A 72,089-nucleotide genomic window follows, 5' to 3' on the forward strand; every position below is an offset into this window, starting at 1 on the left:
AGTAAAATATCCCAAACATCTTGTCAGGCATATTTAGACAAAGAATCATTAGATGCCATCAAAAGACTATTTAAGGATCACAGTGCGGCTCCCAAAAAAATAATTAATTGTAATTTTCAATCCTTCAAACCACTAGGTTTTACTAGGTTTTTAATAATTTAAAATATAATAAAATTCATTATGATCACCTTTTCCTTTACATTTTTCAATATTAACAGACAACACAAATATGTTGTTTCCTTTTTAAATATATCTGTTATGCTGAAAGATTCAAAAGATTCTGATTTTTTTTTCACCAATATTTTGACATTTTATTTTCACAAAAGTCATTTGAAACATCTAAGTACACATTTTACTTGCATCCAGTATGCTTTTATTGTACATGCTGTAAATCACTTTTATAAATTAATTAGATGTGCACACTCAAATGGGACGTCTATTCTAATATTGATGCAGCAACACAATCGATGTAAAATAAATCATAAAAAGAATGTTTAAAGCAACTATACGTTAAAATATCAGTTTCAAAATCATTTTGATGGTACTTTGACTTCTAATGAGGCTTCTGTTTCATGTTCCCATCCAAAAGTGTGTCAGAAAGTATGTGAGTTTAGTGAACGCCTGAACGGGTATTCAATTCCACGGAAATGGCGGTTTGCTTTATATGCACATGTACAGCTATCCACTGTTATTACGACTTTCCACTCACTTAACTGTAGGGGGGTCCAATTCGCAAAAATACACAACTACATATATCTATTTCCTTCTAAAATAAGCTTTTCAAAAATGGTGCAACATATTTTGTTTACTTAATTATTTTACGCATTTTATAACCTCTAGTCTAATGTTTTATATTAGTATGCTTTTAATAAACAGTGAATACAGTGCAGTGAACAGCTTGCTAATGTAAGCATAAATCACAAATGAGTTTTCATCCACTTTGCACATCTTTGGCAAGGAATTCCCCCCTATGTTTTTTTTTTTTTCTTTTTTTTTTGAGGTTGTTGAGAACACCATGCCTCTCGCAGCTTATTGCTTCAACAAACTCATATATAATGCAGTCCATCCTTCACTCGCTTGCTTTAATCATAAACACTTTTATTTTCTTTACCTGTTCTGTCAAATTTCGGACAATAGCAATGCAGTGAGTTTCTATAAATATTTCATTGTGCTCAGCAAGGCAGGAAGATTAAACTCTCCCTTTGACAGTTCTTTGTAATGACATCTGAATGCATTGGCAAAAAATATACAGACAGATGTTCGGCATGAAATATTGATTCTATAAATCGTAACCTGGTTTTCTTGTGCACTACACCAACCTGTCCATTATTAATGATGAACGCATTTTTGTGTGTTACTTTTGATTTGTTATACAGTATAGCTGCTCCTACTTTTTCCGTGAGCGTATGTGATGAATGCTAGGCATATGAAACAGCAAACTCTGGGCTCTTCTGAAGGATGAATAGGTGAAATCTTTCTGTATCTGGCCCTTCAAAGGGAAATGGAAATGCAGGCATGGAGATGTCTGCGGCGATGCTGCCAACGCTGTCTCAGCTTTGAGACCGCCAGGTTCCTCCCACCGCTCTGACACAAATAAAAGGGAATAATATGCCCTCTGTGCATGAGCAGCATGTTAATTCAGACAAAAGTGCCCTTTATCTCACACTGTTTCAAGCAGGACGAGAGAGAAAGAGAAGGAGAGAGAGAGAGAGGGAGAGAGAGAGGGAAGGAGAGAGGGAGAGAGAGAGAGAGAGAGAGAGAGAGAGGGAGGGAGGGACAGATTCCAAGCTACAAACTCTTTAAGGAATCTCAAAAATGGCATCTAGGCCTCCATTTACTATTTGTTCATGTTTTCTAAACAATTTTATTGTATCCAGCTGAGTCAGATATTAACTTTTTAATTAAAGGCCAATACTTTCTCTTGCAATTGATTTTCAGGTGCAATTATTTATTTTATAGTTTTTTCCCCCAACCATATGAAAGCATTAACTTCACCTAAGTCCGTTTTTTTCTGTCTTTCTTTCTTTCTTTCTTTCTTTCTTTCTTTCTTTCTTTCTTTCTTTCTTTCTTTCTTTCTTACAGAAGTTCTAAGCGGCCATGCATTATAATTTTTTTTCCTTCTTGTTTTCTCGTTATGACGACTTAATTTTCTCGTTATCTCGACGTAACGCAAGTCGTTTTCTTGTTACAACGACTTAATTTTCTCGTTATCTCGACATAACGAAAGTCGTTTTCTTGTTACAACGACTTAATTTTCTCGTTATCTCAACATAATGAAAATTTGTTTTCTAGTTATAACGACATGACAGTTTTACTGTTGCTATAGTAACGAACTCAACTTTGACAGGCATCTGATGGACAACCATGCAGGTGCTCTTATTGTAGCCTGTATTTCAGCTAATTTTGCTTCGTCTAGGAAATAACATCTTCAATACTGTACACAAATAAAGGCTGATCAATCACTGGTGTTTTTTCCAGAGACAGTACACCAAACGTTTTGATTTTGTAATTAACATGTTTAAATGGCAACACCCCGAACACTTCAGAAGGATGCAGAACTATTCTAAGATCTTTTAGAGCTGCTTGGATTAAACTCACTTTTAATTTTTCCTTTATTTGAAATAAAATTATATATAATTTGTATTTTTTAGTAGTCATTATATGCTGTGATAGATTTATCATGTGCGTTACAAGCTTCTGTTTGAAAAGAGCATTCATGTGCAGTGTATGTGTGTGTGCAGAAAAAAAACCGATTACAAAATTATAGAACAACATTATTACAACATTATAGAACAAAACTGAAATAAATTAGTCTATGCATTTTACATATACATCACATTCTCATCAATATGTTTAACAATAAAGATTAATAATAAGGAAAAGAAGCACATAAAATAGCCTACATCGTTAAATCCTGTCCTACTGTAGATAAACAGAACATCTCCGCTTATTAACTACCTAATCATGTGCCTAAAAGAAGCACAAATAAAGATATAGGTGCTAACAGAATACAGTGACGTCAACCTTGGATTTGATAAGCAGTTATTTTATGACACGGAACGCGTTGGTGAAACTCATGCATCTAGCAAGAACTTAATACACAAAATATATGGAGTGTTACAAGCTGTTCGTGAATAGATAAGATCCCTAAAGTTGCAAAGACTAAAGTCACTAACACAAAGATATATTATTTATAAAAGTTAAGACTTGTCCACGCTCTCCTTAAACGCCTTGTTTAAACACTCCCCCACATCTCTGTCACAATGTGAGAAGATTTGCATAAAACCGCCCAAATGTTCATGCAAAGAAAGAGGGCATAACTTTTATCCTCGCTGTTGCCGTTGCTGCAATGTTTTGAAGTTGCTGTGTGTTTCATTGTAAAAAATGAAACTACTTAGTTTGGTCTTCCAAAAGAGGACACCACTAGAAATCAGTAGTTAAGTTGTATTTACAACACTGTTCCAGAAAAGTTTAAACCAAATATTCAGATGTGGGCAACACATTTTATGGAGCTGTTTCCTGAATCTGGGAACGTAGCCTACAATGCCGGCTGTGCACAAAAGTTGTTTCTATTAAGTAGGACAACTTTGCAAGGACAGTATGTCACTTCTGTCACACAGTCTGTAAGTACATTTTCATATTTAAAGAATTTGCCACTGATGACTCAAATGTGAATTTTGAGCAGTGTAGAGTAGCGCTTGTTATTTGTTGTTTCTCTGATCCAAATGTAGACATTATTTCTTGTTTACGCGGCGCAATATGCAACGCAATGCATAAAAAGACAGTATGGATCATTATAATCAGTAATTATATCCCCCCTGGATGCAACAAATGCCTAATTTATAATGGGTTTTATTGGTTATGTCTCGTTGTGCTGGGAGATGGCATCACATTATGGTAAGGGGTGTAACATTTCTGTCAAATGCTCAAGGTATTCGGCCAATCACAAAGCACTGGATAGCTGGCCAATCAGAGCACACCTCAATTTTCAGAATGATGAGCTTTGTAAAAATAGTCACGTTTCAGAAAGGCGGGGCATAGAGGAGAAACAATAATGTACAGTATGATGAAAATATTTTTTTCCTTTTTTTACCTTAAACCACATAAACACATTGCATTATACCAAATACACAACATAATGTTCTTTATAGCAATGCCATATGACCCCTTTAAAAAGCAATCACTAAACGCTCACTAACCGCTCAGGTATTGATAATATTTTCCCCTTTGCATAGTTCTGTGTGCTGCACTGTGCGCTGCTGCCGTTGATCTAATGATGGTGGGAAAAGTATTGAGGAAGGCAATGAGCTTAATTGGCATGCAGGGAAAGTAAATGTTCTCACTCTGTTGATCAGACGAGCAGCGGGGCATGACAGGCATACAGTATCTCATAGACTTCATTAGAGCCTCGGTCTGAGCCACGGGGGCGCAGAGGAAGACGGGGGGTTGCGGGTACTACAGAGTCAATGCTAAGCAGTCTGGCGCAAGTACTTGTGATTCCATATTTGAGAAATCACAAGAAAACCAGACAGGAAATGCAGGCACTGCCACAGCCAGACAGTTTACAGTCTTTATTGCAAGGATTATTATTGGGATCCAGGGGCGGACTGGCCATCTGGAGCACCGGGACTTTTCCCGGTGGGCCGCTGGCCAATGTGGGCCGGCCCACCCGGTACACAAATATATATATATATATATATATATATATATATATATATATATATATATATATATATATATATATATATATATATTCGTTTCATTTATATATATATATGTTCGTTTCATTTTCGGTACAGTAAGGGAAAGAAATGCAAACATTAAACTGCAGGTTGTTTATTACTATACTCTTTTTAAAGAATACTTTTTAATAAAATATATATAAAATAAAAATAGAATAAGAAATGAAATACTGCTGCAAAGTTCTCCACTAAATACTCTCAGTCTCAAACCAATATCATATAATAAAATATAATGAAAAATATAAATAAATAACTATGATTACAGTGCAGCATTACCAATCCCAGCTTGTAGGCCTGCTTCACCAGAACCGTGCCGTGCCTGCTGCTGTAGGTGACATAGAGGGAGACCGCCGATAGACCAGGCTCTTGTCTTCATGACAACAATATCTATACTTCATGTTGAGAATAAATATAAAGCCTACTGATAAAGGACACCGTCAACAGTATTGACGGCAAAATAGATTATGTTTGACAGGTGCAATATTTGAAAATCGATAATTATTAATTTATTTTTTGAATTACCTTTATATCTGAATTTATGTCAACCTATAGACTTTCAAACATCAAAGTGTCATGAATTAATATGTATTTGTGTACAAAATGACATATAAACATATTTTCCTATTCTATTTTGCCTGGAAACGCTTCCAACACGCTTGCGTGTCACGTGAAAAATAGGCGTCGGTTCTATTTCTAGCATGCACGCGTTTTCCGCGAGACGCACGTCTCATGCAGGCAGTCTGCAAGCTCTAACCTGTTAACATGGTAGCCGAATTAAAAACGGACACGCCACGCAGCTGAGACGCTTGCGCCACACATCCAGTGTGTCGCCGGCCTTAGAATCAGCTGCAGGGCGGGATTTGTGCTGAACGCGGAGACTTCCGCCACTTAATATGTTCGTTTGGAAACACGAAAATGTACTTATGTTCCGCGCACAAAATATTGCATTCCGTCATTCGGTACATACACATGCACCGTACCGAAAGCCCTGTACCGAAACGGTCCGGTACGAATACACGTACCGTTACACCCCTAATATATATATATAAATATATATACACTGTTAGACTTTTTATCATATTTTTGCGGTAAATTACTGGCAGCACTATTGCCAGTAAGTTACTGTAAGTTCCCCTTTACAGTAGCTTACCTGTAAATGTGTTTTACGGTAAGATGCCCTTACCGCAATTTAATTTTACAGTAAGATGCTCTTACTGCGATTTCATTTTACAGTAAGATGCCCTTACCGCAATTAAATTTTACAGTAAGATGCCCTTACCGCAATTAAATTTTACAGTAAGATGCCCTTACCGCGATTTCATTTTACAGTAAGATGCCCTTACCGTGATTTAATTTTACAGTATGATTCCCTTACAGCAATTTCATTTTACAGTATATTAGTCATTTTACTGTAATTTATTTTACAATATTTTAATATTTATATTTTACATTAATGCTATTGAATTTAACAAATTCCAAAAAAAGTGACTTGAGTCCATGTACATCAACATATTGTTTATTGTGCTTTTTTGTCAAACAAAATATTTTATTTTAAACAAATCATCTACTTAAAACAAAACTAAGTTACAAAACAAAACAAATAAAATAAAAATAAAAATTCACAATAAAAATACACTTCAAAACAGTTCCAAACTTCCACTCCTCCAATCACAGCAGATCAATGGTGTCAGGTGGCATCAATTCCTTTCTGCAGATGGGAAGTAGAGAGAGACACAGGGAGAAAGGGGAAAATAAAGAAAGAAAGAAAACAAAACAATTACATCCTTGGAGTAACACACTCACACAGCAAGTTCTACAGATTGTAGCACCAGCACCAGATTTGTTAGCACCGCACATGTGATATGAATTTTACATGTTTTGTCTCTAAGAAATGCAAAGGTCTCCATTGACTTCCATAGTATTTAATTTTTTCATACCATAGAATTCAAAGGACTATTTGGTTACCAACATTGTTCAAAATATAATCTTTTATGTTCAACAGAATAAATAAATTCATTCAGATTTGGAACAACATAAGTGAGTAAATTACAGAATTTTTATTTCTTTAAAGCTTTCTCTTCTTTTTGGCAAAGGAATTACACGATTCTCGTAAAAATTTGGAAAGATTGTCGAGTTTTTTAAATGCACATAATAGACAATAAGTAAGTGTACACTATGCAACTATCGCTTTACATTTTCCTATATTAAAAATAGCAGACCTGTGATCCTTTCACCTAATTATCATTCTCACCTTTATAAATCTGTCTCCACCTTTCACTTTAAAAGGTTATATTATTTGCTTTTCTATTGGTGTGTAGTTCACAGTTATGTTTTTACCTTGATTTAATTTCTTAACAGAGCTTTTTCTTTAAATATTACTTGTACTTCTACTTATGGAGATTTAGTAGTCCACTGCCACCTATTATCCCAAGAGTGCCAGTCGAATCATCAAGTCCACTTGTCCAGAGCACTTACTACTCAGCTTTGTAGAGTTTTGGGGGATAGTAAAGCTATCAGGTCAAGAGCAGTGAGTGATTCTCTTTGTCTTTTGTTGTTTGATTGCAATGGCATACAGCATCAGTATACTGTATATAGGCTACTGTTACTTTAAGACCGAATGCACAGATCAAAAATAATTACTGACATGCATCCAATTTTTCCCTATTATTTACGTTCACTTAAGACATGATTGTGGACTATTGAATTTCTGGGCTTACGTGAATACTAGTCAAGTCATGCATTTTGACACATACGTATGTGTATTTGATCGGTAAAAGCACAGAACTGAAATGGGTGCTCGAATGTTGACAGACCGTGTGCTCACTCTTCGAATGAGTGTGCACAAAGTGCTGCCTGTCAGTATGCGAGTGCTAAATTCAGATATCTTGCATGGTTTATTGCAATTTTAATAACTTACATTTTGGCATTTTGCCTTTTTCTCATTTACCCACATTTCTTTATTCGTCAAATGCATCAGTAACTTTAAGCAGTCATAACACGCAATGCATTGACATGGATTTAACATTTCAGAAAGCAACAAGTGCAAATAAAATGTTACTCTTCTCTGTGGTTGCATTTTAAGACCTTTGCAACCTGGATTTAAGACATTTTAACGCTGATTAAGGCCTTATCTTTTCATTAACAAATTTAAGACATTAAGACTTTTAAAGGATCCACGGACACCCTGAGTACAGTAGGGACAAATATTTAATGGAACTGCAAAGATTGTGTACTGGTGTTTGGTGTTTGACTGATTGTGGTGGCCTGTCTGGGCCAAATTTTTGTCCCAGTCCAGCCCTGCATTAGAATCTTACCTAATTTGCAGTCTTCCATTCAAATTCCGTAAGCCTCTGCAGGAATGTTGCTACCCGGGAGTTGATGGCTGCAACTTTTCTCTGTACAGTTCCACCTGTCTTTCGGCTTGTACCGAATTTTGCAGTGCACTTTGTGCCCTCTTCAGGATTGATCCTGACAAACAATCTAAAAACACACACAGGTCTTAAATGTTCATATTGACACATACAGTAGTCATCTTTAAAAGCGGTCATGTGCATTTATCGATTTTAATGACATAGAGGCAAAGAACCACCCAAAACGAAATAACCCTAAATCATTTAATGGCACAGCTAGCCATGGATAATCCCGCTTATACAATGGTCATTTGCCAGCACTGACAACTTAAAACTGTTGTTGCTGTTTGCAGAAAGTTCGCAATATTTGACCGGAAGGGACAAATTGACGGTTACTTTCGACAGTTATGTTAGATCCAGCATTCTGCCCACTTTAAATCATACACAGAGATAAAGTAGTGCGTAACATTTTATTTAGGCAATAAATTAATGGAATAGTTATTGTTTTTTATAACAAAACAGTTTGTATTGTAATTAACAAGGTTATGACACCAACATTTTAGATACCAGTGAAATTCTCAATTACAATTTCGATACCACAACTAAAACTACTAACTAATATAAATTAAAAACAAGTTAACAGTCATTAAAGGACAAGTTCGGTATTTTACACTTAAAGCCCTATTTCAGATCGTTTCTGATGAAATAGAACGGTTAAGATTGAAATTTGGACACATGCTGCTGGCCCGAGAACTTTCGGTTTCTGTGGTAGCACCCCCCCCCACCTCCACAATGGTTGCATAGGTGCACTGGAACAATCCTTCCTAAAACACATTAAACTTTCATTTACAAAGACGTGAAACTCACTGAGTGGTCAGGGGTGTTCACTGATATGCTCACAGAAAAATCACTGCTAAAGATGCTTTCCAACAGGTGTTTTACCATTCGTTGTAAAACTGTGGACCTATTTTTCCAAACGCCTCATGCCCGTACATTCTTCATTTGAGAGCTTGAATAATAGACACTCCAGCCCAAGAATATAAACAACCCCATTTCCGTTTCTGGCAGCAGAGTATGAAAACATAAATCTCATAACATATTGTTATCATGAATTTAAATTCATTCATGCCCCTTCTGAGCCTCATTTAAGTCCCAGTGAACAGAAAGTTGCAAACAACTTTTCTCCAGTGTTGTGAAGTATTTCATTGTGAAACAGAATATTAAATAGAGGGCAGGATTTTACTTTATTTTTTATTTAATTTTTATTAAGGTTAAATAAATAAAAAAATTACCTAAGTGCTCCTAAAAAGAAATGTAAGTGTAAAGCCCTGCAAGTTATGCATTACAATATGTTAATCACGTAATGCATCTGATAGTCAAAACATATACTTACAAAACCAAATATCCTCAGTGCTTGTGGCTCTTAAAAGAGCCTTTGGGCTGTAGTTAGCTCCTGTTGACACAGGGAAAAGAGAAAAAGAAGAAACATTATTTTTCGTCAATGATTATTGGCTAATGACTATATAAACATGTTAAATCACAGATCTGGGATCACTTACACAATCAGATGACAATCAACATTGAAAAAAGGGAGAAGAAAATCAGTTTTACCAACAATTAGCATAGAATATCAAAAATATTTTTCAATGAAGATTTTTCAATTAATCTATTGGTCTGCCTTTACATTGCTGTAAAAGCGTTACTATTTTAACATGTCATATTTATGTCACGTGCAGAGAGAATCGCACGGTGAACCAGACAGTTTGCAGCATTCAATTGGCTGTCGGTCCAATAAACCTCTTACATCGTGTTTAGACTTTGTTGATGAGAGGATTTGCGAGCCTGCATAATTCGGCACTGAATTAAAATGGCGTTATGAGCAGTGAGTAGATTCTGACTAACTTGAACACCTTTGATAGGTCATTGCGTTCAAGAGACCAGACAACTAACGTTATGTCTGTGAATGGCTACATTGATGCTCACCGCTGCAAAACGCATTGTAAGATTAATTTGCCATTCTCCAGAGAGTGAACACAAATAAGCACTAATATACACTGGAGCGTTTGCCAAATCTGTTGCGCCAATACATTATTTCAGTGTCAATTGAGTGTGCTCTTGCTTGCGGTGGACTGGGGGAGAGAGACTGCGAGAGAGTGCGTTTGAGAATTCACGCCAACGTTACTTTAAATAGCCTAACGTCACAGACATTTAACGGCATTCATTTAAATGACGAGTAAAATATACCATAACTGGTCGTAAAAAATACGGAAAACCATTGTTTGTGTAAATACTACATTGGGTCCATCTGGAAACGGCAGTCAGTCAACTGTATGACATAATGGGATATGAAAGCGGCAGTTTTTGAGGAAAACTAAAAGTTCCTTCAGACTGTCCTGTTAGCCTACTAGATTGTATTATTTACTTTCTTCATAAATTTAGCTATATTTAATTGATATTGGTAATGGTTTACGTTGTAAAAGTAACTTATAAAATAAACTTGTTAAGTAAAAGTACTTACCTCAGAAAAACTTGCAGCTGGCGTCTAGGTATAGCGATCCACTCTGAGAGACGTCAGTTTTGCGGGCACTCCACACGTCATACAAACATCAGTTTACGTTCTGCCAGGTTGCTCACGGGCTTTGCTCGTGAGCAACAATTTAAAATTTGTGAGGTCTAAGCAAAGTTATTATTATTATTATTATTATTATTATTTAAATATCACCACACCTGGGGTGTATTCCAGAAAGCAGGTTTAACTTACCGTGAACTAAACCCTGAACTCTCGGTTGATTAACCCCAAACCTTGCTTACTCGAGGTATGTGGTTCCAAAAATGCGTCCAGGAGTAAGTTCATTCAACTCAGAGTATGTTCCTGATTAAGACTCAAGACATTCTCAACAGAGCGATGAATCGACGAGTCACTATAGAAACGGACGCTAAGAAAAAGCGTGCCAAGCTGTTTCTTTCTTCTTCTTTTGTTCATTACTTGTTTACATGCTTAGTGCATATCGCCACCTAACTGATGGATGTGCAATCATTATTTTTTTTTTCAATTAATCTTTAATCCTTGAGAATGTCAATTATATTGTTTGTTGGTAAGTTAAACATTACCTTGTCATAGTGTTTTATAATTTATACAGATAACTCTTATACATGTCAATAAAAGAAATAATCATATTACAATAATACATTACCTTATTTATTACTTAAATTAGCGCTTCCTCATTATCATATCAAATATATATATATATATATATATATATATATATATATATATATATCTTTATATATATATATATATATATATATATCTTTATATATATATATATAATATTATTTTATTTTTATTTGTCTCTCTATATAATAGGCTATATTACATATTGTAATATTATATAATGTTGTGCGCTATCTGAAGGCTCACTGAAGTGAACTAACCCTGGAACATAATCTGCTCCGGAGCAGGTTAAGTTCAGAGAGTGAGTTGCTATGACTACTAACATACCCTGAAAGTTACCTCCGTTTTTGGAACCAAAAGTTGAGGTTATCTGCTTACTTACTCTTAAACATACCCACGTATGTCACATAACCTGCTTTCTGGAATACCCCCCTGTGCTCTTTTACCTGGCATAAAAATAAAACAAAAAAATGCCTAATTTGCCTGTATTGGAACCAGTTGTCGATTACTATTATTATTAGGGCCCGAGCACTGATGGTGAGAGGACCCTATTGTTTCTGCTGCGTTTATTATTATTATTATTATTGTTGTTGTTGTTGTTGTTTTTTATTGGAGAAAATGTTACTATTGAAATTAACATCCAGTGTGTGAAATGAGAATGATTTTATTGATTTTTTTTATGATTTTTATCTGCAGAACAAGACGGAAAAAAACTATAAAACATTATCATATGACATTTTAATAGGCCAAAAACATTAATACAATATGCATATAGCCCTATGAGTAATACAAGTTGTGGACACAATGACAAAGGCAATGATTACAACGTAATTGTATGTTTAGAAATCTGTCTTCTTCATTTACAGTAGCACTACTGCTTTTGCGTAAAGCAGTAGTGACCATATACAGTAAGTTACTGTAAAATTATTGCAAAGTCTGTGTATGTATGTGTATATATATATATATATATATATATATATATATATATATATATATATATATATATATATATATATATATATAAATTGTATTTGCAACCAAGAACTCTCAAAAACTGTTTCTTGGTGGAAATTGTGTAACAAATCATTGATATAACTGAAATGAATTTTCTTAGAATATATATGTATGTATTTTATATGATACATCTTATTATAGTTTACAAAAATATTATTGACTGATTCTATTGATTGTATAAATCTGAGTCTGAGACGAAAGGTCAAACAATAAAATCCATATATAAAACAAATTTAAAAGGTTGCAGAAATAAATAGTAAATGTAAAAATCCCAAGACAAATTAAATGTGACCTTCATATAACAAAAAGAAAAATATGTTAGTTTTGATAACAAATCAGCCCCGCAAGAGCACAAAGTTGAAGAAACATCCAGATATGATTAATAAACTCTCAAAGTGCGTACAGAATTTTGCTCAGTCAAAATCTACAATGAAGACAAATTTGTTTGAATTTGGAAGAAACGCTCATCTGTCTCCAGTTGAACATTCCAATGATTTTTTTTTTTTGGCTTCTGCCTTCTTAATTTAACAAATGTGACTTTTATCAGCATGGATCATTAATTCTCAGTGCTTTCAGGGGGCTTTTAAGCATACAGAGATTGAAATGAATAACATAAACAACTCGCACTTAGTCCAAATTTGCTTTATCAAACAGTTACGCACCCATTGCCCTCTCGCTCAGGGAAATTTGCAACTCTTTGTCACATTGACAGTTTTTTGTGTCTGCCCCAAAGTATTCACAACACCTCACGCTCAAGTCAAATCCTCTCCGCCGTGTTAGCTGACTTCCCGTAGAAGAGAGCTGATCTTCGGCTTGGTCAGCACTTGCTGAGCTGTAGAGAGATGCATGCACTGATCACAGGCTTAATTATACTGAACCATCACTGGCCTGACCTCACTGAGTGGGCAAATCACCTCTCCAAATAACAGAAATGGCCAGGGAATTCAGCTGCTATCTCTTTAGTGGCATAACTAATGATACTGATCATGAAAATGAACGATGCTTGTCAGGAGCCAGGCTGAGTCTCTGGGGCCCGAGATTACCGTGATATCTCCTAGGTCAGTCCGTTTCAACAGAGCATACATTACATTTGCCAAGTGGACAAGTAGTAAAGATCATAACTTTTTCCATCCATTTCTCTTAAAGGATAGTTTACCCAAAAAAGAACATTTTGTCAACATTTACCTGACCTCAAGATGTTCCAAACCTATGTGCGATTCTTTTTATTCTTTTTTTTTTTCTCAACACAAGAAAATATATTTTGAAGTATTTTTCTTTTATTTATTTTTTTTGTGAAAAAGAAAAGAACCACCAACGTTTTATTTTAGTTTAGTTCAGTTTAGTAGATGCTTACCTTAGCAAACACAAGTTCAAATTCCTGTATGAGCACTGTAAAAAATGTATTGTATTTTTAAAGGAAACTCCTGGCAACTAATTGCCATGAATTTACAGCAAGTAATATACAAGAAATATACTGTTGATTTAATACAATACAATTCTGTGTTTATACAGCAGTGTTGCTTTGATTAGAGTAGTTTTAATACAATAAAATCTTGTATTTTGTATTGTTGTCGTACAATCCTCAACAGTGTTGACAATCCCGAAAAACAAAATTGCAGCAATGCATGCTGGGAGCCATGAACATGTTTGTATGCTGGCATGAAACATGTCATCATTGTTGTGTTTCATACGCCAAATGTTGATGTCTGTGAGTTTATAAATAACCTAAAACATGTTTTAAACAAAAAAGTTAGCAAAGACAATATTTATACACTGTTAAACATCAGTGTACAAACCACAACAGTGTTTCAAACTATTTATTTTTATATCAGTTGGGTCACTTAAACCATTTTAGTGCAGTCAGTAGGTTGCTATTAAAACAGACTTGTTGATCTGCTTAATATATACAAAAATGTTTTCTGAAAACAACTGCAACTGCTGCAGAAAACAGTATTGCAGCAAAAGTTGAGGGTCAAGAGCACAACTGAAGCAAACCCTGATCTCTATGATGGTGATCTCAAAAAAACATTTTCAATAAGACATCAACATCTTAACCTCTGTGAATTCTCAATAAGAACTTCTGTAGATGCATGACAGAAATACAATCATTCTGGTTAGTATTACTATAAGTGAAGCTGGTAATGCTGTTTGTGGAGTTGTGGCTGAAAGTTATAGTTTGTGTTCTTATTTCTCTTTCTTTCTTGCTTGTTCACAGCAGGTGTTTGAATGCCTGAGAGAATGTTGCAGGAACATTTTACTAACCTTAAAATAACATTATACTAATATGGAAACTGGACTTTTTTATGAAAGAATATGAAAGTACCAGTTTTAATGCTATCACACAATGCTTTGTGGTGTCTGTAAAACAATGCTTTTACAGTGTAGTTACAATAATATTACAGGACTGTCCATCATTTTCCCATCATGCATTTGCATTTATAATAAAAACCATGAATACAGTGTATTGTTGTAAAATGTACTGTACAATTACATCAATTGCTAACAGTGAAGCACCAAATGGTGTGCCAGACATACACTGACATCAACAAACATGTTTGTGTACATGTTGACATGTTTTAAACATGGGTGGCCAAGTATTTAGAGCCAGGGACGGGAGTTAATTTATGTAAATAACAACCCCTAATTTGACACATACATAATTCTCATCCGAGCATGGAAGGAGCATTCACACCAAGTCACTGTTAATAATGAGCTCGGGCAGAACAATTATGTCACAGTATTTGGCCTGCCATGTGAGAAAAGAAAAACCATCATAACTCAACTGTCTTTCTCTCTGAGTACACAGACAGGCAAAACAGGAAAGATAAGGGATGCAAATGGCCAATTGCTAATGTATGAGAATCAAATAAAGACTGGGGGAGGCAGGGTGAGCCCATATATGAAACTCTGAAAATCTGACTGGGAATGAGTGCCGTATTTCATGGGAAAAGATACTGTCTCTCTCCCTTTGGAGTGCTGGGATATAAAGAAGATATCGGCTAAATGGCAGTTAACCGCGGTGCTTTGTGTACTTGTTTGCGGTCGGTGGAAAGGGGGAGGACTGCTTCACATGTGCAGCCACATATAATGGCTATTTGGTGACAGTCTGTTAAAAACATTATGTGAAAGGCACAGTGTGGCCTCAGCTGTTTGTTATGGGAAAGTCACCCCTTGGCCGTTTGGGGTTTGGCCCTGAGGCAAGAAAGTTCCCCGTTTGACCTGAGGTCCTGCTTCTCTGCAGGGAAATGTGGAATTTTAACAACCTCCTTTGTAGAGTTGTTTTGATGTACCAGCCTGTACAGACCAGTACAATGTGCTGAGAAACAAGTAACACGTTATTAACATGTTTTATGTACTAGAATAGTATCATGATGTTCTCTGAAGTACCTTGGAGTAATTGCATGGTACATGGATATACAATATGGTAGATGCAAGATACAAAATTAGTTATCATGAAGTGTCAATAGAAGTAAAAATGATTTGGTATATATATATATATATATATATATATATATATATATATATATATATATTAGGGGTGCACAATATATATTGGCCGATGATTAATGCGCATCTCGTCAGTAAAGCCGGTTCTCTAATCAGCGGTAAATTTCATCAGGTGCGTGATTTCACATAGAGTAGCTGTTACTACACAGTAGTAACATAATTCATTATATACATAATTCTGAAATATATTCATATAAAAATACATTTATGTAAGTAAAATAATATTATATTATAAAATTATCAAGTGACATTAAATACATTTAGAGTGTTACAAAATATATATATGTAAAATAAATTCTGTTGTTTTAAACTTTCTATTCATCAAAGAATCATGAAAAAATATGTTACAATTTCAATATAAAATATTTAGATGACTGCTAATTAACAACATTTCTAATAATAATAATAATAAAGAAAAACACCTTCACACCTTTAATATTGCTCTCTGCTCATCAGGTATCTGTAAATCACAGCGGTGTGACACGGATATGCTGCCAAAGGACATGGAGATGTGTAAAAGGTGACAGGGGTCAATGCATCCTTCGTGCTCCATAAATTACTTTTGCGACAGAATGTGCATTTAATCACAGTCTGCTAAACATGACGGAGCAAGCCAGCCTGACCTTCTGATGATTAAAATGCAAATGACCTGTTGCCTTTCACACACATTGATTCGATCTGACATTGCTTCCCCGTTGCGACCCCCAACCTCCCCATTTTTAACTTTGCTTCACCCCTTCAGATACTGACAGCACTAGGGGCATGTCACTAGATGACAGGTTTAATGCCATTTTTATTTATTTTTTATTTTTTAATCCTGTTGACTGAGAAAACATGAATGCAGATAGATGCGGGCGTCACAAACAGTAAAATAATCAAGCATTTAGGAACAATGTGATGATGACAATGATAATAATAATTTACCATACAACTATAAAATTACAATACTAATATTGGCATGCATGGCTTTCTTAATTCATTAAACCATCAAGCTTTTATTTTGATAGAAAACTACATGAAGCCCCTAAAGCTTATTTTTTGTTGACAACAGTAGATTTCACTTCATACAACAAGTTTGAAGTAAATGAGTAGAAATGTAGAAATTAGTTTATTAAGAACAGCATTTATTGTGAACTGGGCCGCTTCAACACTGGATCATGAGCTGCTCATGTGTAAATAAACAGAGCCACGCTCTAAAGATACAATTAAATCCATATTGTGATTTTGATTTTATTGATTAAATGCATAGCACCTCAAATCATGCACATCTGTTCAGAAGAGATGTACAAGTTTTCTAAACATTCAGAACCACAATTTTCCCATTTTTGTTTAATTGATGAACATAAGAATAAGAAATCATGATCAGCAACCAATAAAAGTTTGTTTTTCATTCTTGAACCCCACAGAAATGGGAAAATTGTGTTTGGACTTATCTAAAAAAGACGAGTGCTTCCATGTCTGGCCTTGGCTAGGTAAGCTTTTAACATTCCTAAGTGCTTTAAATGAAACATTAGTCTAAACAGTAGAATGTGGGAGATGTTTTATGGCATACATGTTTGACCCGAGGCCATAGCAGATAAAAAACACAAAACTAAGCATTAGAGATGTTCTTCTTTCAGTAGCACTCACTTACTCTGTGGTAGGGATAAACTGACAGGTGTAAGGGTAAGAACTTATTTTTCAAGGGAAATCGGGTGACCTTTCTCAAAGGACAGGTGTATATGTTGAACCTTATGAATCCTTTAGACATGTAAACATTCATGTCTTCAACATTTTAATCGACTGATGTGTTCAATTATAAAGATGTGAGAGGAGAGGAAATGACCCTTCAGTTTTGTAACACCAGCCTTACAGTGATGTTCACAAAATGAAGTAGTAAAATTCTGAGTAAAAGACACTTCAGAATGAAGATTTATCAGATACACCTTTACTGAGAAATTAAGAGAAAGGAATTGTGGTCACTACTGAGATTAAAAAATGAAACATCATCATGTAACTTGTCCCGCACCAATGATACCACAAATCATGCAACTATACTAAAAACTATTCTGAAAATCTTGAAAACAATCTTTACACCCTAGAAACCATCTATCAACGCAGAACACAAAGAATACCCTGTCATCCACTTACTGTAATGACACTAGGGTTGAGAATTGCAAGACATTTTCAGGTTCAGCCTAACGATTCCTGCAAAGTATTGGTCAATTTTCACTTTTGGTCTGAACAAAAAGAGCAGATGGGCTGTGAATACAAATTTATTCTCTTCCAATAGATGGTGCTATTGGACCCATGGAAACTCTGTCTCTCTCTGCATCAAGCTAGTTACTTATAAATAGTAATTCAGCTGCATGTACCTAAACACCTACCTAAACAATGGGTACTCAGTGTTGGAAAAATAATTTAAACCCAACTTAAGCCCAACTTTGAAGTCTCTGAGGTTCCAGAAGATGTGTGGAGTATTGTGTGGTAATGTGGTAGTGTGGTAAAAAAGGCAATGTAATTGATATTCATGAGGTGTCACTATTAAAGGATACACATATAGTGTTTCGCCCACACATCAATCTTTTTTCAGAACCAAAACCTTTGGCATAGTTCCAGTCAGGGGCGTAGCAAGCTTTTCAAAAGTGGGGGGGGGGTGGATGAGGTTTGTTTATAAACAATAAAAACGATGAATACAATGACAGAGGGGTACAAAATGCAGGGCTTAAAGTTCTCCGGCACCATGCCGGATTTCCGGCTTGCAGCGTTTGGCTGGGAAAAAAAATAATCCTACATTTAAAAAAAAAATCAGAAAAGGGGAGAAAAAAAACGCCCACACAAAGCTTTTTCTCTGGTGGTATAAATAATGTAACAATTTACTGTTTTTAAACATTAAAATAATATACACTTTTCTTTCATAGTTCTTCAACAGGTATGCAAACAATGTCATAATTTCTCACTTTTTTCTCCTCAACAGGTAACGCTACAATCAAACACAACAGGTAAGTATCCAAAAAAGTATTCAGCTAATCAACAAACAATGCTCAAAATATCTAAATCAGTTGCACTGGCAATGAACCCATAAATACACTGCTTAACAATGGCAGTTTGTCCCCCCTCCTTGTCAATTCCCTGCCTTCTTCATCACAGTTATGTTATACATTGCATGCCACATAATGTTACATAACCGAATTTAGCTAGCTGCTGAACAATATCCCAATAATATCAATTAGCATTAGTCTAAAAAACTAAATATAATACCGAAAACACTCGACATGTCAACAAAACGATAACAGAACATCTTCCCAAACACATATCAAGCTTATTTAAAAACCTCGAAAGCATAAACACTCATTCAAATTACCTGGAAAAGGGAGATGTAAATAACCATAAGTTCCCGCCTCCTCAGCACAAGCTGAGCGATAACACCCCAAGAGAGGCGGGACTTAAGGCAGAACAGCCAATCATCACCGGTCACACTCAAAGTTGGTGTCATGTTTGAGAGGGAGGGGGAGAGGAGGCAGCCGCAGCGTGCGCAGACACAGAGCGGCCAGAGAAGCGGAGGGGCGACTGTACAGTAGTAAGGCGTTTGTGCAAAACTGCGGAAAAACTGCAGAAAACGTGCGGGTGTTGAACCCTCTCACCGGGAAAAGTGTGGGTGTTTAAAACACCCACATCCCCCACGGGTGCGACGCCCCTGGTTCCAGTATATATATATATATATATATATATATATATATATATATATAAACTACCAGTTCTGGAGATCTGGTTCATGGTTCCCAAGCCTAAGTAAGTCTCTAACAACCAATCAAAGATCCCTAGTGACTACATAGCTAACACAATGCAACCACTCAGTAACACCCTAGCTACCACTCATTACATCATAACAACACACTAAAAAACAAAAAACAAAATAAATAAAACACTCAGAAGACAATGCTTATTAATGCCCAAGCAACCATTTATCAATGCTTTGGCAAATACTCGGAACACACTGGCAGCTACTTAGTGCCTCTCTATCATAGCACATAACATCATAGCAAAACACTTAAACCACTCAGAACAACTTAGAAAATGCGACACCATATCAATCATTTATCAATGGCTTGACAACCACCCAGAACACCCTGGCAACTGCATAGCAACACACTAGCCAGACCACTTTGGAAAACACATAGTAATACCTGTCATGGTTCACAGATCTGTGCATTCATTCCTGTTTGTTTTGTCTGTGTCCTTGTCACATGTTGGCAGCGCTCATTTCTAGGGCAACCTTGATGAGTTAATCAATCAAGTTCATCTGAAGCTCATCAGGACGGAGTTTTTGCTCTTGTCTTTTGTCAGATCGTTTGCTATGCTTACCTGCTGTTGTCTTTTTCTGTCCAGTTAGCTCTCTGGCTCCTGTGTTTTGTGTTGTTCCTGGTTGGTGTTATGGCATTCTCTCTCTCTGGATTTCCCGGATGTGTGCATCAGCAGTCATCACCCAGCCCGTTGCAGTCACCTTGCTACCAAGGTCTGCTCATCCATCCAGACCCATGATTCTCTGTGCAATAAACTGTTTACTGGATTTGCTACTGGATTCAGATTTTATTTCCTGCCATAACGATCCGACGAGATGGATCCAGCGAATACTTGAGATGAGAGACATTCTGTCTTGCAACAATGCTAGAATGGAAAGGCAAGAAGTGAAGATCTTTGCCACTGGCCGCGCGGTCCAGACCTTGGTAGCACAGGTGTCCGGGTTAACTGCTCAGCTGCAGCAGATGAAGACCAAGGCTGCAGCGTCTGCCACTGTGACAGATCCACTGCCTGTTCCTTCCGTTACAGAAAATGCCGATCATCATGTAGAGCCACGTCTACCACCACCTGCTTCTTATTCCGGTGAGCAACATTTATGTAGATCATTTTTGGCTAAGTGCTCTTTGTTTTTTGCTCTCCAGCCATTAGCATTTCCCACAGAGCAATCTAAAGTGGCGTTGGTGATCATACTCTTGTCTGATCAAGCCGGACTTTGGGGAATGGCAGTGTGGCATAATTAGTATGTTGCTCGTCATTTCAAGCTTTTTCTGAGGAACTCAAGAAAGTGTTCGAACATACAGTTGCCAGTCGTGAAGCACCTCGCATGCTGGCGGACTTCATACAAGGGAACTCATTCTGTCATGAATTACTCTACTGAGTTCTGCACTCTTGCTGCAGAACTCTGCAACTTGGATGCAAATGGAATGAGGAGGCACAGTGGGATATGTTCCTGCATGGGTTGGCTGACCGTATTAAAAAAAGGAAAATTTATTCACTTGATCTACCTACTGACTTGTATGGTTTAATTGAACTGGCTATCAGAGTGGATGCTCGTCTGCAATGTCGTGATCAACGTATTCATTAGAGCTTGGTTCCTGAGAGCAGCACTTGTTTTTTAGTACCTTCCAATATTACGGTCAGCCCAACTTTCAATGCAGGTGGGCAGAAATCGACTTTCCTGGGAGGAAAAGGATCGACGAAGAACTCTGGGTTTGTGCTTATACTGTGGAGCCATGGGTCACGTTGCTGCTCAATGCCCAGTAAAAGACAGAGCCCGTCAGTAGTGTCGAGGCTACTGACGGGTGGTAATACTTTTAAGAAATCCTCCTTATCTACCACTCTCCTCCCGGTAAGACTGCAATGGGCAACTTCTCATCACAACTGCTCTGCCCTGCTGGACTCAGGAGCTGAAGGGTACATCCTGGACATCACTCTTTCTCACAAACTTAAGGTTCTTGTGGTCCCACTTACCCAGCACATCTCGGTCAACGACCTGGACAGATAAGCATTACCATCCGTCACTTACTCTACCGGGCCGGTTAGTCTGACCACTTCAGGCAACCATCTGGAATAGATCCATTTTTTGTTAATTGATTCCCCTCTCACTCCTGTAGTTCTTGGACACCCTTGGCTTAAGCGTCACAATCCTCAGATTAACTGGCAGGGCAGTGTGTTGTCTTTGAGTGAACATTGTCATTGCTGTTTGTTTAGTCTCTGCTTGTTCATCTGTGTCTTGTTCTGTGTTACAGGATGAACCCATAGACCTGTCTAACGTGCTCACAGAGTACCTAGGCCTGAAGGGAGTGTTCAGTAAGTCCAGAGCGGCTTCTCTTCTTCAGCATCATCCTTATGACTGTGCCATAGACTTATTGCAATGTATGTCTACACCTAAAGGCAAGTTATATTTGCTTTCTGCTCCAGAAAGGGAGGCCATGGAGAAATGTAATTCTGATTCTCTGGCAGCCAAACTCATTTGCCCTTCTTCTTCAGCAGGTACGGGGTTCCTCTTCGTTGAAAAGAAGGATGGTTCCTTGCACCCCTGTATCGACTATCGGGGTCTGAACAACATCACGGTTAAGAATACTTATCCTTTGCCATTGATGTCTTCAGCCTTCGAGCAGTTGCAGGGGGTTTCGCTTTTCATGAAGTTGGATCTTCGCAATGCCTATCATTTGTTCCGCATCAGGGAGGGGGATGAGTGGAAAACTGCTTTCAACAACCCCAGGGGGTACTTTGAATATCAGGTTACGCCTTTTGGGCTATCCAATGCCCCCGCAGTCTTCCGGGCACTTTGATGCGCTGATCAATGATGTGCTGAGAGATATGGTTGACCAGTTCATTTATGTCTACCTGGATGACATATTGATATTTTCTTCTTCCCTCCAGGATCATGTTTAGCATGTCAGACAAGTGCTTCAGAGGCTGCTAGAGAATGGGCTTTTTGTCAAGGCAGAGAAATGCATTTTTCATGCACAGTCTGTCCCCTTTTTAGGATATATAATTCCGTCTGAGGGAGTGTGCATGGATCCCGAGAAGATTCAGACTGTGGTAGATTTGCCAACCCCAGATTCCCACAAGGCCCTGCAGAGGTTTCTGGGCTTTGACAATTTTTTACCAGCGTTTTATTTCACAATTACAGCTAGCTAGCCACCCTTCTGACTGCTTTGACCTCCACCAACACAACGTTCAGGTGGGCTGAAGCACCCATTGCAGTTTTTTCCAACCTCAAGAGCTGCTTTGTTTCAGCTCCCATTCTCATTGCCCCTGATCCCTCCTGTCAGTTTGTGGTGGAGGTCGACACGTTAGAGGTGGGGGTGGGGTGGGGTGGGGTGGGTGTGGTTCTCTAACAGTGTTATTCTTCAGACAACAATGTACATCCTACGCATTATTTTTCTCATTTTTTGTCTCCAGCTGAGCGAAATTCTGACATTGGTAATAGAGAGTTTGAGAGAATAGAGGAATGTTGCCATTGGTTGGAAGGTTCGGGGGTGCCTTTCATAGTCTGGACCGATCACAAAAACCTGGAGTACATCAGGACCACCAAATGTTTAAACTCCAGGCAGGCTTGGTGGGCTCTTTTTTCAGTCGTTTTGATTTTTCCATCTCGTACCGTCCGGGTTCTAAAAACATTAAACCCCATGTCTTGTCTCACATTTTTGACTATTCCGAGTTTTCATCGTGGTTTTGACTGTAGTGAACCGGTTCTCAAAGGTGGCCCTATTTTATTCCTCTGACTAAATTACCCTCTGCCAGAGAGACAGTGACTGCTGTCATTGATCATGTCTTTTGTATTCATGGCCTCCCGAGGTAAGTGGTCTCTGACAGGGGGCTTCAGTTTCTGTCCAAATTTTGGAGAGAGTTTTGTAAATTACTCTGGGCGAGTATTAGTCTTTCCTCTGGTTTTCATCCTCAGAACAACGGTCAGATGAAGAGAGCCAATTAAGATTTGGAGCGGGTGTTGCTATGTTTGGTCTCTCAGAATATGTCCTCCTGGAGCCAGCAACTCTCATGGATGGAGTATGCACACAACTCATTACCAGTGTCATCTACGGGCCTGTCTCCATTTGAGTGTAGTTTAGATTACCAGCCATGAATATTTTCCAGTCTTGAATCCGATGTCGCGGTTCCCACTGCCCACGCTTTCGTCCAGAGGTGCCGCTGCACCTGGGTGAATGCCAGACAGGCTCTCCTTCAGGTGGGCATGTGCATTAAGGTGGGCGCATGCACTAAGGCTCAGGCCGATTGCCAACGGTCGAAGCCTCCCGTCTACGGCTTTGGTCAAAAACTGTGGTTTTCTTCCAGAAATATACCTCTTTGCTCCATTTGTAATAAGCATGCTCCCAAATGTATCGGCCCATTCACTGTCACCAAAATTGAGGCGGACCACCTCAAACTTCCACTTTTCATTCCCCTGTTAATCTGCCTGTTCCAGTACCCCTACCGCTGGTTCTCATAGATTGAGAGCCAGTTTTTTCAGTCAAATGTATTCTGGACTCGAGACGGAGGGGACGCGGATTCCAGCATTTGGTGGACTAGTAAAGTTATGGTCCGGAAGAGAGAAGTTGGGTTCCTGCAAGGGATATACTGGATCACTCTCTTATCGATGATTACAATCGACCGGAAGGTTCCTCTGATAGCACAAAGAGGTGCTCTTAGGAGGAGGGGTACTGTCACGGTTCACAGGTCTGTGCGTTCAGTCCTGTTTGTTTTGTCTGTGTCCTTGTCAAATGTTGGCAGCGCTTGTTGCTAGTGCAGCCTTGATGAGCTAATCAATCCAGTTCACCTGAAGCTCATCAAGAAGTCTATTTATGTGGAGTGTTTGCTCTTGTCTTTTGTCAGATTGTTTGGTTTGCTTACCTGCTGTTGTCCGGTTCTGTCCAGATAGCTCTCTGCCTCCTGTGTTCTGTGTTACTACACGATAACATCCCCCAGCGCTGTGGAGAATCAACGACTGGCAGACGATCTGAACGTGTTTTACTGCAGGTTTGAAAGAAGATCACCCATCACCTGCCCTGAATGCTTCTCCACTCAACCATTCACACCATTAACAACTCCTGCAACCCGCCCTGAACGCCTCTCCAAACAACCGCTCACACCATAAACAACTCCTGCAACCCGCCCGGAACGCCTCTCCAAACAACCACTCACACCATTAACAACTCCTGCAACCCGCCCTGATCACCTCTTTAAACAATCGCTCTCACCATCCACACCTCCTGCATCCCCCCTCTCCCCCACACCTGCAATACATATAAGCGAGGATGCTGTGTGCCAGGTCTTCCGGAAACAGCAAAGGAAAAAAACACCAGGCCCAGATTGTGTTACACCAGCCTGTCTGAAATCCTGTGCTGACCAGCTGGCCCCCATCTCCACACAGATCTCCAAAATTAGAGATCTCCAAAGAAATCCAAAATTACAGGACTAAATGACTACAGGCCTGTGGCTTTATCGTCTGTAGTCATGAATGAATTTGCCCACCTGAAGGACATCACTGGACCCTTGCTGGATACTCTTCAGTTTGCCTACAGAGCAAACAGGTCTGTGGATGATGCAGTAAACTTTGGACTGCATTATGTTCTGCAACACCTAGACAGCCCGGGGACTTATGTGAGGATCCTGTTTGTGGACTTCAGCTCGGCCTTTAACATGATCAATTCAAACCTCCTCCTGCCCAAACTAACTCATCTCTCAGTGCCCACCTCCGTCTGTCAGTGGATCAAAAGCTTCCTGACAGACAGGCAGCAGCAAGTGAGGCTGGGCAAACTCACATCCAGCACCCATAAAATCAGCACCGGAGCTCCCCAGGGCTGCATTCTATCCCCACTGCTCTTCTCCCTGTACACTAACGATTGCATGTCTAAGGACCCCTCTGTCAAGCTCCTGAAGTTTGCAGACGACACCACACTCATCAGCCTCATTCAGGATGGTGACGAGTCTGCTTACAGACAGGAGGTTAAAGAGCTGGCTGTCTGGTGCACTCTCAACAACCTGGCGCTTAACACGCAAAAACAGTGGAGATGATCATGGACTTCAGGAAAATCCCCCTGCTCTCCCCCCACTCACCATCATGTACAGGACTGTGACTGCAGTGGAGTCATTCAGGTTCCTGGGCACCACTATCTCTCAGGACCTGAATGGGGACATTCACATTGACTCCATAATGAAAAAGGCCCAGCAGAGATTGTACTTCCTTCGCCAGCTGCAGAAGTTTAACCTGCCATAGGAGCTGTTGAAACAGTTCTACTCCACCATTATTGAATCCATCCTCTGCACTTCAGTAACTGTCTGGTTCAGCTCAGCTTCAAAATCTAACCTCAGAAGACTACAGAGGGTAGTCCGAACTGCTGAGCGAATCATCGGTACAACCCTCCCTTCTATTCAAGAACTGTACTTATCCAGAGTAAGCAAAAGGGCCAGTGAAATCACTCTGGACCCCTCACATCCAGCACACTCCCTCTTTGAACTGTTGCCATCTGGTCATCATGACAGAGCACTGAGCACCAAAACGACCTGTTACGCTCCACGTGTATTTTGTTTTCAATGATCTGTGCACATTGGTGTACTGAGCACGTGTCAGTCGTTGTGCTCATTATCTTCTCTCTGTCTCTAGTTGACTCTCTCTGCTCGCAGGTTCCTGTGATTGGCCGAGTCGGACGTCAGTCATCATTAAGGCGCCGCTTGAGAGTCAATTGCAGGCTGCCCAGCTGGTTAAAGGGGTGGCGTGTTCATTCATGCTTTCTCTCCGGAGCGAATTGAGAACTCCTCTGTAGTGAATCGAGCTCTTTGTAGCGAAATGAGTTTCTGTAGTGAGTTTTTGTGTACGTTTCTAACCAGCGAATTGAGTTGTGTGCTATGTGCTTTGTTTTTTTGTACTTCTAATATTTTTTGCGCTCTAACATGGGCGAGATTAGTTTGATGTGTTGTCTACCTTTTCATTCGCTCGGAGATATTGGTTGAAAACTGACATTTTTTTAAGAGAACGCAGGTTAGTATATTGCAATATACACTGCACCCATAGCAGATGATTGTGTAGACACACCAGGTAAGAAGTGAGCGCCATCCCTTGCATTTCTGTTTTTGTTAGGTAGTTTAGTTAGGGTGCCGGATGCACCGAAGATTTCGGTTCATGTTCAACATTTTTGTTTTGGTTAGATTAGGTTTACATTAAGGATTTTTTTATTATTGTTCTTTCCTTTGGCGCCGCTTTTGTTCTTTTCCCATTTATGGTTTGTTTGCTAACATTATCACATTGTACAAAGCGGACATTATTGTTGTTTTGACTGGGTCCAGTGGCCTTTCGTCTTGTTGTGAATAAAGCCCAGTTTATTTTTCCCTTTGAAAGAATCTGTCATGTGTTCTTCCACCATACCCCCACTTTCAGCAGTTGTAGCGTATCAGACCTGAACCAGACAAATTAAAGAGGCGATCAGGACTGTGGTTGAAACACGAGCTGAATTCCTCAGAAAGGCAACAGAAGGTCAGACAGAAGCAAGATAACCAACCAACCAACTCTTTCACAGAACAGCTTTCAACATTAACACCACTAGAACAATTATTGACAATTTCATTTCGGAGAAGAGATTGTCAAATTTGGTGCAAGCAATCAAGATGCAACCCCGGCTTGGATTGACTTCCCCCCCACCTAGCAGAACCAGACTGAAATTCCTAAGGGGACCTCTTAACCTCTGGTCCCCACAGAACATCCTTTGTCAGAGAATGGCACAGAAACTGTCTTTTCTAGATATAAATGGACCAAAATGAACTCAAAATGACTTATAAATGAATATCAGTCCATCGCTTAACTCTAAATTCATTTATATGTAACCCACACATTTGACTATCATGTTTATAATCACTTATTGTGTATGTCATTTAATAAATATGGGATAGCTTAAGGATTTATATTCATGTTTAGTATGTTTGTGCTTCAATCTGCTTGCTTGAAATGTATCTGACCATCAGTTATTTGTCAATTGTATCATATTCTTGGTATAGGAATCATGTCCAAAATTATACCATGCAAGAGCGGGAAAATTCGGACCATGTGCTTGATAAGATAACATATGATTTATGATACCCAGAGCAAAGACGATTTGATTGGTCAAGACAACATTTGAGGTGTGGCCAACAGGCCAGTTTAAATACTCAGGACACCATAAAATTCTGCTTTTAGCTTTGCTTCTGCTATCAGTCATGCCTGCTTTTAGTGTTTGCTTTTCAGCTGCTGCTTTTAGTCATCACTGTTAGCGTTCTTTGAGCGCGGTTCCAGCGTGCTTCGCCTGCACGCCTGCTGTTACTTAGCCACGATCAGAAAAAACACCACCTAGTCTCGTCAAACTGTACTTCTGTCCTTTTACTTTAGTTTATTTTCTTTTCCGTTTGAGAGTTTCGTGTTCTGAGTTAAGGCACCTCGAGTGCCCGTTCAACTTCAGCCAGCCCACAACTCCGCATCATCAGCCAACGCCAACCACGGGCTTCCCAAGACATCACTTCAGCGACTACTGAACTTCCAACCAATCAGCGACATAGGGAAACCCCCTTTCAACGACAAAAAAGGGAACCCCTTTACACAGGCAATGCAAGTACCTCCAGACTGATCTATACTGGTGTATCTAATATGATTTTAACCTCATTGAGGAACTCAATGCGAGGGTTAATTAAGTGATTGATGGCTGTTCATGTCTATGCAATTTCACGTATTACGGTAAACTCGGGATTCCACATTTTCAATCTCTTAAATTAATTCTTCCCTAACTTTCTATCTTCCTGCAACTTGTATGAATGTGTGAGTGCGTGTGCTTATGTGTTAGATTAGTTTGTATGTCTTAGATTTATCTAATAAAGCCTTATTCATATTGAAAAGAGAAGTATCTTGTGTTTTGTGCAAGTTAATGTCTTAAACTGCCGATCTTGTTACTGTGTTAATTTATAGTGTTTTCACTATACTTTGGATATTAATATCCAGTGCAGATTTGATGTTAAACGGCTCGTTCAGTGAATAACAGGGTGTCTCAGTGATCAGCAGTGAAACAGTGATTCTGTTCAAATTCCCTTTAAAATCTTAAATGATTCCCTTTGAGCTAAATTGACCTGTTTCCCTTACACAGTACGTTAATATATAAATGTTGCGGTACATGCCCTAGACCTTTTCAAGTCCATAACAGACCAGACACAGGAACAGTTTCTTCCCTCAAGCAATCCATCTATTTAACAATTGATAATGACTGTGGAACACACTACACTACACTATTTATATTTATATACACATACACTTATTTATCTAACACACATACTTAGTGTACACTTACATTTTGCACATAATATACCTGTACTTACATAACTGCTTTTTGTAATATACCTGCCATACAATTGTCAATTTATATATTGTCATTCCTTACCTACTTATTTGTATTTTTTGTATTTTATTCTTTTATTATGTGTTTTTTGTTCTGTCACTGTCATTCTGTTGTACTGCGGAGCTTCTTTCACGAAAACAAATTCCTCATGTGTGTAAACATACCTGGCAAAAAAACTCACTCTGATTCTTATTCTGATTCTGTTTTTCCTGGTTGGTGTTTTGGAGTTCTCTCTCTCTGGATTTCCCGGACGTGTGCATCAACAGTCATCTTCCAGTCCGTTGCTGTTTTCTCGCTACCAAGGTCTGCTCCTCCATCTGAGACCCGCGATTCTGACCATCCTCTTTCCTCTTTGACTTTGTGCAATAAACTGTTTATTGGATTTGCTACTGGATTCAGAATTTATTTCCTGACAATACCTTGCAACCACCTGAAACACCTCAGCATCAATGCCATGGTAACCATCCAGAATGACTCCACAACAACCATAACACCATAGCAACAAACTAAAAAACAATACTAAGAATAAGCATAGCAACACCCTAGCAAACATTTATCCACACCTTGGCAATCACTCAAAACAATCTTGCAGCCACTTAGTAATGTCCTAGCAACCAATAGAAACAAAGCAATAAAGTAAACACTCATAAAACCTTAGAAAATGCATAGGAACACCCAGTTCACCCTAGTAACCACTCATAACCACCCATGACACCACACTAAAAACCACTCAGAACACCACTTATTAAAAAGTGCTAAGGAACACCCTAGCAACCATTCATCCATGGCAGCCACTTAGCAACTCCCTAGCAACCACCCATAACATCCTAGCAAATGCATATTAGCAACAGACTACAACGACTCAGAAAATGCATAGAAACAGTCTTGCAACCACCCAGACACCTAGCAACTGCATTTTTTAATCACATCAAAGCACTCAGTTAAGAAAGCAGAGGGAGATTTCATGGATTTGTGAAACAGAATGATGTATAAGGAACTGGTTATTTTGCTACATCATACTGTTTTGCATTCGAGGTTGTCTGAACAGATTTGACTATAAGCACAAAGTGTGAAATTGGAATATAAAATTATCAAGACATCCTTGCTCGCTCTTACGGCCACGTATAACAGTCAGAGTGGAGGCAGTTGTCATGGTGATTAATGTAGCAGCAGGAAAGTTAACGTGCAGAAGAGAAGAATGGGGGGGGGGGGGGGGGGGGTCTGAAAGCATTTCAATCTTTAAAGTAAACTAATAGAGGCTCGTTCTCACCTCAGGTGCCAACATCACATGCTCATAGACCACTAGCCATAGCGACATTCAGAGGCCAGTGTCTCAATAGGTATCTGGATGAAATCCATTGAGTTCGCTTGATAAGAGCACATTTGCATCAGGTGCAGGAATGCAACATACAACGTACAACGTATTATTATTACGTAAGAATAGTTGAGTAATAATAATGAGCTACATGTAATTAATATGTAATTATGTTGCTTGTAATTACACAGTTAAAAAATTGTGCTTGCTAATAAAGCTATTGCTAATACTTACATGAACATGAATGGTTTTTAAGCTTTTGCTTGGTGGATGATAAAAACTGTACAGCAAAACACTAAAAGTTAATAAATAGAAAAAAGAAAAGAAAAAGAAAATGTAGAAAAATAAATTAATACCTAAAAATGTGGAACAGTTTGTTTCTTCATCGGAAAAGATGGAGCAATTTACCATTACATCACTTGCTCATCAATGGATTGAATGGGCACCGTCAGAATAAGAGTTGATCAAAACATCACAATAATACACAACACAACTCCAAAATACCAGTCCATAATCAATAATATTGATTCATCCAGTGAAAAAGTCTATCCCCTGTTTCTATTTTTTTTAACCCCTAGAATACTTTTTACATACATTTAATACATTAATACATTTAAGTTAATGTATTCTGACTGCCTTTTGATTAAATCTAGATTACTTTTGACCTAACTTTAAATGGGAGTATTTTGTCAGAGAAGATGCAAAGGTATTGTTAAATTATTGAAAAATTATCTTTAAATATCAGGGGGACTTGTAATCGATAAAAAAGTAACTGTAATCTGATAATGGTTTTTTATTTTATTTAATATAACCCAAATACAAGTACAACATTTTTGGAGTTTGTAAACAGGATTACATGTAATCTGTTACTACCCACTGCTTGTGGATTATTGTGATGTTTTCAGATAATAAAATGTCTGGACTCTTATTCTGACGGTACCCATGTGAGGTAAGTTTCTCCAAATATGTTCTGATGAACAAAAGGTTTATCCTTTTGCTATGAGTTTTGTGTAGGCAAAATGTTAAAATTATATAAATTTCATATAGAAAATTAATTATATTAACAAATCACTGTATATATTAAATATCAAAGCCTGTCTTGCTCTGTACATGGCAACGTGTTGTACTTTGCCATTCCACCACAGCTGCATAATGACTGCTGTTACGAATAACAGAGTGAGTAGTAATGCATTCCATCTCCAGCAGAAAAAAAAAAAACTTATGGTTTACTGCTAAAGATTATGGGGTTCAATAAAGAAAGTGGAAGATGAAGATAAACATAATATTAAGGATCATTAAATAGCAGCATGCATTCATTTCCCCATGCACAGACTGACCCATCACCTCTAAGCTTACAGTGCTAAATAACAGCCTGGATCTTGATGTGTAATCACTAGTGTATACTCTTATGTATGCCTTTGACTCATGCTAACAATCATGGGAGTTGTTTTAATTACTGTTTGCATTGAGATAGTCCCTTTCTTAGAATATGACTCCTATATACCCACATACCTCTGAGTAATGAGACGACAGCTTGTTTTACTGTAGTGGACAGATTGTTTTACACTTAAAAAAAAGAAATAAAAAAACATAAATGATTATAACATGAAGCATTTTTTGCACTATGTGATCATTATGTCATCCTGAAATATCTGAAACATTGCTGTATTGTTTTACTGTAAAGTTCCAGAATCAATATAGCTGCCAGTCTTTTACTGCATTATTTTTTAGAACATAAAGGTTATGGATAATAATGACTAATATACAGTATATGTTCTATATTAGTAATTCTATTAAGTATAAATATTGCTAGAAGTATTGCTTGAAGTATTTTTTCATAGGATGTCTTAGACCACAAGGTCAAAAGTCAATTTAGCACACAAAAGATGTCTTCATGCAGTTAAGATGTGAATGAATGCCACTCAGAGGTCACTACGAAGGTGACCAAAGCTTGCTATCAGCAGTCAATTGAGAGGAAAATTGGCTTTTTACCATTAACAACTGCTCTTCTTCAAACAACAAATAACAAATCTCACTAAATCTCATGTTTGCCTAAGACCGGAGTGAAATGAGCTCTTTGAGGGCTGCGTCTCAGTGTTCAAAAGAGCCAATAGGCCTTTCTTGGGTGTTATGATGGAAATTAATCTGTGTTGAAAGGAAGACTGTGGTTCTTGCTTACTTTATGAAAATACAAACAAAATAGTGTTTGTGCCATACTCTCAGATCTCTCCTCACCCTCCCTCCATTTCCTTCTTAATACGTTTTAGTGTTTATAAGCACTAACAGCTAGATGATAATTGGGTAAGTATCCACTTTGAAAACAAATAGCACTATTTTTACATAGTAAAAACATCATGAAACAGAAAGGATGCAGACAAACACTGAGCTTGAAGATGATCCACAATGAAAGATGATGATCATAAATGACACGTCTGACCTTATATTTCTCTTGTTCTTAAACACTCCAACAATTAAATCCAAAAAATAGCTGGATTCAACACGATTTTCTGAAGAAAATGTTCTTCCATGAAGCTAGATAGTTGATATGCAGTTGCTAAGGTGTTTATTGATTTTGAGCACATTTATATGCTCTTATGTAGGTGTTCTCTATAGGTATTAGCATTTTGCTAAAGTGTTTTGAAGCATGTTTCTGTGCTGTTTCTAAGGTGTTCAGAGCGGTTCTTGGCATGTTCCTATGCAGTTGCTAAAGTGTTTAGTATGATGGTCGAGAGAGCTTAACTTGCTGCAACTGAAGAAAACTCATGTTAATAGAAAAAAACACCAACAAATTAAGACAATATATACATTGGTTTAACAAAACATGCTGCAAATACTCAAAACCCAAACAAATACTGAAACATGCTTCAAATACTCAATGTAAGCAAATACCAAATCACACTGCAAATACTCACATTGCAAACAAATAAAGAAACATAAAATGTACTGCAAATACTCACAATGCAACCAAATAAAGAAATGCACTACAAATACTCAACACAACCAAATACAGAAAAGCACTGCAGATATTCAACATAACCAAACACAGAAACACACAGCAAATACTCACAAAGCAAACAAATACAGAAACGCACTGCAAAAACTCACAATGCGAACAAATACAGAAACACACTGCAAATACTAAATGCAACCACATACAAAAATGCGTTGCAAATACTCTATGCAAGCAAACACCAAAACATGCTACAACAAATACCCACACTGCAAACAAAGGAATGTGCTGCATATACTCACAGTGCAACCAAATACAGAAACATGCTGCAAATAGTCAACACAACTGGACACAGAAACACACGGCAAGTACTCACAATGTAAAGAAATACAGAAACAGGCTGCCGATACTCACAAAGCAAACAAATAGAGAAAATAATTGCAAAAACTCAATGCAAGCAAACAGCAAAACACGCTACAAATACTCACACAGCAAACAAAGAAATGTGTTGCAAATATTCAACAATGGAACCAAATATAGAAATGCGCTGCAAATACTCAACACAACCAAATACAGAAAAGCACTGCAAATATTCAACACAATCGGACACAGAAACACATGGCAAGTACTCACAATGCAAAGAAATACAGAAACAGGCTGTCGATACTCACAAAGCAAACAAATACAGAAAAGCACTGCAAAAACTCACAATGCAACCAAATACAGAAAGGTGCTGCAAATACTCAGTGCAAGCAAATACCAAATCGTGTTACAAATAGTTAATGCAAGCAAATTCTGAAATGCGCTCAAAATACTTACATCACAAACAAATATTGAAACAGCCTGCAAATACTCACAATGCAACCAAATAGAGAAACATGCTGCAAATACTCACGAAGCAACAAAATAACGTGCTTCAAATTCTCACTATGCAGACAAATACAGAAATGCGCTGCAAATACATACAAAGCAAACAAATACTAAAATGTGCTGCAAAAACTCAATAGCAAACAAATACATAAATGCACTGCAAATACTCACAATGCAAACAAATACAGAAAGGTGCTGCAAATACTCAGTGCAAGCAAATACCAAATCGTGTTACAAATAGTTAATGCAAGCAAATTCTGAAATGCGCTCAAAATACTTACATCACAAACAAATATTGAAACAGCCTGCAAATACTCACAATGCAACCAAATAGAGAAACATGCTGCAAATACTCACGAAGCAACAAAATAACGTGCTTCAAATTCTCACTATGCAGACAAATACAGAAATGCGCTGCAAATACATACAAAGCAAACAAATACTAAAATGTGCTGCAAAAACTCAATAGCAAACAAATACATAAATGCACTGCAAATACTCACAATGCAAACAAATACAATAAATATACATATATATATATATATATATATATATATATATATATATATATATATATATATATATATATATATATATATATATATCAGTACAGACCAAAAGTTTGGAAACATTACTATTTTTAATGTTTTTGAAAGATGTTTTTTCTGCTCATCAAGCCTGCATTTATTTGATCAAAAATACAGAAAAAACTGTAATATTGTGAAATATTATTACAACTTGAAATAATAGTTTTCTATTTGAATATACTTTAAAAAAAAATAATTTATTCCTGTGATGCAAAGCTGAATTTTCAGCATCATTACTCCAGCCTTCAGTGTCACATGTAACATCCAGTCTATCACATGATCATTTAGAAATCATTCTAATATTCTGATTTATTATGAGAGTTGGAAACAGTTCTGCTGTCTAATATATTTGATGAATAAAAGGTTAAAAAGAACTGCATTTATTCAAAATAAAAATTATATATTTATAAATTAATTCTAATAATATATTTTCTTTACTATCACTTTTTATCAATTTAACAAATCCTTGCTGAATAAAAGTATTGATTTTATTTAAAAAGAAGAAAGAAAAAAAAATTACCGACCCCAAATTACTGACCAGTAGTGTATATTGTTATTCATCAAAGTATCCTAAAAAAGTATCACATGTTCTGAAAAAATATTAAGCAGCAGAACTGTTTCCAACTTTGATAATGAATCATCATATAAGAATGATTTCTAAAGGATCATGTGATAATGATCCTAAAATTTCAGCTTTGCATCACAGAAATAAATGATAATTTAAAGTATAATAAATTTTTAAAAATTATTTTAAATTGTAATAATATGTCACAATATTACTGTTTTTTTCTGTATTTTTGATCAAATAAATTCAGGCTTGATGAGCAGAAGAAACTTCTTTCAAAAACATTAAAAATAGTAATGTTTACAAACTTTTGGTCTGTACTGTATACTGTATATATATATATATATATATATATATATATATATATATATATATATATATATATATATATATATATATATATATATATATATAGAAACACTGCAAATTCTCACGACGCACAATTAAATACAGAAAAGCGATGACAGTTTACCATGTGTGTTCACTGCACAGCGGTATGGGATGATATGTTCTAAAGTTTAATAATTAAATTAAGAGTTTATTCAAATGACTAACAGTATATGAGGAAGAGTAATTGCAATGCTTGCCTTTCCAGGTACTAATAATTATACCATTTTTTAAACCAAGCTTCGGTGTCTTTCTTTGAATATTCTCCATCAACCCCATTGGCTTCAAACAGCTCACGGATTCACACTCAGCCCTCACCCTCTGGCAACAGCAGCCTTTGATGTCGTGACATTGTTTTTAATTTCAGTTCGCCTGACAATACTTTGCCTTCGGAAATTCGAAAGCACAATGCCCAAAATTCAGTAAAACTGCTGACTTTGCTCTGCATGCAAAGTTCAAGGCAGTTCATCGATGGGATCTCATTAGTATTCGTAAGCATTTGCAACACACGTGCATATTCTTTGTTTAGACAGATTCTGATATGTGCAATAATAACATATTGCCATCCTATTAAATGTAAACTGTGAAATCATTTAAAGTGATAGTTCTCCCAAAAATAAAAACTATCTGTTCATTTACTCACGGTCATTTTATGAAGTACAAAATAAGAACTGTATAATGAAAATCAGTGTGGTTCAAAACACCACTGTATTACCATTGTATAAAGGGAAAAGAAAACAATCTTCTTTTGTGTTCAGACAGATAAAACAAAGTAAATGACAGAATTTTCATTTTTGGGCGAACTATCCCTTTAAGTGTCTATCCAAACTCCAAAAAAAAAGAAAAAGTTTGAAATACGATGGACAGCAAGTGCATTAAGGTAGGGCATGTGTCATATGCTAGTGTAATTTATCTAGATTTGGTAATCCTGGATTAGTGGAACCCCAAGGGTGAACGTGGGAAAGCACGCACACATACTGATGAATGCATTATATCCAACATTTGGTTCTTTGAGCAAGTTCCTCAACCTCCTGCTAACTTTTTGGCTATTAAAGGCATATTAAGCAATGCCATACATAAATATAGATCTTTTGATGCATTGATCTTTCCTTTTAAACATCATAAAACATGGACTGAGATCTTTCAAGTAAAAAGTTATGATGGATTTGGGGGCACCTGACCTTTAAAAAATTAATGTCGCTGTGTGACTTTCCAAGGCTGCGTATAATTGCTTCCACTTTAGGATCTGTCAGTTACACGGAATAATGAGCGAGTTCTCTGTGCAGCTTAGTGTTGTCTCATCAACATCAGCATAGCACTGAGAAGAAAGATGGAAAACTACTGCTGTATTATCAGAGGCGTAGCCGCAATTGAGTTATGCAATGCAACAAGTTTCCCACGATTTTCACCTTCAGTGAACTGGCACATTGTGAAACGTCTCTCTTAATAAAATGAGGCGTCTAGGTGAAATGGCAGGAACAGTGGAATCCAAAGTCCACAATAAAAGCATTTCTTTTTATTTCTCCATTTAAAGCTGGAAATAATAATAATGCTATTATTCTAAATATACATTTAAGATTCTGCATAATTTCTAGGTCACTAAACAGCTAAATTGGGTTCTCTGAACATGTGAACTCATGTGAACTTTGCACAGACGGTCACATTTACTACTTTCATCGAAACCAGGATGCTCTTTAGAACACTATAAGATCATGCTGGATAACAATGATCAATTTGGGACATATCCGAGTGCTGAATATTCATGTAAATATTTAGGTTATGCTGAAATATTTCAATACACTTCTACATCCTTGTTAATCAGCTATCATTTCCCACTGATTTGAGGAATAATTTATGGGTAGGGATAGGTTTAGGGTTAGGGGTTAAGTCTATATATTTGGACAACAATGTTGATCCAGGATCATCAAAAGATGTTGATCCAGGAACATGTCTTTCTTGGCAAAATCACGGCGACCACAAACGCCAATCTCCCTTTTTTTGCAGAATGCTATATATCCGCTCAACTAATCGCAGCACACCATTCCAGGTACTGTAAACAATCTTGTCAGTAAAGCCGATTCTGTGATTAATAGTACTGGTAAATCTCCATCACGTGCTTTCAGATGGAAATTATTAATTTGCATTTAATACACAGAGCAGAAAATCACTGACAAGCTACGCTATAACACGTTCATTAGATGAATCTATTATGAATGTGATATCGTATAGCTTGTCAGTGTTAGTGTTTTTATTAATGCCATTTATGTTTTTGTTGAAACATCATATATTACTAGTCAACTAAAGGAATGTAACATGGCAAAGATGAATGCACTTTTGGAAGTTGAATGTAAGGGAAATGTCATTTTGGAATTTCGGTGTCTAATGTGATATTGTTGTTCATGTTATTGTTCATAATGAAATTTAATTTTATTGCTGTAATTAATTTATAGCATTAACAAGATGACTCCTTGAATTCATTTTGGAAGAGATAACTGATGAATGTATTTCTAGTCCAGTGCCTGTATATAAGATTAGTAGGCTATTGACCAAGTTCAGAGGCTGTCATATGTGCATCAGCTTATGTTATGTATCTTTCATATAACTTTCAATAACTTTCATATTGATTCAATGGATTTATTGTATTTTGTAACCAAACTCTTCATATATATATAGTAATTAACATTTCTTTCAAATACTGTTGAACTAGTAGTTTTATTTATATATAGTTATTTTTATTATAATTAATCACAGCTATAAATAGCATCATATTGTGATTATAGATGGAATACTTCTTGAGCACAATGATGAGAAGCAAACGATGAATGGCCATTTTAAAACATTTAGAAAAGCCAACCAATCCTTGGCAAAATATTTCAGCACTCCACCTGCCAGGAATCACCTCAGGCATGTTTCCCTATTTAGCAATTCACAAAGGCGGCAATTTGCAATGTTTTTCTGTGGGAACTCATTCGTCTATTTTGACAAGCCTCCAGTGGGTGTGGAGACCAACTTTTGCTCAACATGAGAGTGAGGAATCCATGAATATGAGTCTTGCACCGCTAATGTGGGTAATTGTCATTCATCAGCATTATGGTGAGATACCAGGCGGTTGTTACAAAAGATCTGTGTTTTTAAAGCACTATGTTTATATTCATGTAATGGCTTGATTTTTTTTTTTTTTTGGCTGCACAAAAATTACTACTACAATGATGATGTGTTGTTGTGTCTGCAAGGTGTTCAGGGTGATTTAGTGCACTACTAGTCAGTTGCTAAACGGTTCTTAGTGATTGCTTACTGGTCCGATTCAAATCAAAAGACCTTTGTTCATTTGGCTCTCATGGATCAGGTTACTCTTTTTCACCCACTTTATTCACCAAATTAATTGCAAGTCTATAAAAGTTCAATTTGAAATATCTTGCATGTCTATAACTCAAAACAAAGAATATGAATGTGCAGGCTAATAGTTATTGCAGGTTTAGCCATTTTTGTCACCTCTGGTAAGCATTACAAATAATATTGTAATCATGAACCATATTTTATAAATCACTAGCTAATAGTTGAAATAAAGTGAAGCAAAACAACAAATCAAACTTGTCTGATAATAATTTCTTATTATTCCAATAAAAAATACATCCATACAGAAATATAACAATTTTGCAAAACAATTTCAAATAAAATTCATATAAAGCAAAAAAACAAATAAAAATCTTAGAAAATGTTTTTTTTTTTTCATCCTAACTTTTGTGTTTTTATTCTTTTGTACAAATATTCTTTAGACAAGAGGGATTCATGAGAGAAAAGATAAGTGATAGAACATGTTGGTTGAAGCAAGCAAATGGAAAACTTGATTAAGGCTCAATTACCAATCGAATAATATTGGCCACTGTTGGAACGACACAATGTTCTTGACCCACAAAACCCTGGCTGGTCTGATTTAATGGCAGCACAAGCTGCTTCAAGTTACTATCTACGTAGCTGCTCGACATGCAACAGTGTCAAAAAACCAGAGCATGGCACTTATAAAAGCACAATACTCAAAAATTCAAGCATATAACTATGTACAATAAATTTTATCAATCGTTTGGTCCCTGAAAACATTATAGTTTACGCAAAACGCAAAAGAAGCTGCGTTCGACTCCATATCCGTAAATTTCTATTGTAAATGTTGGGGGGGCGGTGATATATCTTTCTCTTTCTGGGTGGCTGTGCACTGTTTCCACAACACTGTCACTGGACTAAAACAACGGCATCCAGACAGGTCAATATTGAACTGCCCGAGTCAGCAGTCTGTAGCAGGCAGGGCCTTCAGCAATTCATTACAGAGAAGCAGTACACGGCAAGGCCTGTCTGACTGCAGCTTGTTAATTACAATAAATCTTTAGGAATTTCCCCCACCCTTTATTCTTGGTAACGGGACGGGGGGGGTTGGCATTACACAAACTTTCAGCCTTGTTTTATACAACGGCCTGTTTTTGCATTTTAAGAGCTTTTTGCCTTGCACACACCTCCACAGATAGAGATCTTGCATCTACAGCGTATTCGAAACGTTCAGTAGATACTGTATATCTGTGTCTAAATTGCAGAATTCACAACATCAAGAAATATGAGGGCAAATATTAATGACAAAGAATGAAATCGCATGCTCGAGAATAACAAAATATATTACTTATCTACAAGGGCTTGGTTACAGTGGCCTCAGAAATGGGAAAGGTGCATGTCGAGGTGAAACGGAGCCTTAATAAAGCTTTTTCAATCACTTATATGAGACATTTTGTGACCCCCAATGGAAAAGGGCACTTGCATAAGGCACCATTAAGGCCAACAGTGCATTAACAACAGATCGAATGGAGATATAGAATTAAGTCTTCAAGATGACAAAACGAGTCTTGTATGAAATGGTCACTGATGGGATTCGACCCTCCACCAGAAAGAAAAATGAGGGAGTTTATCAACGAGTGGAGAATGATCAATGCGTTTATGTACAATATTGTAACATTTAACCCAATTGTATTTAGCTGCGCTTTATTGGAATCTATCTGCAGTCCCAATTACACAAAAAAAAAAAAAAAAAGTACAAAGCCCAATACCATGCAACACCTGTTTATGAAGTTATAATTGTGTTACATCTCTAAGCACACAGCTCATACAACCGACTACAAATGAGCTTTTGTAGCCTGTCAAATAACAAGCTACCGAACACATTGCACATTTAGTAGCTGCACCGAACACCAAAAAAGCCACTTTCATTCAGGACCGAGTTTCTGTCCCCGCCTTGTGATGGGGCAGGGGGTGAAACCCTGGCCGCTACGCCCCCTGCAATCCCAGAGCCCGGGGGCGTCAGGCAGGAGCTCTCAGTCTCACGGCTTCACTCACGGTTCTCGCATACCGCATGGAAACAAATACAGAACTTGTTCCCCGACACCATTCAGCCCACAGCGATACACTGGTAACCCCCTCCCACCCTTCTTCGCACACGGGACATTCATCCGATCATGGCAAGCAGGTTCTCTTTAGGATTTGTTTTAAAGTACCAGTGTACAGTCCAGGAGTTGGCCCGAAACATCATGCACCATACAACACACCATTCATTCTCTCTCTTTTTTTTTTTCACTTTTTCTTTTTTTTAATAAATCATCCTCCTCTCTTTGATTCTTCATACATGATTTTGTCCCTTCCTTTTTCGTTTCAACAACCAGTCAGTCCGCCTTTATCCCGGGGCTCATGGAGGCACAGGATATGGTGCAAAATGGCATGCTTTGGCTGGAACACACTCCCCCCATTTCTTGCAGGGCCAGGTCAACCAGGAAGCTGGTCAGGACACAACATATACCCAGCGTGAAGCTACGGCCTGCTCAAAGGTGCCGCTTCATGTGCAGGGCCAGGTGGTCCGACCTGGAGAAACACCTGGAGAAAGAAACAGCGAGAGGAAAAATGAAAAACAAGGTCAAGCAGGGGCCACCGTAGTCAAAGTGTGCTCAGAGGTAGAGATCTGTGCATTGCATCACTGATGAGGCCCCTAGTGGACCAGGCTAAATTTTTGTCAAACAGGAATAGGTGCTATCAAGACTTATGAAAGGAAAGGTTGGTTATGAGCACAACCAGAGAGAATTAGCATTTTCCTGGCAGAATTAGCAGTGGAAATTAGCAGTTTCATAATTATAATGAGAAATCTGTGAAAATATGCAGAAGAGATTTAAACTTGTTGTAATCTGTGTTAAAATGGGTTTAAATACATAATGTGTCACATGCTATGTGGCATTTGTTTTCTTTCTTTTGTAAAAGTGGAAGTTTTTAGCAGTCTGAGAATGACATTATAGCGGTCATATAAATATATTATGGAAATTAATAATTTATAAAGCAATATTGTTTTATTTTTTTTTTTTTTAAAAGGAAAATGTATAATGCAATTTATTAACATTTTATTAATTATATGGATTTATTTATTTATTTTTATTATTATTTTTCTTTTGTGGTGGGGTCAGCTATTACTGAAAAAAGATAAATAAATAAATGATAATATAATTTCTTGCTTTTAAAAGTTAATTTGGTAATTGTTTTAAGGAAACATCATAAAATACACAAATACAAATAAAAATGTTATAAAACAAAATGATAATAAATAAAAAGAATCTTAAAGTTATAATAATCTGAGCACCAGCAACAAAACTTTATTGTTTAGGCTGAAGCGGATTACTCAATTTTTATTGGTATTAAAAGTATTAAATTATCCGAAGTTTGCTGAATTTTATGAATGATGGGCGTTCAGATTCTGCAAAAACTGAACTGCTGGTAGAGATTTTGTGTGAGTCTGGATATGAGCACAGGCTTGATCAAATGTTTTGTGTTAAAGAAGAACCATGAAATGTGTTGCATCCAGTAACCATTGAAAACAAAACGCCAAAAAGGGAAGTTGAGCAAACAATGGTGTTCAAAGCGCAAAGCTCTCAGGAAGGGAAATGATTAACAGAGGAAGTGATTACAAACAGGAGAGGTGCGTTTGGTCATAAAAAAGAGAATATCAATAAAGTATTGCGCTTTCAAGCATTTAATGTGATTAGGTAATTTAGTGATAAAATCCAAACATGATGGGGCGGCTTCGATCAATGAACCGATACAACAGAATCAATGAAGAATCCGTCGTGTTGCACTGACGCATGCATCAAAGGATCAGGCATGAGGCAAGAGACAGACGGCCTTTGATGACTGTCACAGCGAGAGATAGCGAGAACTGAGCATACCTGTCACAGTGACTGCATTTAAATGGCTTTGCACCGGTGTGCTTCCTGAAGTGTCGGGTTAGCTCGTCGCTCCTCGCAAAGCGCCACTCGCAGCCTTCCCATGAACACCTGTACGGCTTCTCACCTGTAAACAAAAGCACAAACACCTTTCAGCTGGGAAACATTCACAAGTCTAAAAGGAATATGGAATAAAGTGCGCAGTAATGCTCTCGAAAATGCATCTGTAAACAGGATTCATGTCTACGTGACGAGTCTTAACTTTAATAAGATCCCTCAAGCTCTCAAGGATTGCGGGAATGCGTGGTATGCCAAAAGTCGGTCTCTATGCAGCGCAGAGAACAATAGACGTCACACAGAGCCGGTTTTGAATGCAATGGGCCCTTTAAAAAGGGGGCCACCCAGATCCCCATTCAAAACCCTGGCGCTTTCCCATGACGAAACCAAAACGGTTTTGGTAGAGCAGGTTGTTTTCACCCTGGCTGGCTTTCGTTCCCTTCCCCCATCCGATCCCCCCTCCTTCCTGGTCACGGCCACATTCCAAACAGATTAGGTCACCGTTTAGGCGTGCAGTCATGCAAAGCAAATATTCACAGAGTGACATTAGCCTTGCAGCGGAGGACAGCCTGTGTGAACTCAACTCCATTACACAACTTTGCAGGAGACGTGAAAACCTGCGTGAGGTTCCGCTTTCTGTTTGTCGGTTCGGTTTTTGTCAGAGACAATTTGGAGCAACGTCACAACTAACAGCAAGTTCTTACCTGTGTGAGTCCGCTGATGTGCTTTTAAGTGAGAACTCTTCGTGTAAACCTTCCGGCAGCCGTTGAAGTGACACCTGTGTACTCTCCTCCTGCCGTCCGGAGAGGCGTCCCCTCCTGCGGAAGCCTTATCCGAGGCCTTCCCCAGTCCGTTTGGCCGTATCTTCACCGGTACGTGCAAGTCAGTCTGCGTGGAGCCCCACACCTGAGGGATGCCGGGCTCCTGGGGCGTCTCTGGCGAGGACGGAGGCGTGCTGATGATGGAGGAACTCAAGTGATGCGCTGACTCCGTCAGAACCGAGCCCAGCGGGTTGGAGGTAAAGATGTGAGTGGGCGAGAGCTCCTCCGAACTGTCAGACGCCTCGCTGCTGGCATCCGAATTCATGCTGTTGGTTTCTAATATTTGGCAGTCCTGATTGTCTTCCTCCTTGACGCTGGGAAGGCTGCCGTTCCCATCTCCCTTATCTCCACAAGCCAAGATGAGCTTGCTCCAAAGATCCTCCTGGCCCTCAAACTTGAGGTCAGACCCAGAGACATACGGCTCACTCTGCAAATACCTCTCCAGCTCCAGACAAGTCTGATTCAAAACAGAAAACACAGTGTTAGAATGCGCATGACTGATTTAGTGAGTTTCCTCTAACTTTCACAGCTGACTATCCAGGGTTAGTTTGGATTAACCACACTCAGATCTGCACTTCACACTTTTTCTGCTGAAATATGTAAAACTGTGTCATGTTGAAACATTACGGAGTATGTTTAAGGCATATAAAATGAGTATTTTAGGTATAAATATGGCTTTGAGAGCTGTATATTGTCTTTCTGGAACAGTTGTCCCCTAGTGAGTCATGCAGACATCTCAGAGTCCTTTTAAGGATGCCACAGAACTTCCTCGGGTCGAGTTTCCTCATTCAAACATAGTGACGTCCGCTCAGAGTACATCTGGACGCTTTTTAAACCCATTTTAACGCATATTAAGTGTGAACGTACCTTATTTGAGTGCATAAGTGGTTAGATAAACACTTTAAATTGTGTTTTTACATCTCAATATGAGCATTTAGCTGTGCGGTTTAGCTCTGCACATCCTCGATAACTACGTTTACCGCGCATAAGCCTTCATTTCATATGGCCCGAAGAAGTTACTGATTCTACAAACTCCCCATCAGGTAAAATGTTTCCTTCAAGAGCAAATTCAGACTTCTATCATTTATTCAACATTATTACATTTCCACGAAATGTTAGGCAGACTGACAAGTTTCAGTCACCATCCACTTTCGTTGCATTGACCAAGATGCAATGCAAGTGAATGGTGACTGAGGCTGTCAGCAGCTAACATCCTGCCTAACGTCTCTTTTTGTTTTTCTATGAAATAAATAGATTTGAAACCGCATAATGGCGAGAAATTAGACAGATTTTCACTTTGGCTAAACTATCACTTTACAGCCTTTATGCTGGGAAACATTAAGCAACTAAATACAAACGCATGTTTTAAATGCCAAGAGATGCGTTCATATGGCACCATGCCAGAATCCCCGAAAGCCTGAGGGGAAACTACCTGGATCGGTTTCAACAGAAAGATTAATACGATTGTGCCAAGAATACGACTGCAACAGTTCCATCACACGAATATCAATATTAAGCAGCAGAACCTGCTATGACAGTTTATAAGCACCTCCTATAAACCCCGTTATGTGGCAGAGCATGTGCTGCAGACGGTCATATCAACCAGTCTACATATGATTCATTTTCCTTACTAAACTTTGCTTCTTACGGATTGTAATGCAATATATATCGCGAATCGCGACTCTTCAAAAAGTGAAAGAAAATAAAAAATAAATATGCCAAAAAAAGGGTTAATAATTCGGACGAACAGCTACACGACTGACAACATTTACCGCGCAACCATGTAACCGAATCAAATACGTCACTGAGAATGTTATACTGTTTCATTCAGCGCGGCGCTTTGCGGATTGTAAATAACTCTCCCCGTTTCCAGTTTAAAGACAGCGAAGTCGAACCACAAACTATCCGTTCGGAAATCACAGCGGAAGTTTTATCCATTCACTTTAAAATTGTTACCTGTTGCCAGTATTCTTCAAGCGATGGCAATGCAGAGAAATAGCCAGTCTCATGAACGATCTGAAGTTCCTGAAATATGCTGCACATTGGTAGAACATCCATTGCAATCCCACGTATCAGGTAATAAAAAAGGAAAAAAGTCTTGATGAATCAGGGATAAAGTGTGACAAGCAAGCGTCCTCTTCGTGCAATAGCAACGCAGTGCAGCCGTCGCTTTGCTCGGAGTCCGCTAGTCCGTCTGTTCTGTTGAGATCACACTGTATTTGCAAACACTGAACTCACGCAAAGCTCTGTGCTCTGTCAACTTCCCCTATTCAAACCTTGTAGCCTGCTTACTCCCTCGTGATAACGTGACGTTGCCTCACAGCGCGTCCAATCAGATGCGAACAGGTTGCGCGGGCGCATATGATATCACTTTAGGCCAATCAGAGCGGCTTGCGGAGTCAAGTCCTTATTCCTGGTGCTGTGATTGGTATATTCAACTGAACGGACCTGCACGCTGATTGGACGATATTTTTAGAAGCGTATATAAAGGCCCTGCGCTCAAACCACTCGCTTCTGTTTCAGGAAGACGCAGTGTCACATGCGTCTCGGTTTGGCCAGTGTGAGCGCTGTGAGCTATCGGTTGCTTCTCCTGGAGAACTTCAGAGTGTTGAAATACGTCCGTTTTTAGCTGCCTTGAGTAACTTCTGCAAACAAAAGTATGGCTTTGGAGAAGTTTCAAGCATTTTTTTTTTATTTTTATAAATACAACAAAAAAAAATGTCACTAATACTTGACAGATATCAGTGAAGTGAATGTCTCATACTGCAATAAAATTGCCCTGTAGGCTTTGTAAACATTGAAAAAAATCCCTGAACAGTACACAACTTTATTAAGCAAACTAAAATGCAGCCAATAAGATAGACTGTGCATGTCAGACATCATGTTGGGTTACATTACTTTTTATCTGCATTGTAACCTTCACATCTTTATTAATGGTCATTCTATGATGGAATTGCTTTTTGTTTTCTCTGAATAACATACAAATCACAAAGATTTATATTATAATATATAATTGATAACCTTTTCTTCTTCTTCTTCTTAAAAGTGAAATTAATCTTTATTTTTGTCTTTGATTAATCAGTCAAGTGCTTCTGGCGTCATAACAGACAAGTAACATTAAATACACTCTATTTGGTGCCTAATTAGAAATGACTGAAAAGTGATGTGTTATTATGTTAATATGTTAATTAATGTATTTGAAATTACATATCACATTATGGACTCCTGGGCATCATATGTCAGCCAAGCAGCTGCCTTTGAAATGAATAGGAGTCCCAAAAGATAGCTTTCTCCATATATTTCCTCACTGTAAGGTTACATTAAGGTTAAGTACTTGTTCTCTGTTTGTTGTTGGAGGATACACTGAATAATCAAGTAAACAGAAACTTCACATGGAAATCAGTGATGTTGCTGTAGCAGCAGATAAAAGAGTGGAATTTGGCCAGAGCACATTGCGCATGAGTCAGGCGTGAAGGACGTGGTCACTCTGGTAAATGAACACAGCCTAGTGAGGACAGCACTGCCCAGTTGACTTGTGTCCGTTCTTTAAATAGCCAATTGTTTGGGGTCTGTCTGGACTAAGTAAGAGGTGAATGATGAACTTAATCTGTCTGTTTGGTTATTTGGGCTGAACATAACTTATGGTTTAATAGGCCAAATCTGGCATTGGGTTCAAGTTTAAAAATACTTAACTGGTATAAACAGTGCTTGAGAAAAAGTGGGTTTATAGTACAGGACACCTTGAATCAAAACAAAGTTGTGTTCTTAATGCAATAATTGTGTATTTCCTACTCCACAATAAATACCATTAAACAGTTTTCAGTGAAAAGCATTCCACAATGTAGCATGCTACATTTATATTGCTGATCTCATTATTCAATTTTGTGTAAAGTATGGAATTACATTCAGATTATGAATTGAGAAGGAGACAAGTTGTGACTGATATCATTTCTGATTCATTTATAAATGGAAATAAAAGGTGAAGAGGAACACATTGCATTGTCGGATACGATATTCTGTGCAGTGCGTTCAAAAATACACATACAGTAGGTCATTTTAACCATACAAAATGCATATTGCACCCTGATCGATTTGTTTTTGAACAATGGATTCAGCCTTTACTGGGTAATCATTTGCCTTTTTAACATTAGTGATTCACATAGTCTCAAAGTAATCATGTAGTTCTCCAGAATGGGTCTGAAATTGAGAGATACCTCTTTTATCGCTTGCATAAGACCTGCATGTAAAGTTAATTTACACGCCAATCTGGCCTCCCATCCTCTTAGTTCAGTAGAGATGTTGCAAACAACATTTCCTAAACACACTGCCATTGTCCAGTGCCACAGTATAGTCTGGTGCTAACCTCTGAAGAACTGAGTCCCCATTGTAGCTCTCAGCTAGGGCCATATTTGTAACTCGTAGCATCTGATTCAGTCATATGCTGGTGTCTATGGAATTGCAGCGCCTGGCCATGATAGTCATTTGCAGGAATTTTTGAGCTGCTTGTCATAGGGAAAGTGTTACATCTGTTAATCATGGGCAAAGGTCAGACATTCCGGACAATGACTTTGTCCAGCATGCTTTTGAACTGAAAGAGTGCCATTGAGGGCAGTCTGCCACTCTGGACCTCAGCGTCTGTTCTTCTTATCCCATTGAAACTGAACTTCAACAATGAGTTGCAGTTTAACAGTGCATCTTAATGTAAAGCTTTACACCGCCTCGCGTTAAGCTGATCTGAACATTCTGGCTGTCATAACTGAGACTAAACAGAGTGAGAGTCAAGTGACCCGGTATCCAATGTGAATTGAATGAGAATCCTTTGGAGTCTCTACATGTGGTTATCGACTACAAACCAAACGGCAACACAGCGGTGATGTTGTGCAATCCACAATGGAAAGCTGCTACTCTACAGTCTTTTCATCCCCATTCATATCATCCGAGTGTATTATCCAGAGGGATGTTTCATTAAGGAAGTGTCCAGAAAATACTCTGCGGTGGGCCCTGGCAGCCTTTATCTCTTTTAGCAAATTTCTAAACTCTATCATCATTATGCAACCCTCCCCGAACAGTAGCCACAGGAAAGAGCAATTACACACAGGGTCCATTTTAATACATCATTGTCAGTACAATCAGTAAGTTGTTGCAGGTTGTCCTTTTTCCCTTCTAAACGATGTGACGTATATAGAGGGCCATTTATCCCGCGAGTACCCATCCCTTGATGCGTGCAAAAACAATTATTGGCCGTTCTTTTCAGGGAAAGTTGATCCTGCGAGCAGCGCGCACACACGGGTCAGCGGACAGAGAATAGCCGGAAACTAGTTGCTATGCAAATAGACTGAGACACTAATTAGCCTTAATACAGCGCAGACATGGAACAGGCCAAGCATTTCCAATTGGATTTGCTGAAGCGAGGAAACGCACACCAGTAGCTGTGTTTTATTAAAACTGGACGTGTGCCAAACCAGTTCGTTCTTTCCCCTGAGTCCCCAAAGTGACAGCAATACTATCAATGCCGCTTTTGTTTGAGGTTACAAACAAAAGACATTGTGTGTCTGTGTTTGTTCTCACCTTGTGTAACGTGGCTATGCAAAAGCACCTTTATTTAGCATATCCAGTTAATTTGGTATTACGTTCCTCAATGGCTTATTTAAAGTATTTTGTGTAGCAGTTACCAATTTGAATGTCCAATAACTTGGAAAACTTGCGAAAAAGCTAATTGTAATTCAGCAAATCATCCCTAAACAATTTATTTTAGCAGGTGCATGTAATTGAGATGCATTGCTTTTCATAAGGACATTGAGCAATTGCTCAGGCATTAATAAAATGAGAATAAATTGATTGATTGGGAATCAATGCAGTGACATCAATCTTTGCCAGTAAAAGAGTAGGAGAGGCAAAAGGAGAAATCAATATTCTTTCTAACGCACCATGTCAAAAATCAGAATCATCTTACTGTATGCGGTACCTGGTGACGCAGAAGTGATCATTGGCTTCATTAGTCTTGGTCTGTCTCTGTTTGCTCAGTCTTGCAGAAGCTTCATTGAAATTCAGGCAAGGGTGGCATTAAACGATTGGTGTGTGTCTCTTATCAGCTCATATTGTATTTACGGGCAGAGAAGTCGGCCACCATGCAGCTGGCACTTCACCTTGCAGAGGGCACAAAAGCCTTCTTTAAAAAAATATGTATAAATAAATAAATAAATCAGTGTTTCATTAGAGGACCAAAGGTTTCTATTCAATTACATTTTTTGCCAATATAAAATGGACCAGCATTGTGAATATTATTGTAATTTTAAACTTTGTTTATTTTTGACATAAATCATTAGGTTTCCTAAAGACCACTTCTGATTTAATCCTCATTGATATTCTGTTAGACTTGAGAAGTTTGATTCATGTCTATAAATCAAGCCTTTTTTTATTTTCTTTTTTTCAATGATACAGCTTAATAATTTATTATCAGTGTTACTTAAATATGTTTACAGATGTCTCTGCATGTATAGTTTTGGACATGGCCCTCAATTTATTATTATTTTTATTTTTATTTAATATTTTTTTTTTAAATTTTTTACAAAGTCTCTTACATATGAGACAATGTGACTTTTTATGACAGCATTTTATGAAGTCAATGAAGGTTAATTTAGATTGTAAAATGTCATGTAGTGTAACTCTCCAAAAATGTATGAATTATTAATTAATGATTTTATGTGCACACGTGTGTGTGTGTGTGTGTGTGTGTGTATATATATATATTTCTCAAATTCACTTTCTGTTGTTTCTGATATCAGACACTTCCAGCACAAATATTTGGCACTGCACCGCAAAATATAGAAATAACTAGCATCTAAAAATAGGGCATCTATAAATCGTATCAAATGCGCTCAAGCAGTATGTTGATGTGGGTGTAGTTTGTGTAATTGAAACTCTGGAGGAAGATCTTAAATGTGCTGGAAAATCTAAAGGCCAGCGGAATGGTCATTGTTTGACAGTATGAAGCATTCTTTGCTCAAGGGTTGTTTTTCCCTGTGATTTGATATGCTAAAGCCTGCTACCATTATTCCATGATAAGGACTGTTAAGTATTTTATGTTTTATTTTTTGTTTGTTTTTTTTTCACTGGAACTCTGTGGGAAAATTGCCTCTCTTTTTTTCAGAAGGGGGCTGGGCGTTAATCTGGTACAAAGTGTAAACAGAAGCCCAACCCTCTGATTACAGGCTTGTGTAAATGAATATGTGATGCTTTTAGATAGTTGGGCATGTAGACCCTCTATCAGGTTACCTTGACCATTAATGACATGGATAGACCCTGAGATTAAGTCCTGAACTTTCACAAGCTCAGTGTGAAAGTGGGAGGTGAAAATGGGCTTTTCCCACAACCATTGTTTTTTGTTGTGCTAACCCAGTGTGCTGCAGTCATAAATGATTCCTTAAATTACGCACCATTTTTTAAGTCATCGTGCTTTAAAATGACTTTAAAATGAACATTAAAATCCCATAACCGTACAGTGAAGGTACCATGTGAACAGACCGGGATATTATAGAGACTTTGGGATAAGCTTTTTGATCCAAACCAACTTGAACCAACCAGAAATCAAAATGCTAAGATATTTAGATCACCTTATCAGCTGCGTAGTGATGCCCTGGTATCGTAGCATCACATTTCATCAAGGCAAATGTATATTTCACACAGAACATTTTTATTCTAATGCACTATTTTTTCATTGTTTTTCTAAACGTGCTAGGCAGACATTTTTGACTGTTGCATGTGCTTCTTGCATCGTTTGCAGCATCACCCACATAATATGGCATTCTAAAAATGCAATGCTCAAGTTAAAAAAATTCAGATTTAAAAAAATGCATCTGGAGACATTGCTTTTTTTCCAACTTTGATTAGAATTCATATGATTTGAATCAAACGAGAATTTTGTTTTTTAGATTGTAACAAATCATATGAATGAGATATGCAAATTCATATGAAATAGCCACCCATTCGCCAAAATTTGAAATAGTTATGAATTGCCATGAGATTGTGTTAGCATTTCCACATCCCACTGTCCATGTCTTGCATTATTAGTGGCAAAAATGCAGAGAATGGCAATTGAGGGATATTTGCAAAGCATCTATGGCTTGAATCACTACATGACTTTAGCTGAATTCAAGGTGTGTATTCTGTGCACATTAACAGTCGGTCACCTACTGTCTTACTGACGGGGGCAAATAAAGAAAATCCCTTTTGTCCTCCACTAAAATCTGATACTGAGCAAAGCCTCACAAAGTGGAGTGGACTTCAGTCGCCCTCCCCCATCACCTCTTCCAGTCTGTCCAACTGATCTCTGGCAGTCAGGTCAGTGCCCAGGAGGTCCCCGTTCGTCTCTCTGCAACACAATGCGTCTCCCCGTCTTATCTCTTATCTCAGCACCACATCTAATGTATCATTGGGTTTCAGTGTCACAGACCCCACACATGCTTGTTGGTAAAAGAAAGAGCAGAAAAAAGGATGAGAAAGCACATATCCTTTTTTTAATGATATAATGTAGCAGGCCTAAATATATTATCTGTCAAAATGAAAAATGTTATAATGATTTTATAACACAATGATATTTATAAGATGTGAGTTGTGGACAGGCTTGGAATCATTGGAGGTCATTATTCTTACAATACTATCATGTGCTAGAAGTGGCATGGAAATTAAACTTTTCACCTTAAAACTGAATAATTGAATCTACTTCTGAAACTACGCATCTGTAAATAATGTACCATATTATTGCACACATTCTCATTCTAATGTAGTTCAGTATGTGTGTGCAAAATCCAACAACCCATGACGAAACATGTCAGAGATTAAAAGACAAAAGACCAAATAGACTGACGATCTACAATCACACTCTTTTTGAATAATTAGTATAGGCCACTTTTTATTAGCACATTATCACATTGTGTAAATCCATCACAATAAAACACATTCATCTTATCTGTTTAGTGTACTGTCCATGTGCATTCACTCAGTTTTGGATGGGTGAAACAGGCAAATTAATAATTCCGTCACCATGGCAACGTGGCTTCCGAATCCACGGAGTGAAGCAGAATTAGGAATAATGACAGGAAACAGAATGAAAATGAGATTTTGGAGTGAGTTGGATTTGTATTAACATGGCCAGTAATTTAACCAATCATGATAAGACATTCAAAAGGGATTTTGAGGCCCTTTGTCATGGTAACAATAGAAAGAGTGAGAACAGTTGAAATAGTGAATATGAAGTGACTAACTCCATGCCTGGGGCTTTCTAATCAAGGAAAGTTTATTTTTTGTTACTTTCAGTATGACTAGGACAGCTTGTCTCGCCCTGTTAGGACAGTATGACATATCAAACTTTGCTTTCATTTTAAAACAACATGAGTGAAGTTAATGATGATTCTTGTTTTAGACTGGATCTGGTAGTATCCACCTGGATTTTACAGAAATAATAATAATAATAATAATAATAATAATAATAATAATAATAATTGTTCCTGTAGCTCAATTGGTAGAGCATTGCGTTATCAAGTGCAAGGTTGGGGGTTTGATTCCCGGGAACACATGATAGGTAAAAATTGATTGCCTGAATGCACTGTAAGTCGCTTTCGATAAAAGTGTCTGCTAAATGCATTAATTTAAATTTAATTTATTAATAATAATAATAATAATAATAATAATAATAATAATAATAAAACAATTAAAATGAAAGGTACATAATCATACAAACTTAAAAAAAAAACACAAAAGCATACTAAATTAATGATAAAGATAACTCCTGTATTACACTGCATGCCTTCTTAAGTCTGAATCTGAATCTGAAATCTGAAATTCAGGTCCATTTAAGAACTCAAAAAACAGATCAGTCTGATTCATGAACAAATAATTCAGACTGGTTTTGTGAACAGAATCAAATGGTTCATTAAAAAGATGACATTTATTTGTTCTCTTATCGGCACCACTTAAAAAGTGTTAGTGTGGTAAAAACATAGCATGTCTGGTTTCACCCCACCACATAAAGCCACTTGAGGTCTGTGGTTATCAAGTATGTCATGATTGAAGGTTACCTCTGACTGTAAGCGTATGTTGACTTGGTGTTTTTTTTTTTTGTTAGTACATTCAAAACCACACATGATATCATACTCTTATGGACTTTAGACTATGATATCATATGTTTGACCAATGTGTCACCGACCCTGCACTGCTCTCATCTTCCCATCACACTGGTTATTTCATTTTCCCATGACTAAGGCATTCTCTCATCGGATTGTTTTACCTTGGCTGGGTCAGCACACTCAGAGACGGATTAGAGTTGTTTTGCAAACACCTGTGCATGTTCCCATTGGCTGGGGATTCAGGTGTGACTGTTGACTCACAGTCACTGTGTCCATTTAATAGAAACAAAGCACATTATAGAGGGCTGGCAATGACATAGCTAGTAAAATAGTATATAGCTTTAGTATAAACAGTGAGGCTATTGCTGCAAGAGTGTGTAAAACTGCAAAAGTAGACTGTATATCATAATTCATTGCTCTAGAATCCCTTGAACAAGTCAAACAGAGCGAATGAGGCATTTCATTGTGGTCCCATATTTTCTTCACATTTGTAACCCAATAAAACTGCATTATTACTTGTCTCACAAAGTAAGGCACAATTTCTACATGCATCAAGCAAGTGCTTGTTGGGTTAAAAGTTTGTCAAGAGTGGTTAAAACCTCCCTGTTCCCCTGTGAAATGTGAGTAGCATTAGATAATCTCTCTTCCTCTATTTCTCTTTATAAACACCTGAGAATGACTAACCCATATCTCATGACTGGCCTGCAGTGCTTCCTGGAAATGTGGCATGATGCGTACCATGACATCACCCAGACACAACCCCTCAGGAACCGGGAGCATATATAAAATAGACTGTTAGCTTAACACACAGCATAGCTGGGTCACAAGGAAAGGGTCAGCTTTCATATGATCTTAAATGATATTGACATCAGGTTGAGGATACATCTCTTTGTTATTTCCTTTAGTTGATTTGAGCTGTTAGTTTGTTTACCCTTCTTAAATGTAATATGCAAACAATGGTTGCAGTAATGATTAATAAATACAGTATGAGAGTGTGCTCAAATGCGTTTGCGAGAGTGCTGTGTAGCAGCCAATGGAATCCATCCCCAAGTATCTGATATTCTAGTTACTAGATATGGCTCTTTTACCTAGTGAAGTAGTCTACGAAAATTATTGTAGTTTTATTTGCCAGCAGACCAAAATCATAAGTCAGATTACATGTCGGTAGCACAAATGGTAGATGACAAGTAACCTACCAAAGCTATGGAAAATCCTAACCCTAAGTATGAGCATTTTTCAAACAGAGATCTTCAACCCTGCTTCTGGGAGCCCACTGTCCTGCAGAGTTTAACTACAACATTAATCAAACATGCCTGAATCAGCTAATCAAGGTCTTTAGGATCCCCTGAAAAATGCGGGTGTGCTGAAATAGGGATTAGATAAAATTACCAGGAGAGTATGTCCCTGGGAGCAGGGTTGAAGACCTAGGTGTGAAAACATAGGGATTCAAATACATTCTCTCATTGTAAAGAGCTAAAATCCAAAGGAAAAAAAAAGATCTCTCTATTTTGATGCTGCAGCGGTACACATCATAGGGGTCACATGTAAGTTTACGATAAATAAATCTAGACAGCACGTTGACCGACATTGAGCGCAAAACCTATTTTCATTCTGGAGACACTTTACCAGTTCTCATCGTTCATGGTACTGACAGCTTACTGTGACAGAGCTCTAGCCATGATGAGTGGCAGACAGGAGACTGCTGGAGACTATCGCCTATGCCCCAGAGAGCTGCTAGACACGGCTTCCTATCAAGCAGGCCGGAAGGAAGCTGAGTGTGTCAACACAGCATCGCACACCTCACTCATCCAAGCGCTAATGGATGAAGATGCCACAGCTGTCCTCAGAGGGGAAAAAACAGGAAAACACATAGCGAACATTAAACTCTGTTTCCCAGCAGGCCTAGTTTTTTTGCTCCAAAACAAAAAGTAGTACAACAACAACACAAATCATTACTGACAGACAGATACCCAGGTGAGTTCTAATAGGAATCAACCACTTGTTTTTAATCTCTACAGTCACCTGAAATGATTTTGGGGTTCAGACAACATCTGAAGGATTTTAGGCTAGCGTTCATCATGGTTTCCTCAAAGTAGATAAATGATTCTGAGGTGATTCATGTTAAAGCTTGTGCAACTGTCCCTTCTCTCACTTTCCAGATGATGTCATTGATGTAGAGTGCTAGCAATACTTTTAAACTTCAAATGGACAACAGAAATGGAAGGATGAAGAATTCAATAATCAAGCGTCAGTTTGAACAGCAAATCAAGTTTTAACCAAAAGAACCAGTATGGAATTTTCTGACAAAGACTTGACAGCTTTGGATTGGCTTCCCTTGTGTGACTTAATTAGCGGCACAGGCCAAGCTCAATGAAACAGCTCTCTGGGACTTTCTGAGTGGTTGTGCGAAAATCTGGGTCAGTGGGGCTGAGCGAATGTTGAAGTTTTCTTGCCAGGGGTCTGAGCTTCCTCTCGCACTGACAACCTCCACGATAAGACAGGGACAAACCTTGGCCCTGGTTACTGCAGCTGGCTGGCTCAGTTAACATTCCCATCAATTCCATCTAATCCTGGTATTTAACTCTGCCCCCTGCCCCACCAAACCAGAGACCAGTTACATTCCTCTGCTTGCACACCAGAGCACTATATTTGAAACAGAGAGCTACTCCCACAATGGCCTAGCAACAATTTGCACACTTGCATCGGCATGACCAAAGTCCCATCCTACTGCCATGCAAAGGAATGGTGCTAATTACATGCCGTCACTTGTTCTTTTTTGGGCCACCTCTTGTTCATTCTGTCACTTCGCTATCGACAGTTTATCTGTAGCCTTTTAGTTTTCCACGTAAGCTGGAGTTTGCTCACATAAACTGACCCCTGCTTCAATTATGCTGCAACCTGTCATCAGAAAACCTTGATCATGTGTACTATAGGTTACAACCTGAAAGTGATCCATCACCTGCTGATCCCATACATTTCGGCAGCAAGGGACATTTCTGACAAGGGAGTTATTAGAGACACAGTCTACCCAAGGTAATTAACCACAATAAAGCGTCACAACATTTGTTACGAATGGTTCCTCATCACCAGAGAAGCCATTTTCTCACATTCCCAAGGTCAGATGGATGAGAAGGCCCACCGTGCCACTGGAACCTGACAGCAGGGTGCTGCAATTACTGCTGTCCTTGATATTTAATGGGGAATGAGTTCAGTAACCTTTAGTGTTTGCTTGTGAGATCCCCCCCCCCCCCCTTCTCCCCAGCTTTCCCCTTCTCTGACTCTCCCGCTCTCTCTCCTCCGTGGAGCGGTCAGAAAACAGAAGGATCACTTTGGAAAGACATGTGAAGTGTGTTTGCATGCCAGGCAGTGCCATGGGAGCAAGGGAGTGTGTATGCACACACACATACACTCAAAGATGCTGCCAAATGGATGCATGTCAATGCTGTTTGGATTGGCAAGGGACTCACTTGTGGGCCAGAGGGTAAAAAGAAGTGCAAAAGTAAAAATAGACACTCTTCACTTCACTCTTGCACTAGCGATGCAAAGAATTTGACACATTTTTTTTCATCAAATTGTAAAAAGTCTTTGCATGGTAAGGTCAGTGTACATTGCAGGGATATTTGTACTAGAGACTTGTAGAGAGAATTGTACTTGAAACAAAGTCGCATATTACCATGGTCTTGTGGATGCTACTCGTACTATGATGGTACTCTTTCAAGTACCTTACCTTTCAAATACAGGGGCACATTTTAATCCCTATCAGATCATGAATATTAATTACTGTAGGTGATGTAACGTAAAGTAACAGCCGTAGAGCTAACTCTTTTGCTGAGGGGCTGGTAAGTGGACACTAGCTATAACAGAATTAGTATTTACCAATTGCACATTTGTTTAGTCTTCTCCTTTGTCAATTTGTGTGATTAGGTACTATTTAAAATCTAATGTTTACTCTTAAAAGATAATGGAGTGTTATAATGTACAATATCATACAGAGTACCACTAGTACTGCAGTTTTTGTAAGGGTAGTTACCTGATTTTGTTTTTCCGTAAATCATTAATGTTGACTAAGATATTGTGTTTCTGTCAGCTAATACATTTAAATTCATGTAGTTAATTATAAAATTGGGGCACCTGACAAGCACATATGCTTACAATATAATTGTGTGCGCTCATTATAACACAGCTAACAGCTAATTGACGTTCATGAACCCAATCATAAGTGATCATGTTGAACACTGCCAGTTTTAGGCAATTTAATGACAATGACAAATGACAGTTTACTCAGTCCCCAGGTGAAGGAGAAAAACACTACACCATCTTCAATCTAGATACCTTCAGAGTTAATGCTGACAGACAAATGCATGGAAAATCTTGTCTGTCATCACTGCTGTCAGTCAAACGGACACCACGTACAATGTGAGCATTACAAAACAAAACATGTTTTTCATGTTGCTTTTCTCCTGCGCTAAATTCTAAGTTGGAACCGAGCCACTGTGTAGCATGTTTGACAGCTTTAAATACCCATCCCTCATTGTTGTACCTCTTTAGAGTACTCTGCAAAAGACAGGTAAGAAAAACAACCTCAATATCCTGCAGAAATGAGAACTACATTATATAACAGTGGCTTACCTTCTCTCATCACCATATGCTGTCAGTGTTTTCTCTGAATCCACAGGCACGAACACATACTGTAGAGATAGAACAATTAAGATCAATGTTCCAAACGTTCCTGGGCATCGTTTTTGTCATGCTCCACTGTGAACATACAGCCATGCAATTAATAATGTCAAACATGTATGTCTTATCTATTTCACGCCATGTGCTTGATAACAGTTGTTTTGAAGCATGTCAGTGGTTACAAAGTTGTTTTCACACTGCACCAATTCTCAATTATGTGTCCTGAAATATATTCAATATAATTATATTAATTGTTGATTATGATGCAGTTACTGGTAATGGTGATATGAAGGAAATACTACATTTAAATAAAATCAGTGATTTATTTTCCATTTTACTATCTTTTGTTTTTCTGCTCAATGCTTTTGTTCTGAACACCATTTTGAAAATAACACTGAATTCCTACTTTTGAAAAATGATCGAGGCTGACCATATTGTTTACACTCTATCTACATCTTCAGCCATTGTTCATTGACGTCTTGGTTCTTGAATGTGAATTTGGATTCTCGGTGATAAACTTTTGACCTAAAAAGCTGCTTGACCTCTGTGTGTTTAAGAGGATTGAAAGACATCAGGGCTTGGAGGTTTGGCAGTATAGAAACATCAGATGTTGCAGTCTGGTCTCTGCAAAGACTAGATTAAATGAACGTTATATCTAAATCTGGAATTAGTTTTCAGGACATATGTCTGTAAAGTAACTGTTATTGTGGACATGTGATATTTATCATCAGTTTGCACTGAATAAGCGATGTCTGTAGAATGCACTGAAACGCCTGTCTATCTGCAATTACACACTGACGTCAGATATCTGGTCCATCGCAAAATATTAAAAGTGAGATAAAATGTGACTGCACAAAAATGCTTCAAGTCCTGTAGTGCATCTTGTCATTTTCTGGTGTCTTCTTATTTGTCAATGTCCACTTGAAACACTAGGAGTGCTTGATGTACGATCATAGTTACATGTCTTCAGGCTTGACGTGGCCACAGACAGTAGATTCACAAGCTTTTAACAAGATTTGTCAATTTGCATTAGCTGGCTTTATATTTTCAGAACATGATATTGAATGTTAAAGACTGATCTTTACTGGCAAAGGACAAAGTCCTGAAAAAAAATAAAATAAATACTGACATGTCCAGTTTGGGAGGGATTAAATCACTGAGAATTTTTGGCAATTATTACATTACCCCATCTTCCCATATAATAGGATAGAAACTATTTCTGTAGTAAACAACAAACCTGAGGGAACAAATTACTGTACTATTTTGCAATCAAGATAAACTTGGCACAGCACCCAGATTGCTGACTTAGTGAAAGACTATGAAATCAGACACTGGTGTTTAGAGCGGAATGTGTAATCTGTTAGTTTCTATGCAGGGCTAATGTGTACCGTCACTAGGAGAGGACCAGCTCAGACTTGTTTCTAGAACAAGCATGTCACTGTGTTCAATGCAATGTCAGGTTGCGTGTCTGCTGGCTGATTTGTAATTCATGTTTTTTGGGGATCAGAAATACCTCAACTGCCACTATTTCCTGACATGCCGACACCCTGCGAAGAAAACACCTATTGAGCTATTTTCAGGAATTTCCGTGATGTGCACTTCTCAAGCTAACATCAAGTCCTCTGGAAAGAAGGGTGACTGGTGATATTTTGTACTCAGTGCTTCGTTATCGGCTCATTGGTGATTCGTGCTGCCGGCACTCACTAAGCGTGGATCTCACTCGGGCTTTGATGAGAGATCATTAGCATCAGGTCATGACTGATGCTTCAACAGTCTCCCAGCTCGCTTGGATACTTTTTTGCTTTATCTGTTTTTTCCTGATAAAAAGAGGCATAGTATCACATGAGATAGCAAAAGGTGTGCAGAAAAGATGGGTTGATTGCCAGTTGGCACTTCACTCAAATGCTTTTTAATTCATCATCGCCTGGGGGACAAAAAAACTGAAAAAAATAAACTTGTCTCGCAAGTGACTATAGTGAAGGAGCTGGAAACATGGAAGTAAAGGAGATTCACTGGCAGATATTTAAGAAAAAATCACCTGCACAGAAGGCGTCTTAGTTCCTAATGGAAATCCATATTCATCTTGGTCTTGATTCATCCCACGAAGCCTCAGATTTGACTGATTCCACATCGTTTTACCAATTTTCCCATCCTCTTTCTCTCTCATCAGTCGTTCTACTCTGTTTCCTGGCTGAGAGGATGCTGCTGCATCATATTGCATCGCCATGGAGACATCCAGCCGCATATGATCCGGGTTATATGATTATTAATGACAAGGCATGAAGTACCCATATGAATATGTAGATAAGCCGGGTGCATATGGTTTTCATATGAACTGGATTGATTCCAATCTCTGACGTCTAGTTTGACTGATGTTGCGTCAGGGTTATTTAATATGCCTGAAGTCTGTTCTTTTCTGTAACAATGTTTGAGTGCAAACAAAGTCATCTGCTTTGACTCTAATTATTAGTATGCAATCCATGTTTTTCCAATGACATGCATTGAAACGACTCCTCTGTACTATAAAAACCCCACAAACAAAACTCCCAACATGCCCTACTTTCTGCAGGAAGTTTGTGAGTGTTTACTTGGTTCTGCTGTCCTTCTCTAAAGGGCACCTTCACTTGTGATGCAGGGAGAGAACATGGAATCATATACATGCGATAGCGTGCGCAATAGGAGAAATGAAATATTACAGTGAGAAAGATCATATTTATTAAATCTCCTGGACCTTGGCCAACTGTTGCTGTTCACTTCCTATCACCCATAACGAGTCTGTGGTGGATGAATGAGTGTGCGAGACGTTTATAAAGATAAAACTAGATTGCATATTAAGAGAGCATAAGGGAGTTCCTATTAAAAACAGAAGCAATCGCAGTACCATCTAAAACTCTGGGACCTTCCTCCACCCTCTTGTCATGGATTTCAGTGTGTAAGCTAGCTGGAACATTCTTGAATTGTTCCTTAAGGTCACCTAAAGGGGAATGAAAACTCTTTTTTTGATTGCACAACTGAGATTCATAGATTGTTTTTTTTTCATTCTGAGCCACAATGGCATTTTTTTAGGAGCCACTTACTCAATGTGGCGATGCTACATACTATGTACATTTCAAAGGTGCTTTATGTCATTTTTTTTATTTTGCTGAGGCATAAAAATACCTTAATATGTTGATATTGATATTTAGGAAACATGATAAATTCACTTACTTGTTTCTCTGAAAAACAAGACTTCACCCACTGACAATTTACCCAATAATATTGCCATATTGCAGACATGGAAGCCAGAACTGGGTCAGAGATCGCAGATTCTACCAGGCCTAAAAATCCCCGGCATCTGTTTAAAAAGCCCTGTAACCAGAGTAATATTAAAACATGGATAGATAAACTTAAAAAAAAAAAAAAAACTTTCAACTTTTTAAAAGGCCTTCGATTGTCAGTTGCACTCGTTCCTGTTGCATGTCCTCAATCCGGCAACCCAAAATGTTAAGTCTGAGGAAGAGGAGGTGGGAGAAACGCCTCTCTCAAATATTTTGAATATGGAATTCAGTACCCATTTCAACCTCTAGCTGTCAAAGTTACATACTCCACCTTTAAGTAGTACAGCTGTTCTCAAAATACTAAAAGTAGTTTCTCAGGAAACTAAAATTGCAAGTTCTGTCATTACTAAGTTCAGTGATTCAGAGTTTCCTGAAACCATAGTTCCAACAAACATTTGGAAACAGCATTGCATACTCGTTTGGTTGGAGCTACAGCTCTTGTCCAGTGAAAAAAAAAAAAAAAAGATAAAATGCATTACAATCTATTTTGTTTTAAGTCCACATATGAAATGATAGTCATAGAGTTTTATTGAAGACTTTCCAGACATTGGTGAATGATTGAACAGTATCACTGTTATTTCTGTTATGAGTCGAGGCAGTAATGAGTATCATCTTCATGCACTCGCCGTGTGGCCTGTGGATCAGCTGAGAGTCATATTTGTTCAGGGTTGTTATCCACTCTGAGAGAAAAGCTTTTGGTAAACAAGAGAACAGAGGCCTTCTACTCATAAAATGGATTGGAGGGGCTGAGCGACGCTCGCAGCAAGGAGCATGAATTTGTCGTCTTCTTGAGTGCGGTAGACAGATTTCCCTGAAAATGCTCTCATGAAGCAGGAATCAGCAGTGGTTGGGGATCAATGGGAGGACAATCTGCTCACTAAAATGTGTCTTGATGTTTTTCTTATGTGGCTTGTGATATGCTAGGATAATTTGCGCACACAGGGATTGGGACAACTGATAAACCCAACAGCATTATTTCTGTTTTCCAAGGAATATCTATTGGTAACGGATGCAGATTATTGCAAATTCTCAAGAAGTCGAGCAATGATGAAAGCCTCACTGACAAATGACTAACAAATGCTTCGTCCATCTGAATTATACAGTATTTGTAATCCTTGCTTTCACAAGCATTTAATAATAACCTTAACCATAGATTGCTTTATTGGTTTCATCAGAATTTAGATGTTTTTCAGTGGCAAAACAAACTTGTTAGGATCTGATTTTCTAAACATCACAGTTTCACAGGAAACAGCCTGTTACCTTTAACCCTTGTCATTACTCTGTAGCAACGTGAGACAAAAGTGCACTGAAATTAGAGAACTCGTGGCAGTAAAAATTAAATATGGACACCTGACAGTCCTTTTGGCCTCTGTCTAGAATTTAATTTCAATTCTCTTAATATATGTTGGAGATAACAGAACATTTCCTCCAGTGGAACTCATTGGTCTAGCATCGCTATTACCATGGCTCATATTCTGCTTTAGTTACTTACATTAAAACTTAGGCATTTATTTTGTGCAGGACTATTTGTGCTGCGATCACGAATGACACTTCAAATCATGTGGCTGGTTGAAAAGTGGTGTGCTATTACTTTTCCAAGTTGTCAGATGTACTTTTTTTTTTGCCTTCTGGGTGTTAAAACTGTTTAAAATATTCCATAGACTTGTACAACTATTGAAAAGTTAGTTTTTTTATAGGAAATTAATACTTTTGTTCAGAAAGGATGTATTAAATGCATTAGAAGTGGGTGTAATGACAGTTTTAGGTTACAAAAAAAAAAAAAAAAAAAAAAAAAAAAAACTGACATTCACCATTTCTGGCATTACAGTGTTACGGGATGCACATTTTTGCTACTATTTGTAAATATTAATGAACTTATATAATGACAAAATCTGCTTTTGGGCTTAAAATAAATCAATAAACAATACTTGTACATACCTGTTATTGGTATACAGGTTTAAACACACAAATACAAAACACCATCAGTCTAACGCACATGAAACTAACACAAATTAAATAACTGAAAATGTTCTCTCATGTAACACACCCTAATGTAAATTACTGATAACATAAATAAGAAAACACTAATTTTTTTTTTATACAATATATAACCATATGTGATGTCAAAAGAAATTTAATGTAATTCATAGTTTTTCTTGCAAACACCACCAATTTGACAATATTTTACAGTATTTATTTTTTATTTTTTGCTGTACATAATAAGGTACATCACAGTTAAGCAATTAAGTGATTAAGTACAGATTTTTACTGTAAACCTTTTTTTCAGAATTTTTAAATAAAGTTTTTTTTATTTAAAAATGGGCATAAGTAATACCACCCTAGCAACTGCTAAGCAATTTGCTAAAATACACTCATAACAGGATAACTGCACACATAATTCCATAATAATGTGTTAGTGACTTTGCAAACAGCAGTATTTTTCTTTGGAAAAGTTACAAATAAAGTTTCTCAGTGTGAAGTGTTTCTGACTATGTTCTTTTATAAACAAAGAGCCATTTATATTCCCAGAGACACATTTGTTGTGTAAGAGAAAGCAGTTAAAATGGGATATTTATCTTATCCCCATTTAGTCTAATGCATCTCGCCCACTTTTTTAGAAGGGTCGCACCAGCATGGTGATTATGCTTGGAACAGCTGAGATTGTTATTCGTTTTTAGGCTCGAGGAAGAAGCGATCCTGCAGTCCATGGTGGGGGGTCTCTCATTCTAACAGCCCTTCTCAAGAGACTCGCGCTTAAAGTCAGTGAGCTAAAACTGCCTACAAAGATCCCTCTCGTCTCAACTCTCTCCGTCTGTCTCCGTCACACACAAAAACTTTCACGAGATACTGTCATCTGATGTTTGTCTCCTTCAAGGCTCTGTTGTTGTGTTCTTTTTTAATTATTATTAGTAGTATTTTTTAAACCTGAAGTAAATTTGAGTCAGAAAGCTCCATTACTTGCAAATTTGTTGCTTGCACGTACACCGCTTTTATTATTATTGTGGCTTAGATGTTCAAATAGCTGCAGAACTCCAACTTTGCCACAATGAAAAGTGTGTATGCCTGCTCAGAGCCTGATGTGACAGTAAGTACTTTTCCACGTCAAAAACCGTTTTTATAAATATGAACATTGCCGTGGATTTTAGAGTTCGCACACTTTAAGATCAAGGGCCCTATTTTAACGATCTAAAAGCAAAGTGTAAAGCGCACGGCGCAGGCGCACTCAGGGCGTGTTCAGATCCACTTTTGCTATTTTAACGACGGAAAAACAAAAACAATTGGCGCGCCTGGGTGCATGGTCTAAACGGGTTGTCCCTATTCTCTTAATGAGTAATGGATGTTTTTTTGGGCGTAACATGCAATAAACCAATCAGAGTCTCATCTTCCATTCCCTTTAAGAGCCAGTTGCGCTCGTGCCATGACGGATTTGCTATTTACACAGCGGAATTTGGCAATCGCTAATGAAACAGAGCTGTTCTTGTGCTAGCAAATAGATAAATCTGGTACATGCGATGACTATCCATTATGACATGTAGGCATGTATATATATATATATATATATAGAGAGAGAGAGAGAGAGAGAGAGAGAGAGAGTACAGACCAAAAGTTTGGACACACCTTCTCATTCAAAGAGGTTTCTTTATTTTCATGACTATGAAAATTGTAGAGTCACACTGAAGGCATCAAGGGCTATTTGACCAAGAAGGAGAGTGATGGGGTGCTGCGCCAGATGACCTGGCTTCCACAGTCACCGGACCTGAACCCAATCGAGAGGGTTTAGGGGTGAGCTGGACCGCAGACAGAAGGCAAAAGGGCCAACAAGTGCTAAGCATCTCTCGGGGAACTCCTTCAAGACTGTTGGAAGACCATTTCAGGTGACTACCTCTTGAAGCTCATCAAGAGAATGCCAAGAGTGTGCAAAGCAGTAATCAAAGCAAAAGGTGGCTACTTTGAAGAACCTACAATATGACATATTTTCAGTTGTTTCACACTTTTTTGTTATGTATATAATTCCATATATAATTCCACATGTGTTAATTCATAGTTTTGATGCCTTCAGTGTGAATCTACAATTTTCATAGTCATGAAAATAAAGAAAACCCTTTGAATGAGAAGGTGTGTCCAAACTTTTGGTCTGTACTGTATATATATATATATATATATATATATATATATATATATATATATATTTATTTAGCCTATAAAAAATTCTTATGCATTGCATTCATTTAATTTTTAATATTTGGCATGTTTGTGTGCTGCTGTGTGTCCCTGTGTTATAATAAGCAGTGTGGACTCATCTTTACTACGCTCTTTAAATAACAAAGAAAAAACATTGCTCCAGACTTTAGACCAGGTTTGAGTTGGTCTATGGCGCAGTCTATTTTCAGCTCCTTAAAATAGCAATGGTTCAGCAATGCGCCTGAATACACCTCTTTTTTAGACCATGGGCGCGCAAATGCATTTGCTAATTAAATGACGTGACGCTGGACGGGAGAATTACATTTCCACAGTGTGGTAGGATTCAAAGAAACATTCAAAGGACAGTTTGATGTCCTGAGGCGATCACAATAGATCACTGTTCCAATAATATCAATGTCAAGTCTGTCAGAGTGGCTGTGAACAGCCATCGCTAAACCCCAGATGTGTTTCATGCCCGGAGATGCATTATATGATTCATTGTTTGCTCAAGTAAGAAAGGTACACATAATGTCGCCAGAGCATCCATCTGTTTTATCCATTGTTTTGCTTGAAAGTCTGCTGTCTTTCTTTACAATACATGCCACTTTGATATTTTGCTATTTAAAGCATTGACATTTTTAAAGTCTAACTTTAAATAAAATACTTTTGAGCCACTGGGAGGTTTTGTTTTTACTCATTTTTTTATTTAATTTTTATTTAATATTTTACATAAATTGTTTTATCTATATAGTCAACACTGAACTTGAAAAAATTCACTTGTTCTTGTTATTCAAATTTACAAAAGATGTTGCATATGGACTGAAAGAGATAAAGAGTGAATGTGTGAGTGAGAGAGAGAGAGAGAGAGAGAGAGCATAATTTAACTGTGTGTCTGCTCGCTCTGCTCAGTTTCCTGTTTGCAGTCAATAAACAGGATACTGCTGTGTCATTTTACACATCTCAGTTATAGACAGGATACACATGCTAACGTGTTTAGCAAACATGCAATAATATAAATATCTACCGGAACATCATAAGCAAATAAAAATTTGAAGCTTCTTACTGCTTAAGAATTAAATTAGGTCATTAAGTAACAGCATTAAGTATGTCTATTTTTTAACAAAACTGCATATGGATATGCATTTTTTATGACTGAATATTTATATTTTAATTTTTATGAATATTATATTATATTATATTATATTATATTATATTATATTATATTATATTATATTATATTATATTATATTATATTATATTATATTATATTATATGTCTATAAAGTAATGTATAATATCCTGGCAGAACATTATCAGTACTTATTTATTTTACATTGTACATTTATTATGTTGTGAGATGTAAAATGTCAAAATTTGGAGATAAACTAGACTGCAATTGAATGAATGAATGAATAAATGAATGAACTGCAGCTGTTGTTACGGTGCCCCTGAGGTGACATGATCAGATCACTTACTTTTGTCATAGTCAAGACATAATAAATACTCTATTAGCATAAATACTATAGTGTTTCGTTGAGAAATTAATCATTTGTAGATTCATTTGTAAATGAAAACACAACACGCTCATTTATAATTTATCTGACAAATATGACTTTTCAAAAAAAATTTCACTTTATGATTCTATTTATGCCCGTGTGTGATGATAAATAAGCTTGTTGTGTTTTCTTTTACAAATGAAACTACATGAATGATTAATTCCTCAATTAAACACTATAGTATTTATATTTATGGTCTATTAATTAGACAAAATAAAATGAAATATATGTTAAATTTAAACTGCATTCCAGCAAAAATTCCAGTCAGGGTAATCAAAGCTTGATTTTCATGTCAAGCATTTACAGTAGGCTATAAATTACAAAAGCATTCAGAATTTTAAGTAAAGATATTTAAATGAAAGGAAAAAATTAATATAAACGAATATAAAAATATAACCAATAATAATGGGATTATAATAATAATAATAGCCTCAAAAGAAGATCAGTTAATGGACTTACAAGACTGTAGAATGGATATTTTTTTATGTTTTATATTATGCACTTGATGTAACTTTATGTTAATTTAATAATTTCTATAATATATAATATAATACTTTCTTAATTCAAAAGCATCTTAAGGGCACCGTAGTTGTCGCTAGAAAATTTGAAGTTTTTCAACATTCATACAAAACACCATCATTATTTTGGAGATGCAGAAGAGTAGTGCTCATGTTTAGGGTGCTGGCGATTTGATGATTCACTCAGTGGACAATAACTGTCTTTGTGCTCAACTCCTATGGTTTATATTACTACTATCAATTAAATTGTCAGTAGCATGTTGGGACATGTGTTTTTGCTAAATACTACACCCAAAAAATGGACTTAATTAAATTAGGCAATACACAGTTAGTTCAGATCCATACAACAAGAAAAATACAAGTTCAGTTAAACAAATAATGTTTTGTTGAACCCACTTAACATTATTTGTTTGAGTGAACTTGTTTTAGTCAGTGATCAAGGGATTTTTCTTTTGAGTGTAAGTGGGTGATTCTTGACCAGAATAAAGGTCAGTGTTGACCAGATCTGCTGTTGTTGGTCAGATGTCTGTCTAATCGTTGCTAATCTTGATGTAGCGCTTTAAGAGTTCAAGCGTGTAACTAAACTTCCATCATCAATCCATATCTTTCCTTTTCATTAGCTTTCTGACCCCCGCTCACGACTTTGGCTGATGACTTCACTGTTTCTCTTTCCACATCATCAGTCCCACCGTGAGTCAGTGAGTCTCCTGTGAACCTCCAGCGCTGGCACTAATGAATGACTCCATCCTCTCCTTCAGCCCACATCCTTCCTCCTTTTCTACTATTTTCCCATCCTCCTCGCGTATCCTGCCTCCTGCCTGCCTCTCAAGTCTGGAGACAAACTTCCTTAATCTCCCCTCCAGAAGAACACCAACAACCCCCCCCCCCCCCCAATGTTGCACACCGCCAGGAAGTTGCACCTGCTTGAAACAGTTTGATTCCTGCCTCCCGCTAAGCTGTGTTATTGATTCAAATCTCAGTTCCATTTAATTCAAGGCACCGCGGAGGATGGAACATTCCCTGGAAATTATGTTTTGGAGAGCGTTATCCTCATTTGTCAGATATTTATAGTTTAGAAATAAGAGTACTTAATTCCCTTGGCTTTCTGACATCCACGTTCACTTTCCCCTCATAATTCATTTACTCCATGAATTAAATCATTCTCTTTCTTTGCCAATTTTTCAAAACAGTAAATGGATCACTATCATAGTTCATTTTTTATTATTATTAAAATACATTAAATCAATAAATGAAAGCATATTAGAATGATACAAATGACCTGATTTAATATATGAATAATAATAATAAAAACAAAACATGAAAAGAAAATATGACATTGTCCTACCATCTGGTTTTGTGCACTGTAAAAATAATTAGTTAAAGTTCTTAATAAAACAAATATCATTGTAGGATATTATTATTCCAGACTTTATATATGTCTGTAAGTAATAATAATAATAATAAAAATAATTAAGTAATATATTTTTTAGAAATGTGTGTATATGGTGTATTTTTAAACACACACACACACACACACACACACACACACACACACACACACACACACAAATTAATAGTTTTGTATTAATAACTTAATATCTTATTACCCTGAAAAAAAATATTTACTGATGTAGTAGTAACACTGATGTTTGTCTGAGCAGTATTAGATTAAAAATGCCATTCTGATGTTTTGTAATGTGGCAAGAAATACATCAGCTCATAGGGTCATGCCTCTCATTTTCGAGTGAGACAAGAGTTTCTCCATGTCCTGCACAAGATCATGCCTTTATTGATAATCATGTTCTCCTTCTCTCTTCAGCACTGCCTACACTTGGAATCTGTCATGACCTTTGACCTCCCTCAACCCCAGTGCTGCCACAAAACTTCTGTTTTCTTGCTGAATGTGCACGCAGGAAATTATGTTAGTGTTTAAAATGTTTTATAAGCACTTATGTACCTCATGACTCTTAAAGACTTTGACATCTGACCCTGTACTCTTCCCATGACACACACACACACACACACACACACACACACACACACACACACACACACACACACACACACACATTTACTTAGCTTTCTAATATAGGGACATACCTTAGGGACATGACTTCTGTTGTTTTTATATACAGATAGTTATACACTTTTTAACATAAACCCACACCTACCCTTAACAGAAACCATTCTCGGTTTTTTTTACAATAAAAAATAAAAATAAAATACTAATAATTGTTTACTTTATTTTCATACCAGTTTAATAAATGAGGATGTCCCCAAATGTTTTTTGTCAGGTTTTACTCACTTTCTGGTAGAAACTCCCAAAATATGGTTAAGTAGGTACACACACACACCCCATATACACATGTGTGACTCAACTCTCTCATGCAGAACAGGCTAAAAATCTCTAAAAATGGTGAATTAAAAATATATATTTTCAGTTTAATTTCATTTTCATTTAAATTGAGGGATTTTGTTATATGTGCTTGTCATTGTAATATTTCTACAACGCTTTACAACGTCAGGCTAAATGTTATTAATTTTTTGTCTATTTTGATTAATTGCTAAGGCAACATTCCGTTTTTTGTTAAGTTTAAGTTGTTAATTTGTTTATCTAATATTTAATTTTATATTAAAATTATAAGATTATTTTTTATTTTATTATATTTCAACTTTTTTTTCAATAAAAGGAGAAAAAAAAGAAAATACATAATAGTTTTAATTAACAAGATTAAGTCATTTATAGGTTTATAGATCTAGATTCTTTAATCTAGGAAGCAATACACACATTGCCAATTGAAATCCACCCATTAAACCATTAAAGTCACAAGAGACTTTAACAATGTTAAAAACAAGAAAATAAAAGGACTGAATAATCAAACATCCCTCTGTTGTCACATTAGCATCACCAGGATACCAAACAATGCGCTATCGAAACTCCATAACAGGAAATTATTTCACTATCTGTTTCCTTTAATGTGCAACCGAAGCGGCCAGCAAAAGCACATGCATGAATTCATGGAAATCATTCAATGATGTGTGAATGTGCACAAGCAGAATTAGCACTTTAACGTTAGTTCTAATCATACAGAAGAGGTTTCACACACAGCAGGGCAGGCTAAACCTTTTGACAGCCGACCACATACAAGCTGAAAAATTAAGTCTTGGAGGAGGCTCTGCTGTTCTGCCAACAAGCTGGCAATCCATCAGTTAAAACTCAGTGAAACATCTTCCCTAATTCACTTTTCATGCATGTAGGAACAGTTTTTATTTATTTATTTATGAAATCCCCGCCAAGGATTTAATTTCGTCAATGGCCTCTAAAGGCATTTGGACAGCTAAGTCCATCAAAATATTGGCATTTTATTTTGAAGAAACATGCACAACCAGACTTTTTCTCAGTCAAATATTTGTGAAGCATGTTTGTAAGTTAATATGATGCTTGTAAATCTAAGATCTCCCTGGGACCAATTAGATGTGTGACTACAAAATGGCACAAAAAGCAGTAGTTCTAAGAACAGCTTAAGCAGCATTTGTTTACAAATGCCACTTGGTTTGATATTTTATTCGAAGCCCTGCACAAGACATATTTATTGAAATTGTAGCTTAAAAACATAATTACTTAAAAAGTTGTACCAATTCATCCTCTCATTTCTTCAAGATTTTATTTTCAGAATATTCCTCATTTCTTCAGACTATTCATATCCTTCAAAATAAATTATTTTGTGTTCCTCAGAAGAAACAAAGTTATACAGGTTTGAAACTACAGATTCTTTTTTCTTTTTCTGTGAACTAGCCTTTTAGTGGTCAGATTTACTGACAGTCTACTTTACCAAAATCAAACCCTTTTTTGCCGTTAAAAACCTATTGCCAGAATTTACTTTCTGAACATAGACATATGGCTTTGATTTGTATTTTTCAAAAGCATTTATGAATTACATCCATTTAAGTTCAGATGCATTTTAATGTCTAAGTATGTTAGGTTTCAAATTTGAAGTTGATCTT

General features: G+C 37.4%; 1 protein-coding gene and 1 long non-coding RNA gene across 2 annotated transcripts; one reads left to right on the plus strand and one right to left on the minus strand.

The window, feature by feature from the left end:
* Positions 1 to 39,189: 39,189 nt before the first annotated feature.
* On the minus strand, positions 39,190 to 45,980 carry LOC132124510 (Krueppel-like factor 6). The gene is made up of 4 exons (XM_059535568.1): positions 45,668 to 45,980; positions 43,595 to 44,168; positions 42,837 to 42,960; positions 39,190 to 41,502 (listed from the first exon to the last, which is right to left on the minus strand). Exons 1-4 carry the CDS (start codon positions 45,767 to 45,769, stop codon positions 41,451 to 41,453), a joined length of 852 nt encoding a protein of 283 aa, XP_059391551.1. The 5' UTR covers positions 45,770 to 45,980; the 3' UTR covers positions 39,190 to 41,450.
* Positions 41,721 to 42,193, plus strand: LOC132124511 (uncharacterized). Its single transcript, XR_009426774.1, has 2 exons — positions 41,721 to 41,838; positions 41,894 to 42,193. It is a non-coding gene; the product is annotated as an uncharacterized LOC132124511 (long non-coding RNA).
* Positions 45,981 to 72,089: the final 26,109 nt, after the last annotated feature.

Source organism: Carassius carassius, chromosome 42 (genome assembly GCF_963082965.1).
Source record: "Carassius carassius chromosome 42, fCarCar2.1, whole genome shotgun sequence".
Lineage (NCBI taxonomy): Eukaryota > Metazoa > Chordata > Actinopteri > Cypriniformes > Cyprinidae > Carassius > Carassius carassius.

Excerpts from the sequence above, each read along its gene's own strand:
- LOC132124510 (XM_059535568.1), bottom strand. The coding sequence starts at position 45,769 with ATGGATGTTCTACCAATGTGCAGCATATTTCAGGAACTTCAGATCGTT. Across the intron at positions 42,961-43,594 it reads ACATCAGCGGACTCACACAG|GTGAGAAGCCGTACAGGTGT; the intron begins GTAAGAACTTGC and ends TTTTGTTTACAG. Across the intron at positions 41,503-42,836 it reads AAATGCAGTCACTGTGACAG|GTGTTTCTCCAGGTCGGACC; the intron begins GTATGCTCAGTT and ends TTCTTTCTCCAG.